The sequence below is a fragment of the Humulus lupulus genome, chromosome X (genome assembly GCF_963169125.1).
Source record: "Humulus lupulus chromosome X, drHumLupu1.1, whole genome shotgun sequence".
NCBI classification, from domain to species: Eukaryota; Viridiplantae; Streptophyta; class Magnoliopsida; order Rosales; family Cannabaceae; genus Humulus; species Humulus lupulus.
Window position 1 is genome coordinate 54129064 of NC_084802.1, and position 72089 is coordinate 54201152.

At 40.5% G+C, this 72089-nt stretch overlaps 1 protein-coding gene across 5 annotated transcripts; it reads left to right on the top strand.

Moving 5' to 3' along the window:
• Positions 1 to 23586: 23586 nt before the first annotated feature.
• On the top strand, positions 23587 to 31461 carry LOC133807447 (transcription factor bHLH80). 5 transcript variants are annotated; one of them, XR_009879369.1, is made up of 8 exons: positions 23587 to 24350; positions 24455 to 24586; positions 24707 to 24772; positions 26868 to 26936; positions 27154 to 27211; positions 28498 to 28545; positions 30730 to 30871; positions 31170 to 31461. XR_009879369.1 is itself a non-coding variant. In XM_062245787.1 (6 exons), the coding sequence occupies exons 1-5, from the start codon at positions 23868 to 23870 to the stop codon at positions 27199 to 27201; spliced, it is 798 nt and encodes a 265-aa protein (XP_062101771.1). In that variant the 5' UTR covers positions 23587 to 23867; the 3' UTR covers positions 27202 to 27211; positions 31170 to 31461. The 5 variants fall into 5 exon arrangements, 2 of the variants coding, with proteins under 2 accessions (XP_062101771.1, XP_062101770.1); XR_009879371.1 differs by lacking the exon at positions 30730 to 30871; XR_009879370.1 differs by lacking the exon at positions 28498 to 28545.
• Positions 31462 to 72089: the final 40628 nt, after the last annotated feature.

The following is a 72089-nucleotide window of genomic DNA, read 5'->3' on the forward strand; positions in this document are numbered from 1 at the left end:
GCCGCTTGATAGATACTCTACATATGGCGCCATCCATGTATCCGTCATCTGGATGACTAAAGTGGTTTCTGTTGCTTGGATGCTGGGTACGGATAATCGCTCGACTGGCACTCTGTTCAGAGTATCAGCATCTTTTGCACTTGCCAATTTTGCCAAAGCATCTGCATTGGAATTCTGATCACGAGGCACTTGCTGGAGAGTGTATCTGTCGAACTGGGCTAGCAGATCCTCTGCCTTGTTCAGATAGGCGACCATATTTAATCCTCGTGCTTGATTCTCTCCCAAGATTTTATTCACGACTAGCTAAGAATCACTATAAATGTCAAGCGCTTTTATGTTCATATCCTTGGCTAACCGCAGTCCAACGAGCAGTGCTTCATATTCAGCCTCATTGTTAGAGGCAGTGAAGTCAAATCTTATTGCACAGTGAAATCGATGTCCTTCCGGCGTTATCAATATCACTCCTTCTCCTGCATGGGATTCGTTAGATGATCCATCGGTGAACAATTTCCACGAGGGTGCTTGGATTTGACATTCAGGCTCGCTAGGCTCCTCAATCTGCTCGCCACCCGCGGGCTCTGTGAACTCGGCGATGAAGTCAGCTAAGGCTTGTCCCTTTATCGCTGCTCGCGGTAGGTAAGATATGTCGAACTGCCCGAGTTCGACTGCCCACTTTAGTAATCTTCCGGCAGCCTCTGGCTTTTGCAGAACTTGCTAAAAAGGCTGGTCGGTCAATACCGTAATCGAATGGGCTTGGAAGTACGACCGCAGCTTCCTAGAGGCCAACACTAAGCAGTAGGCTAACCTTTCAATGGGGGGATATCTCAATTTTGCTCCGATCAGCCTTTTGCTTACGTAATAGATAGCCTTCTGCACACCTTCTTCTTCTCTCACCAGAACATCACTAGCAGCGTAATCCGTGATTGCCAGGTAGATGAACAAAGTCTCTTTATCGACCGGCTTCGACAGGATGGGTGGCTGCGCCATATGCGTTTTTAGTGCTTGAAAGGCCTGTTCGCACTCATCTGTCCATTCAAATTTCTTGTTGCCTCTGAGTAGATTGAAAAATGGGACGCACTTGTCCGTTGATTTTGAAATAAATCTACTAAGAGCGGTAATTCTCCTAGTCAGACTTTGGACATCCTTAATCTTCACTGGCGACTTCATCTCGATCAGGGCTTTTATCTTCTCGAGATTTGGTTCAATTCCTCTTGAGTTAACTATGAATCCCAAGAACTTCCCTGATCCAACTCCGAAGGAACATTTAAGGGGATTCAGCTTCATCCTATATTTATTAAGGACGTTGAAGCATTCCTGGAAATCCCTTACATGTCCTTCTGCCTTCTTCGACTTAACCAGTATGTCATCGACGTAAACCTCCATGTTTGCTCCGATCAACTCCTTAAACATGTGGTTGACGAGTCTCTCGTAAGTCGCACCAGCGTTTTTCAAACCAAAGGGCATCACCTTGTAACAGTAGAGCCCTGTATCGGTTCGAAAGCTAGTGTGATCCTCATCAGGGGGATGCATACTAATCTGATTATACCCAGAGTATGCATCCATGAATGAGAGGATCTCGTGTCCTGCAGTGGCATCGACCAGCTGGTCGATCCTCGGGAGTGGGAAACAGTCTTTGGGGCAGGCTTTATTGAGGTCTGTAAAATCCATGCACGAACACCACTTGCCATCCAGCTTGGGCACGAGTACGGGATTGGAGACCCACGATGGATAAAACGCCACCCTGATGAACCCATTCTCCTTCAGCTTCTCGACTTCTTCCTTCAAAGCTTTCGATTAGTCTTTGTCGAGTAGCCTTCTTTTCTGCTGCACAGGTGGAAAGCTTTTGTCAATGTTCAGGACATGGCTGACGATTGCAGGATCTATCCCAACCATGTCTTTATGCAACCAGGAAAAGACGTCCTGGTTCCTCTTTAAGAACTCCACCAGTGCTTGTTTTGTTGTTGTCTCTAAGTTTTTACCGACTTTCACAACTCTGGTCGGATTTCCCTCATCGAGTTGGACTTCTTCAAGGTCCTCGACGGGGCCTACTTCTTCTTCAAAATCCCCAAAGCGAGGATCTAAGTCTCTATCCTCACTTTGGGCAACGCCCTATTTGGTGAGATTATCACCTGAGCGGGCTTGAACATCAGATGCCATTTGCAACTCTTTTCCGGCAGCATCCCTCGATACACCCTTTTTTTCCTTGGTGATCGAGGCGTTGTAGCATTCTCTCGCCTCCCGCTGGTTTCCCAGCATGCATCCTACTTCTGCATCTGTTGGGAATTTCATGGTGAGGTGCCATACAGAAGTGACGGCTCGAAGGTCAACTAGAATTGGTCTCCCTATCACGGCATTATACGTCGAAGGACAATCAACCACTATAAAAGTAGTGAGTAATGTCTTGTTAGCAGGCGCAGTACCTGCTGTGACTGGGAGTCTAATCGACCCTACTCGGGCGAGCCCTTCTCCGAAAAAACCATAAATGGTTTGGTTGCATGGCTCTAGGTCCTTGATGGACAATTTCATCCTTTCCAGTGAGGACTTATATAGGATGTTGACCAAACTTCCTGTATCGACCAACACCCTCTTCACCATCATATTCGCGATTTGGACATCCACAACCAGCAGATCGGAGTGTGGGAATCGCACATGCTGGGCATCGTCGTTAGAGAAGGTGATCGGTTCCCCCTCTGTTCGAGCTTTTTTGGGTGCACGATCCTCGACACTCATCATCTCGATGTCCTGGTCGTGGCATAGGGTTTGAGCATAACGTTCCCTCGCTTTTCCACTATCTCCTGCAAGATGCAGGCCTCCGCAGATGGTGAGTAGGGTACCTGCCACGGGAGCTGGCTGTAAAGGTGGTGAGCGCTGGCGTGCAGGCGTCGACTCGTTGCCACCTTGAGCTTCTCGTTGATAACCTCCCACGGCTCGTACATATTGTCTTAAGTGTCCCTGTCTTATCAAGAACTCGATCTCGTCCTTTAGCTGGTTACACTCATTGGTGTCGTGCCCGTAGTCGTTATGATAATGACAGAACTTTGTCGAATCTCTCTTGGAGATATCTTTTCTTATAGGCACAGGTCGTCGATAGGGCACGCTTGAGCTGGTCGCTTGAAAAACCTCGGCTCGGCTTTCGACAAGGGCGGTGTAATTGGTGAATTTCGGTTCATACCGATTATTTTTGGGGCGCTTACTCTCGGAGGTCGAGGGTTCTCCATTCGCCCGCTTTCCACCATTTTTACCGCTGCCATTCCCGTTTCCTTTGTCGTTGCCATTGGGCTTAGACCCGTTGGAGACTTTGGCGGGTTCTTCCTTGGACCCCTTGTCTTTTGCAGGTGATTTTCCTTCGTTGGCAATCGCGTCCTCGAGCTTTATGTACCGATTAGCTCGATCAAAAAAATCCTGGGTAGTGTTAACCCCATGCTTCCTGAGGCTACTCCAGAGAGAAGAATGGCACCTAACCCTAGCGGTTAGGGCCATCATCTTGCCTTCATCGCCCACAATCTTGGCTCCTGCTGCGGCTCGCATGAAGCGCTGAACATACTCCTTCAAAGGCTCCTCTTCTTTCTAGCGTATCTCGACCAGTTGGTTTGCCGCAGTGGGGTGCACTCGACCCGCATAGAACTGTCCGTAAAACTCCTTCATGAACATTTTCCCAGGATACTATACTTGCAGGAGGGAACTTAAAGAACCACTCCTGAGCGGCATCAGAAAGGGTCGCTGGGAAGATCCTGCAACGAGCGTCTTCAGAGACTTTTTGAATGTCCATTTGTATCTCAAATTTGTTTACATGAGATACTAGGTCTCCATACCCGTCAAAGTTTGGCAAAGTCAGCATCTTGAACTTGCTGGGGGTTTCTGCCACATCAATCCTTTGTACGAAAGGGGTGCCTCTCCTCCGATCGTACTCGATATGCGATGTCCGCCCCCGACCAGCTGCTGTACTGTGTGGTTCATGGCATCGATTTGAGCATGAATATCTTCAAGAATTGCTGGGGCCTCTGGCGCTGGGGGGATGTATCCATCGTGCCTTTCTCGGCAGTCGTTAAGTACATCCCTCAGGTCATCGTCTCTTCGCCGCTGCTCACTGGCTCCGAGCCGGCTAAAGACATTTTTTTGTCTGGGCTACCCCCGAGCATTATGTCTTACTTGTCGGTCTTCTCTAGGTGGGGGGCTTCTGCCTCCACCTCTTTCCTTGTTTCTTCGACCAGCATTCCCTCTGCTTGAGTCGACCTCATTGTAGCCGTGGCCATCTCTGAACCTGGACTAGCTATGGTGGGACCGACTGTTTCCTCTGTTGCCTCCTTGGGCTGGAACTTCCCGAGTGTTAGGGGGAGGCCTACGCTGGTCGATGAGTCCCTGTGCATTGTCATGCCGTGGAGGGCCCCTGATCGCAGAGCCTGTCTCTGAGTTCCTTCTGTTGGCAGAAGGACGCTGCCCCCTGTTTGGTGGGTGCGGCTCTTCACCCCCTGGGCGTCTAGGGCTGCGGGGCTGTTTCTCGGCCCTATTCTGCCTTGGGCGTGGGGGATTGCCTCGACCAGCCTGGGACGGAGGCTGCGTCTCAGGGTCCCTAGGTGGGATATCATCCTGAGGCATCGGTGGCTGCTCCATCCTTTGAGGGCTTGTTGGCTGGAGCGGAGGGCTAGGATTGGGACCTCTTTGAGGTGGCCCACTTGGGGGTTGATCAGGCTGCGAGGCGGGTGTAGCCTGATTCCTAGCCAACTGGAGGGCTGCTTCAAGGGCTGCCATGGCGTCCCTCTGACGACGATCCATCTCCGCCTGTCTGTCGCTCAGCTCTTGGCGCTGGCGCTTTATCTCCCTCTGCTGCGATGCCATTATCTCGGCGACACTCTCTTGATTGGCCCTCAGAGCGACCAACTTATCTTGCAACACCCCCAGTGTTGTCTTCAGGGCCTCAGAGTCCACTTCCTCCTCATCAAACTCCAAATGAGGTTCGTCTTCAGCCATATTTGGGGGAGGAGGCTGGGATGGTGCGGCAGCAGCCTGTCAAGTTTTCTTGGTAGTCTTTGCCATTAGATTTTCTTGAGTTCGACTCTCAATGAAAGCACCAGAATGTTGACCCTGATTTTGGTCAATGACACGGAGTCTAGAAAACGATAGAAAAATGATATAGAGCTTGAAAATAATCTAATGGAAAGATAACGAACACAGCGATTTATAGTGGTTCGGCCCCAGTGATTGGTAATGACCTACGTCCACTTAATACTATTATTAATATTGAGCTCCCAAGGTGTGATCAAAGAACTAGGGTTCTTGAGTTTCACAGACCTTAGAAGAAGAAAACAATACAATGATGGATAATAGTAATATAATTCTCCAAGAAAAAAGATCAATCCCATTCCTTGAGCTATTTCTTGTGTATTTATAGGCTCAGGAAGAGTTATATGAATTAGGAAAAAATATCTATCCTTAATGATCGAATCTGCAGGTCATAATGAAGAAATATTCTCAGATATCATCACAACTGTACAGATCTTTACATAAATAAACGAAATATACGACCAAGCTGGTCGTATATAGAACTTGATCTCTTCGTGTAGAAATAATGCTGATCGATAGGCGAGCCGTATCTTTGCTACGTGTCCGCCACATGTCGAGAATCCTTGCCACGTCATTAGCAGCTGATTTATGGATAAACAAATATAATAACCTTAATTTATTAGTCTCAATATTATTTCACTAAAAATATGAGATTACACTCTTGTAATTATAGACATTTATTTATTGAGTACTTTTAAATCATAAAAGTGTCAATTGATTTAATTATTACATGCAATTCAATCCTATATTAATGTTTCATAATTAAAGTAGAAATTAATTATCGTCTAACCTCATTAATTATATCTTGTTTCCTTAAGTACTATTAACTTTACTAATGAATGTTAATTCAAAAACTGATTTATGAATTTGAGCTCAACAACCTTTCAGTTCCAAAAGCCAACCCTTAAGAGAACCATTATTCATTTCCTCTTGGAAAGGTATAGATTCAATATCTGTATATTATGTCCCTAGCCATTTACATCAATGAGTTCCCAAAACAAAAGTTTTCAGCTTGATCATTCTGACAAACCATAACGAGTGAATCAAATAACTCATATGACATAAACATGAGTTCATAACAACTCCAGGATTAAGATTGATTTGTATATGATCATCTTATTGATATGTTTAATTACTACTTGTAAAGTAAACGGTATAAATAAGTATTACTAACATATCGGGTCCTGTTCATGTATAACCACTTTATACAAAGTACCTCCACTTAGATGTCCTACTACATCAGTAATCCAGAACTAGATTACATGTATTCATAATACTAGTGAATTGTACTTACAGTATTTAATCCAAAGATTCCACATAACTTTGTTACTGCGAACTGCTTAAATTCGTTCCCTACAATCTTAATCCTCTCGTACCAACACAAGATTGTAGTCACAATAACGAATTTGGGAATTTTCTGATATTCATATAATATTATTCTAATAATAATAATAAACAAACAATATATGCAAAAATTCATTTCAATTATTTATTTCACAAAACATTGTTCAAAACATATTCTTTAAATGGCACTAATCCCAACACTTAGGTCCTTGTTAGTCTTTTCTATGCCTACATTCTCTAGCATAGTGACCATTTTTCCCACACACAAAGCAATGACCTTTCTTGCCCTTAAACTTGTTTCTGTTGGTTTTTGGACCCAAAGGTTTCTCATTACCCTTTGTTACACCCCGATTTCGAGAATGGAAATCTTGATCTCGAAACTCAGGGTCGTAAGGTGTTAGCTTGAAACAAGCATAGTCGTCATATGATCAACAAGTCAGAAACGGTCTCATTGAGCAGTAAATGCGACAATGTCGAGATAGGTGAGCTCGGAGTTGTTCCGAGGTTATAAGTTAGGCTCAAAACTCACAATGGCAATGGTTCAACACTTGTATAAATTTCTTGATTCATTTCCTACCCTCAGACAAGACGATTTGAGCTCGAGTATTGTGAGCTCGAAGAAGATGGTCTTGTCAACATTATTTGTTGACAACAGAGGCGAACCAAGGCGATGAGCTCGCGATGGGTGAACGATCTCGAAGGCGTGTGGGTCAAATGCCTAAGCTCATAAGCTATGTGTGAACATGTTTATTGTTGTAAAATCCAATGTTTAACGGATATGATGTAATCTGTTAGTGAATCCCAAATATCATGGGATATTACTGCGTATGTAGTAACTAATGCATTTAATGACATTTATTTTAATTGATTTGTATTATATCAACCCGAATTATGTGGGAATATATTTAGAAAACCACTCTATAAATAGAGTGGGACGGTTCATTTGTAGAGACGAAGAAACTGAGACTATGAAAACTCTGTGTAATTGCTTCCAGAAAGCTTTAAGAGAATTCCAAAGAGCTAATAACACAAACTCGTGGACTAGGCAGATTTTAACTGCTGAACCACGTAAAAAACTGTGTCTATTCATATTGTTTCCTCTGGTATTTTTTTCGTTTAATTGCTATTCTTTTCTAAGTTGATGAAAAACGTCGTCAACACCCTTCTTGCAAACATTCACACATTTGCACTCATAGCATAATAAAGCATATACTGAACATGAACAAGTTCAATCAAAGGGATACGCCCTGCAATACAATCATATAGGGCTCTGCCCTACATACAAGCTCTATGGGAACAGTGGTTTTCTTACGTGAGTCCCGAGTTTTCCAAGCACCGATATCCCGAGCACAGTCCCCTAAACTGAGCCTCGCCGAAACCCTAGTCACAATACATTAACAATATTCATCCATGAAGTTCTAATCCATTAAATAGCTTTGAGTTACAATTCTAATCTCCGGGACCTTGAATCCTATCAATCCGGGTGATAAAATCCATCCTGACCCTTAACCATTGAATTCTCGAGCCTAAAACCCCTCTAGAACCCAAAAATGCTCCAAGCGCCGCGGCCCTTGGGACTCATGCCGCGGCCCCCAGCTCAACTGAGGCCCTGCCTCAAAATAGCCCACACGCGACGCGGCCCTTCCTGAAGGGCGCCGCGGCGCGCCTCCAATTCCTGACGCCCTAAGTTCAAAGGGGCTGTGGCTCAGCAAGAACAAAGCCGCGACCTTACCCCTCAAACCCATAAAAACCCATCATTTTCACCTCAAAAACCAGTCCAATTACCCCCAAAATCAAGCCAGCAATCCAGACTAATTAACACAAAGGTTCTAACACAATCTCAGCATCAAAACCTAACAGAGACTAGCCCCAAAATTCAGCCAAGCAATCAAGAACAATCTAAACTTAGCTAACATGCAAACCTTGAGAATATACCAGCAGCTAATTAGTACAAACTACTAATATTTAAGCTCACCTTTGCTAAATTATGCCTCAGTGTTGATCCATTAGGTTCCAAGCTTTAACTCCTCAAGACTAACAGCCCAATTTCCTTAGCTTCTAGTTACTTTCACCAAGAGTTCCCTTGATATGCCTTAGAGAGAAATGAAGAGAGGACAGCTTCAAGAGAGGGAGAAAGAGTCGGTTTCTGAGTTTCTAAAAACTTCCTAGGCTTTGTTTTATTTAACTTAAATTTTAAGGTTACCTCAAGAATCGGGGTACCAAAAACGTCCCCGAGGGCAAAATGGTAAATTTCCTCAATATTCCCTCCTAGACATTCTAACCTCGAATATATCTCCAAATATTTATTTCCATAACCCGATAACCCCATAAAACATCTAATACCCAAAATACCCCTCGACTCGCCCTGAGTCGGATTCTCAACCCCGTTGTGACTTTCTGGCTAACTGCTCCCTAGGACTGTCTCGGATCGTGCTACACAGATATATCACAAACATATCACATTTATCACATTTATACCCTCAGCGAGCTAAAATCACAAACATACCCCTAATATCCAATCGGGGCCCACATGCATATTTAATTCAACTAAACATGCATCTCTATCACATATTCACATAAATTCATATATTATAGCAATAGTTCACTTATTGCCCTCCAAGCACACTAATCAAGGCCCTAAGCCTTATTAGCAAATTTGGGTCGTTACAACTATCCCCTCCTTATAGAAGTTTTGTTCTCGAAATTACCTGAATAACTCGGGATACCGCTCCCTCATCACTGATTCAAGTTCCCACGTCGCTTCCTCAACCTTGTTGTTCCTCCATAGCACTTTTACCAAGGCGATGGTCTTGCTCTGCAAGACTTTATCCTTCCGGTTAAGAACCTGTACCGGCTTCTCCTCATAGGAAAAATCCTGATCTAGCTCCAAATTCTCATAACTCAAAACGTGCATCAAATCTGACACATACTTCCGGAGCATGGACACATGAAAAACATCATGAACCCTTGATAAAGCTGGAGGCACCACTAGTCTGTAAGCTACCTCTCCAACCCGTTCCAGAATCTCGAAGGGGCCAACAAACCTAGGGCTCAGCTTGCCCCGAACACCAAACCATTTCACTCCCCTCAAAGGTGAAACCCTAAGAAACACATGATCACCAACCTGAAATTCCACGCTCCTGCGTTTCAGGTCTGAATAACTCTTCTGACGACTCTAGGAGGCGAGCATTCGCGATCTAATCTTCTCAATCACCTCATAACTGTTGTTGTACGAAAACTCAATCAAAGGGAGATACTTACTCCAAGATCCCCCAAAATCTAGCACAGAGGCTCGCAACATGTCCTCCAATATCTGAATTGTCCTCTCAGACTGTCCATCTGTCTGAGGATGATATGCGGTACTAAACCGTAACTGCGTACCTGCTGGCCTCTGATGCTCAACCTTGACTTGTTGACAAGTTAAGCACTTGGCCACATAATCCACCACATCCCTCTTCATGCCGACCACCAATACAAAACTCTCAAATCCTGGTACATCTTCGTCGTACCCGGGTGCAAGGAATAGGGAGTGGTATGCGATTCATCTAAGATCTCCCGCTGGATATCAGAATCCATCGGAACGCAGATCCGACCCTTGTACTTCAGTAACCCCATCTCTGAAATAGAAAAGTCCTTAGTCACTCCGACTAAGACATTCTCTCTGTGACCTCTCAACTGGGAATCTTTCCCCTGTGCCTCCTTGATCCTCTCAAGGAGTGTAGACTAAAGAGTGATGTTGGCCAACCGACCAACCACCAACTCTATACCTGCTCTAGTCATCTCCTCGACTAGCTTATCAGATATCTGTCTCGAACTAAACAATTGTCCTGGGCCTTTCCGACTCAATGCATCAGCCATTACATTAGCCTTCCCAGAATGGTATAGGATATCACAATCATAATTCTTAACCAACTCCAGCTACCGCCTCTGGCGCATATTCAGGCCCTTCTGAGTAAAGAAATACTTCAAGCTCTTATGGTCAGTGTATATCTCATACTTCTCACCATAAAGATAATGTCTCCAAATCTTAAGTGCGAACACCACCGCTGCCAACTCCAAATCATGCGTGGGATATCTCTGCTCATACTCCTTTAACTGTCTCGATGCATAGGCTATCACCTTACCAGCTTGCATCAACACGCACCCCAAACCCTATCTGGATGCATCATAATAAACCACAAACCTTTCATTATCTGTCGACAAACTTAGCACTGGCGCGGTGATCAATCGCCGCTTCAACTCCTTGAAACTGTTCTCACATCTTTCCGTCCAGACATACCTTGTCTTCTTCTTTGTCAGTTCTGTCAAAGGCGTAGCTATTCTGGAGAACCCCTCAACGAACCGCCGATAATATCTCGCTAAACCCAGAAAACTCCTCACTTCAGGAACATTGCTCAGTCTAGGCCAATCTCTGACTGCCTCAATCTTACTTGGGTCAACTAGAATCCCCTCCTTACTGACGATATGGCCCAGAAATGTAACTTGTGGTAATCAAAACTCGCACTTGCTGAGCTTAGCATATAACTTATGCTCCCTTAACCGCTGTAAAACCAATCGCAGATGTTGCTCGTGCTTTGTCTCTGACTGAGAGTACACCAAGATATCATCGATGAACACAATCACAAACTTATCCAAATAATCCTTGAAAACCCTATTCATCATATCCATAAAAGTTGTTGGGGCATTGGTTAATCCAAAGGACATAACCAGAAATTCATAATGTCCATACCTTTTATGGAAAGCGGTCTTTGGTATGTCCTCCTCTTTAATCCTTAACTGATGGTAACCTGATCGGAGGTCTATCTTGGAAAACATTCTTCCTTATAACTGATAAAATAAATCGTCGATCCTAGGCAGTGGATACTTGTTCTTAATGGTTAACTTATTCAGCTCCCTGTAATCAATACACATCCTAAGAGATCCATCTTTCTTCTTGACAAACAACACTGGAGCACCCCATGGCAAGAAACTCGGTCTGATGAACCCCAAATCAAGTAACTCCTGCAACTGAATCTTCAACTCCTTTAGCTCTGCTGGAGCCATTCTATAAGGTGTCCTAGATACTGGCTCTGCCCTTGGCACCAACTCTATAACAAAATGAATCTCCCGCTGCGGCGGCAACCCTGGAAAATCTGCTAGAAACAAATTCGAAAACTCACACACCAATCTAGTCTCTTCTGGTCTAACCGACACCACCCTAGAGGTATCCACAACGCTCGCTAGGAATCCTATGCAACCTTCCTGCATCAGGTCCCTAGCCCTCAATGCTGAAATCATAGGTACCTGCAGTCCACTAGCTATCCCCACAAATACAAAGGGTACCTCCCCTTCAGGTTCAAAGGTCACCATCCTGCGCTTGCAGTCAATTGTCGCCCCATACTTCGATAGCCAATCCATCCCTAGAATTATGTCGAAGTCATCCATCGAAAGCTCAATCAGATCAGCAAACAACTCTCTACCATCTACCTCTACTGGTAAAGCTCTAATCCATCTCCTAGAGACTATCAGTTCCCCAGTTGGCAATAAAGTCTTAAAACCCCTAGCATACAACACACTAGATCTACACAGCTGATTATCACTCTAGTAGACACAAACGAATGAGTAGCTCCCAAATCAAATAATGCAGTATAAGAAGATCCAGCACTAGAAATCTGACCTGTCATAATCAAGGGGCTAGCCTCCGCCTCAGTCTGAGTCAAAGTAAATACCCTGGCAGGAGCAAGACTGTCACTCTGCTTCAGCTCCTCTTTCTTGACTTAAGGGCAGTCCCTCTTCAGATGACTGACACTCCCACAGACAAAGCAGGCCCTAATCCTGCACTCACCCTGGTGTCATCGTCTGCACTGCGGACACACTGGAAATCTCCTCCAGTTGTCACTTCCACCCTGATGGCCAGTAGAAGCACCCCGTGCCCTCCTATCTGAACTGGGAGGAACAAAGGAATCGAAGGCCTTCCTCTTCTGCTCACTAGAGCCACCACCCCGGCTGGATCCAATAAAAGGAGGCACTATCCTCCTGGCATCGCGCCTAACAACGCTTTCCTTCCAAATCTGATCCTCGGCCCCCCTCAGCTGTAAGGGCCTTGTCTACAACTTGAGCATAAGTAGTAGTCTCTGGATCCAAGGTAATATTCACATCATGAGCAATCATAACATTCAAACCCCGTATGAATCTGTCTCTTCTTGCCGCATCAGTCGGCACTAGATTTGGCGCAAACTTCGCCAATCTGTCAAATCTCAAAGCATACTCAGTCACGGTCAACTGATTCTGAGTTAGGTTGATGAACTCGTCAACCTTCGCAGCTCGAACTGCCACACTATAATATTTTTCATTGAATAAGTTTCTGAACTCTTCCCAAGTCATAACTGTTACGTTCCTTCTCTAAACTACCACGTCCCACCAGATGCGGGCATCCTCTCTGAACATATAGCTAGCACAGGCTACCCTCTCATTTCCCTAAACCCTCATAAAATCCAGAATTGAGAAAATCATATTTATCCACTGCTCTGCCCGCAGTGGGTCTGATCCACCTTCAAAGGTGGGAGGATGCTATTTCCTGAACCTCTCATACAAAGGTTCCCACTTATTCTCCACAACAGGTTGAACTGGCGCTGGCGCCATAACCTGCTGAATCGACAACCCTATAACTTGTGGAGGGGCTTGCTGCCTCAGCTGGCGAAGCTCTTCCTCTATTCGTTGTAGCCTTGCTTCCATTTCAGCGAACATCTGCTGCCAATTCTGTGGGGCAGATGGAGGGTCCTGACTGTAACGCCCCAAACTCCAGGGACCGTTACAGAGTGCCTTATAAACAGTGCTAAACTCGCTAATAGAGTTATTTGGCCAAAATCGTGTAACTAAGTATGATTAGCGGTTTAGGGATTAAAAATTTCGGTTAAGATGTAACGTTTCATTAGAACGTTTACTATATACATTGGGATCCCAAAAATATAATTTAAAGGTCTATTACAAGAAAATATTTACAACGGACCGATCTAAGTGGAAAAACAGGGTTAAGCCCTAGTTTCCCTTCAAACCTCGGCCGTGGTGGTCGAGCAGCTGCATATGTACACATCGTCACCTCAGCTCTCCAACTCAAGGATGGTCCAGATTTCTTTTGCCTTTACCTGCACCACATAGCACCCGTGAGTCGAAGCCCAGCAAGAAAACTTAATATGCTCATGAACAGTAATAACATGTCATCAAATCATAAGGCACACGCCTAGCAGATATAGCCCTAGTCAAATAGGCAAATAAATTCACGTAACAATGGGTATCCAGGATAAAGAATCCTGCCCTCCTGAGTGGACGACTATCAAGTCAGTCTCAATCAGATAAGTGATTCAACACTGGTGGTTCCGGTAACCATACTGGGCTGATAGCCCTGAATAAAAGATAGATGACTGATAAGTCCATCGCGGTCAGATGACTGATAAGTCTATCCCGATCAGATGACTGATAAGTCTATCCCGGTCGGATGACTGATAAGTCCATCTCGGTCAGATGACTGATAAGTCTATCCCGGTCGGATGACTGATAAGTCCATCTCGATTAGATGACTAATAAGTCCATCTCGGAGGTCCCATACCCTCCTAGCCATGTGACAAGCAGTCACCTAGGCCTTAGGCCTTGGCTCTAGTAATTATTCTTAGAATAGGCAAGCGCTTATAATATTCATCGACCTTCAGATCGGTCTAGCATTAATACCCCATATGAGTCATTCAACGTTGATATCAATTAGATCTAATCTTCATTTGGCTCGGCGTTCATGACGCTATGCCATTTCTGACTCTTAGGTCAGTATCCCTGACTAGTCAGTACATATACAAGTAAGCAGTGCCATCAAACATATATCATATGTCAAATATCCAAATAAAGGGCATTCAGCATGCTTACTCAATAATTACTAACACAATTAGGATCATGCATAAACACAGAGACTCAAGCTCTGAAAAATATCATACTCAGTATACAAAGCATGTCCTAATCACATGTTTCTCGTGCATTACATTTAAGCATCCAACATGCATCAAAAATAGCCATGCATGTCACATATACACAGGGTGCAGTTTTCTTACCTCGGGTTCGAGCAAGAATTAGTAAAAGAACAACCCTTGAGAACGATCAATCATTTGATCCTTTAGCGGTCACCTAGTCATAACCAAATATGGAATCCCATCAATAAAATAAATCATAAAAAGGTTTATAATCTAAAACCTCACTCTCGGGATCAATCCCGCACTCTCGGGAATCTTAATATACTCAAACGGGGCAAAGGAACCAAACCCCGAGCCTTAAAGGTCATTTCGAGCCCTAAAATAGGATTGTTGGAAAATGGACCAGCGCTGCAGCCCTATTAAATTGTAACGCCCTACTACCTTAGAGCCGTTACTAAGTGAGTTTTAAAAGAAACTTTGTGCAAAGAACTCGCTAACCGAGGTTTTTAAAACAAAAGTGTGATTAGGAAAAAGTTAAGGCTGTAATCTTTGCAAATGTGTTGTTTCATTGAAAACTTCTAGTATTAAACATTTGGGATCCCAAAATAAGGTTTGAAAACCATTTACAACTTTAAATAAGTTTACAGTCGATAATTATTAAAATCACAGATTATTACAGCCATTTCTCAAATAAACCCCCAACCAAAGCAGTCGGGCAGGCCAAACATGTACGCGTCGCTTCATGCTCTCCGTACTCATGGCTGGTTGACTCAATCTTTGCCCTTACCTGCAACACAGAGCACCCGTGAGCCGAAGCCCAGCAAGAAAACTCATACAGTACATAACATATGCGATTTATACAGTTAACATATCAGATAATCCACCGATAAACAAGTATTCCATTAAACTAAACAAACACGGCCATGCCGTCCCAGAGGCCTTACCAAAGCCTGGGGTCTCGGTCCTCACCGTAAGGATATCACATGTATCCATGGGGTCCCACCCTGACTGCAAGCACTTCACGTGCTAAGTGGAACTTCCGGTCCCACTGCCGTTCTCGGCTCCTTGCCGTTTCATTCAACTATAATCACAGATAGTCTAACTCAAATAACATTTGAACATATATTAATTCAATCAAGTCTGCACCCTAACATGTAATGCAATATAGGGTCGTGCCCTGCAATCACACTATGGGCCCATGCTCTGTCCTACGGGTGCTATAGTTTTCTTACCTGTCAAGTTGATAGCTTTCAACACTTGACTCCTTGAGCACGATCCCACCCGAGCCTTAGCGCACACCTAAAAACAGCCATAGGTCAAAGTCAACACCGAACCCCAAGTCCGAAAACCTAGCCTCGGGACCAATCCCGAGCCCCCCGGGAAGTCCTAGATCCACAAAACAAGGTGGTGGAATCGAACCTTGAACCCTAGGTCAAAATCCCTCACAAATAGCCCAAAAACCCCATTCTGGGCACAGGGTAGCGCTACAAGCAGAATCAGCACCACCCCAGAAACAGGGCCTAGCGCTACAGCGCCCAAAGACTAGCGCTGTAGCGCTAGTTGCAGGCAGGCAACACCAGATTTCTTTTTCTGCGATTTCTTTGAGCCAATCTCAACCCAAACTTCCCCAAATCTTTACCAAACTCAAAATCAAGCTTATAAACACTCTCCACTCATCCCAAGCATCCCCAAATCTCAAAACCCAAGCTCATGCATCCCAAATCTCAAGATTCACCATGATCAACCCTAAACCCAGAAATTCAGTCAAACATCAAAGTTAAAGGCTTAGAATTCATATTGTTGATGCAATTTCGACCTTGATTAAATTCCTAGACCTCCTTAGCTTGCTCTTCCTCAAAGCTTGCCCAGAAATTCCCTAAAATTCCCATCATCTCAGTTCAAAACACAGCTCAAACCAGCCAAACCCTTAAAACTGAAAACTCTAAAAACTTACCTCAAAAGTTGATGTGTTCTAGCTAATCCTTGCCAAATCTTCAAGTCTAACTTAAAGACCCAAGATGCTCAGCCTATCATAGCTCTCCACTGAGCTTTGCTCCAAGAAATTTGAAGAGAAATGGTGCTAGAACCCCAAACCGATCCTTTGAAACAAAACCCCTCTGTTTTTCTCTCTTTTCTTTTTCTTCCTTTTTCTTTCTTTTCCACAGCCATTTAACTCTCTCTACCAATCCCACTAAGTATATAAAGCCTCATAAATCAATCTCTAAAATCCAATTGACCAAAATGCCCTCCCTATTAATTCTAAACCCTTTTTGTCCAAGTAGGGCCATTTTAGTCATTTTACCCAATTCCCGCTAATCCTCAAGTGTCTCTAATATTTTCCCGTTGCTTTCCAATACCTGATAAATCACCAAATAAGTATTCCTCATCATCATAATTAATCTCAATCTATTCTCTAAATTCCTGCTTATACCCCCAGGCTTGCCCCGAGCCGGGCATAAATTCTCGCCATGACTTTTCCGCTAATCTGCTCTCTGGGATCGTCTCGAGTCACAAATCACAGATACACCCACATCACAATGTGGTCTCGACAATCATCACATATCAATACAGTTATGCCCAAAATGGCCAAAATTACAATTATACCCCTTCTAACACAATGAGGGCCTACATGCATACTAATACACATAGTCATGCATCTCAACTATTCAAATAGTCATACAACATGCTTTAAATCATAATCATGCATTTAACTCATTAAAGTCACACATAAATCCCATCATGCCCTCCTGGCACACTAATCAAGGCCCTTAAGCCTTAATAGAGATTTTGGGTCGTTACATAAATGGCGCTGAGGCGCTATTTCCAAGTCAGAGAGGCCCAGCCCTCTGCCCTGCCTAGCGCTGCTGCGCCAACCACAGACCAGAAACTTTCTGGTTTTCCCTCCTTGCGATTTCCCTTGAAACCAACCCTCCAAACCAATCCCAAACATCACCCAAACATCCAATTCAATCCCTAAACTTCATACATATCACAACATCTTCAAAACCCAATCAAACTTACACAAAAACTTCCATGAATTCTCACCACTAACACCTCAAATTCTCAACTGAAAAACCATAAGGAAAAACAGAGTATAACAGGATTTTCATGGCTGAATTCCTTACCTCAAGCTTGATTTAGACCCCCTTCAACGGTTGAACTAAGTTTCTAAGCTCCCACCTTTGATCTCCTAGCTTGTTTCTTCAAATTGGCTTTCAAAAATCAAAAGGAAGAAAGAGGAGAAATAGTGTACGAGTGAGGGAGAAAGATGAGGATGATGATGCTCTGTTTTGGTCTGAAGGTTTCTACAGCCTTGAGTTGATATAAATCTTAGGGGCGAAAAGACCATTTTGCCCCTAGGTCAAATAAAGGCTTCTAAAGACTTCCAAGGGTAAAACTGTAATTTCCCTCCTATCTCGTTAATTATAATTAACACCCTCCAATTCCCGTTATTCTCAATATTCTCAAATACCAATAATTCTTATCCCGTTACCCTTTAATTCCCAGCAACGTTCTAATCACCAAATTACCATGAGACTCACTCTAAGCCCCGAACTTAATCCCGTTATGACTAGACCGAAAACTTGCATTCCATGATCGTCTCATGCCGAATGGCTCAAACCAATCCACATATAATGTGGTATTATTTATAATTCACCCACATGCATGAAAATACACAATCACGCCCTCAACGGGCCAAATTACCAAAATACCCTTATAATTGAAATAAACTCATATGCATGCATTTATCATCATATAATAATATTATTCACATAACACATGCATATAACCATTAAATAGCAGAATAAATCAATTATGGCTCTCCCGGCCTCCTAATCAAGGTCCTAATCCTTATTAGGAAATTTGGGGCATTACACTGACCTTGGTTGTCATCCTCGGCCCTACTGCTGTGGAGTCTAGATGATTGTCGAGGCATCTCAACAAATATGCCTGCAACCAACGACGCCGCTCATCAGGTTTGATAACAACATCCAAAACCACCTCCCAATCACATCAACCAACCACAAACAATAATTCACATAATGTACAGATAGCATATAACACACAACGGGCCATGCCCTGACATCATGCATATGTTAACTCATTCATCATGCTCTATATGAAATAAGCAGGCAAACAGGGCATTCAAGCACATATTCAAGCATATTAGTCAATCATACCAACCAGCCCTGAGTCGAGCTTGTCACTGACAGCGAGTGTGCATGTTCGGTCAATCTCTAGAACTATAAACCTTGGCTCGCTCTGATACCAAGTTGTAACGCCCTACTTCCTTAGAGCCATTACTAAGTGAGTTTAAAATGTGCATTTAACTCACTAATCGAGGTTTTAGGTCAAAAGTGTAATTAAATCATAAACAGAGTTATAAACTTTGAAAATAATTCCATTTACTGAAAATCATAAAGTGTTTGACATTTGGGATCCCAAAATACTGTTTAGAAATATTTACGACATATAATTACAAACAAAGTCGACTAGACGACAAAATCTAGGTTTAATACAATCATCTCTCAAAACCACTGGTTGCGGCAGCCAAGCAGACCAAACATGTACGCGCCGCTTCATGCTCTCCGTACTCATGGTTGGTTGACTTTACCCTTGCTCTTACTTGCACCACAGAGCACCCGTGAGCCGAAGCCCAGCAAGAAAACCCTTACAAGAAGAAAACATATGCATAACAAACACTTAGCATATAAACAGGCCATCAATGGGCTAAACACATATGACCATGCCGTCCTAGGCGCTTTACCAGGCCCTGGGTTCGCGGTCCACACCGTGAGGATATCCCAGGTATCCTTTAGGGTCTCGCCCTGGCAACTCGCACTCCACGTGCTCAATGCTGCTCCCAGCCCCTTGCCGCGCTTGGCCTTGCACTCCTCGTGCCTAACACCGTTTCCGGCTCTTGCCGAATATTCACACATTTGCACTCATAGCATAATAGAGCATATACTGAACATGAACAAGTTCAATCAAAGGGCTACGCCCTGCAATACAATCATATAGGGCTCTGCCCTGCATACAAGCTCTATGGGAACAGTGGTTTTCTTACCTGAGTCCCGAGCTTTCCAAGCACCGATATCCCGAGCACAGTCCCCAAAACCGAGCCTCGCCAAAACCCTAGTCACAATACATTAATATTATTCATCCATTAAGTTCTAATCCATTAAATAGCTTTGAGTTACAATTCTAATCTCCGGGACCTTGAATCCTATCAATCCGGGTGATAAAATCCATTCCGACCTTTAACCATTGAATTCCCAAGCCTAAAACACCTCTAGAGCCCAAAAATGCTCCAAGCGCCGCAACCCCCAGCTCAACCCGAGGCCCTGCCTCAAAATAGCCCACACGTGTCGCGGTCCTTCCTGAAGGGCGTTGCGGCGCGCCTCCAATTCCTGACGCCCCAAGTTCAAAGGGGCTGTGGCTCAGCAAGAACAGAGTCGCGACCTTACCCCTCAAACCCATAAAAACCCATCATTTTCACCTCAAAAACCAGTCTAATTACCCCCAAAATCATGCCAGCAATCCAGACTAATTATCACAAAGGTTCTAACACAATCTCAGCATCAAAACCTAACAGAGACTAGTCCCAAAATTTAGCCAAGCAATCAAGAACAATCTAAACTTAGCTAACATGCAAACCCTGAGAATATACCAGCAGCTAATTAGTACAAACTACTAATATTTAAGCTCACCTTTGCTAAATTATGCCTCAGTGTTGATCCCTTAGGTTCCAAGCTTTAACTCCTCAAGACTACCAGCCCAATTTCCTTAACTTCTAGTTAGTTTCACCAAGAGTTCCCTTGGTATGCCTTAGAAAGAAATGAAGAGAGGACAGCTTCAAGAGAGGGAGAAAGAGTCGGTTTCTGAGTTTTTAAAAACTTCCTAGGCTTTGTTTTATTTAACTTAAATTTTAAGGTTACCTCAAGGCTCGGGGTACCAAAAACGTCCCCGAGGGCAAAATGGTAAATTTCCTCAATATTCCATCCTAGACATTCTAACCTCGAATATATCTCCAAATATTTATTTCCATAACCCGATAACCCCATAAAACATCTAATACCCAAAATACCCCTCGACTCGCCCTGAGTCGGATTCTCAACCCTGTTGTGACTTTCTGGCTAACTGCTCCCTAGGACTGTCTCGGATCGTGCTACACAGATATATCACAAACATATCACATTTATCACATTTATACCCTCAACTGGCTAAAATCACAAACATACCCCTAATATCCAATCGGGGCCCACATGCATATTTAATTCAACTAAGCATGCATCTCTATCACATATTCACATAAATTCATATATTATAGCAATAGTTCACTTATTGCCCTCCAGGCACACTAATCAAGGCCTTAAGCCTTATTAGCAAATTTGGGTCGTTACATATCGATTCCTCCTCGATTCGAATATGTTATTGGATTTCCTCCAAAGAATAATCCTCATGTTTATGAAGGATTTTTTTCATATAGCTCCTCCAAGTTGGTAGTAATTTTGCCATTATTGCACCAACTTGAAAGGTCACGGGAAGCTCAATCTTCAAAACTTTCAACTTGTTAACAATTATTTAAAGCTCGTGAATTTAAGGAAGAATAGGTTTATCACCAAAAAATTTGAAATCAATGTATTGAGAAATCAAAAACTTTTTGGTACCTTCCTCTTCCGCCTTGAATTGTGTCTCAAGTGCATCTCAAATCTCCTTTGCCAACTTGGTCTCGGTATAAAGGTCATAGAGCCTATCACATAGGGCGTTGAGGATATGAACCTTACAAAGAAGATTGTCCTCCTCTCTCTTCCTTCTTTTCTCCACCACCTCGGGAGTGTCTTTGTCGGATGGCGCCGGAAGAGGTTCAAGGGTGAACTCTAGGATGTAGGTGATCTTGAGAGTGGTCAAGATGAATCTCACATTGTCTTGCCACCTAGTGAAATTGGATCCATCAAACCTATCCAACCTCAGTAGGTCTTGGTTCAGGATCTTGATAGTCTCACCTTCCATTGAAACAAACAAGAAATAAGCTTTTGAATGTTAGAGATAAATATATTGCCTCAATGGAAAATGGTAAGACTCTTACAACTCTAAGCAAAATAATACAAAGACAATATGATTTATTAAATAAGGTTACAACTCAATAACAAAAAATACAAGTAAAGGTAGAAAATGTAGATAAAGAGAATAATAGAAAATACAACTCTAAACAAAAGATACAAATAAACTAGAAGTAGTAGAGAAAAGATGTAGAGAAGATTACAACTCTAAAAGCAAAAGTGTAAATAGAAAAATAAGAGAAGAATATGAAAAACAATAGTAGAAAAGAAGACCAATAACAAAAAACAAACACTCTCACTCACACAACCAAAGTGAAGAGCATTGGGGATCACCAACTTGAACAAGGTTTACAACCTTTGTTCAAAAGCTTATTTCTCTATATCTCAAGCACTAAGGGAACTCTCACAAATAGAAATAGCTCTCTGGAATAATCAAGCCTCTATGATGAATTTTTAGCTGAGTGCTCTAGTGGATAGTAATTGGTGCGTCTAACAAGTGAGTAATAGACTCCTATTTATAGAGTTTTGAGACACCCTTTGAATTTCAAATTCCACCAACCCCATGGCTGTTACCAATGTTTAATTGGACGTTTATAGAATAAAAATGGAGATTTGGGAGTTACTTGGTTGTTGGAAATATTCAAAATTGGATAAAATTGAAGTTGGAATAAAGGTTGTCAGCACTCTAGGCCGCGCCCTGGGATATGCCTGACCACGGCCGCTGGCTTCTGTCCCCCAGGCCGCGGCCTGAGACTAGCACTGGCCGCGACCACAATGCATTTCAGCCACCCAATTTTTCAAACTTTTCCAAAACGTTCCAAACTCATTCCCACTTGATTTTGTAACTTCCATACACATTATGGAAGTTAAAATCACATCTCCAACAACCATATCACTTATGGCTTTGTGAAATTCAAACTCAAAAAGTGTAATATATAATCTACGCATTATTGGGTAATATTTGAGAGTTATAAATTTGTAACTGATTTTGTAACCCCAAATATGTTACACATTTAGATATTCACACTATCCAAAAAATGTAACTCTCATATATATTATGTTACAATATGTGACACTCTTTGTCATATTATTTAATCTAAACATTATATTAAAATAATATAACAATATGTATATAAGTTGGATTACATAGAGATGAACTTACAATTGCTGTCCAAAGAGGCTGGAAATTTGATAAAACCCTAGTAAGAAACCATTAATAATCATTTCAATTGTTTTCGTAGCATGATTATGTTCACTACCTCATGATCAAAATAAGGAGAAAGAAGACCAAGGGACCTACTAAAAAGAGTATAAATAATGTTATTTCCATTTTAAGAAAAAAGAAAAAAGAAACTACTATAAGCCTCTGACGATGGTTTTTTTTATTAATTTTTAATTCAATAATGTTTTATTTGAGATTATTAAATTCACTAATTTATAAAATTAGGAGCATTTTTGTCATATTAAAAAAATTTAATCAAGTATTTTTTTATTTTATTTTGTAAAATGTAGAATCTAAATTGTCATTTAACAAATTATAAAACCTCTAGAGTAACCTTTATAAAATACAATAACCATAATACTATTTACTCATAAAAGTAAAAAAAAAAAAAAATAGGAAAGCATAATAGGAATTAGTGGGTGAAGTGAAGGGACACGCCCCCACAACCCCTGCGAGAATGATGCCTTTGGAAATGCTCATTCGTGGTCATGTTGTTTCAATGAGGATATGCTAAAGGAATGAATGGGAAGGAGTAGGAGAAAAGGCCTCTCACTCTCCTTAAATTTGCTACATAAAGCAAAAGGAAGACTTAACAAATTACACCCTAAAATGCATAGAGTCCCCGCTCCCTAACACTAACAGTAACACTAATATCATTACCCAAAAAAAAAAAAAAAAACTAACACTAACACTAACTCATCCACGCGCTCCCCATTACCCCTCTTAATCTAAATGGGCGCGTGACCTACACTTCAATTCTCTGGGGCTTGTTCTGCGGTTAGTGATGGGAAAGGCAATTCCAGAAAACGATGACGTTGAAGCTCACCAGCCTCACACGGACTGTAGGACCGTATATGTTACCCTATTTCACAGGCGTATGTACACCTCACACTATCAACCTATACATTATCCTGTACAACAATAAGTAGAGAGATCAAACCGTTCAAATTAGAAGAACAGCTTTCATAAATTAGTACCCACCGCAGTTGATTAAATTTCATTTTCCTTTTGCCAAACCCAAAACCTCCCGGTGCACACAGAGCGAAAAACAGAAAGAAAGGAAAACCGTATGAGTTTTATTGCTCTCCCCACCCCTGAAGAAGAAGAAGAAGAAGAAGAAGAAGAAGAAGAATATATAAAAACATTATTATTAATTTATTTATTAACCTTCTACTGAAGACCGAAATCCAAACTCGAAAAACTACTGAACCAGAACCGGTTACTCATTCTTTTTTTAAACAGATGCAACCGACATCTGGCCATAGCAGTAGTAGCGTCGGCGGCGGCGGCGGAGGTGGTGGAGTGAGTCGAGGTGGACTCACTCGGTTCAGGTCGGCTCCGGCGACCTGGTTGGAGGCGTTGCTGGAGGACGAAGAAGAGGACCAGTTATTAAAGCCTACTCAGTGTTTGACACAACTCCTCACTGAACACTCTTCGCCGCCGGCCACCGCAACAGGATCCGTTCCCTTTGGTTCTTCCGAAGATCCGTGCTCCTTCGCCGATGAAGCTTCCGGGTTTCTACGGCAGAACAGCTCTCCCGCAGATTTTCTCGGGAGTTCTGGTCATGTTTCCGATGGATTCTTCTCGAATTTCGCGATGCCGGCAAGTTTCGACATGTCGTCGTCGACTAACGTGAATGTCGTCTCTCCAACTGGCAGTGGAAAGCGGGCGATAGAGGTCGAAACTGCACGGAACTTCTCAGGGAGCATGTCGTCTTCTCCCATTGTGAGTACCACAATTTGATTCCAATAGCTTCTCTTTTGTAGCTGTATCGATCAAAAATTAAATTAAATAATTTTGCTTCTATTCTTTTCTGTTTTGGTTCGTAGAAACTGGAGCAAGGTGGACATGTTTCTGGTTTGCTAGATATGGAGATGGAAAAGTTCTTGGAGGACTCAGTTCCTTTACGGGTTAGGGCTAAGCGTGGTTGCGCTACTCATCCACGGAGCATTGCTGAAAGGGTTAGATTTTTTATTTTCTATTTTGAATTCTTTGTTTAAATAAATAAATAAGGAAAAGGTTTTGTGTTTATTCTTTAATGTTTTTGCTTAGTTTTCTATAAAAATTTCTTTATTAAATAGGTTCGGAGGACTCGAATCAGTGACCGTATCCGAAAACTTCAGGAGCTTGTGCCGAATATGGATAAGGTGAGTGTATAGTTAGTTCTAGGCATCATTTTATGGTACTTTTTGTTTTCTTCCCCTATTTTCATTTCGTTGTCCGAAGATCTTGAGATGGGAGATTTTATTTATTTATTTATTTTTATAAATACGGTTTACAGGTGCTGATTAATCCTATTTGAGAAAATATCTGATGATAATTATTATATATAGTAGTGGGGTTTTACATACTTTGTAATTCCGTTAGTAAACTGTAGTACAAATCTTTTATCCGTACACTCTAGTGAGGCTATCATTATCATCATCTTAGAGAACTTAACGCCAATAGTTTTTATGTCATTATTCAAATTCTGTTGAATAAGTGTGTACTTGAGCTTTTTTCACAGTTCAATCAACTTTTTCATTTTCGTTAACAGTACCTTTCTTTCATCTGTTAAGATTTCAAGTCTTTGATCACTCTCCACTTGGTAAAAGATATTATTTATTTAAGAGTTGTCCGATTTCTTTAAAGATTAACGCAACCAACTAGTAATGTAGGACTAGTCTGGGGAACGGAGCTTGAGAAAATGGTCAAGATAAGTATGTAGTTTGTAGGTAGCCTGCAGCTCGCAGCCTTTGCCTTATTTGAATTACATTTACCCTGTTCTTAAAAGAATTCCACCTTTATGTAAAAGTTACGTTTTCTGAAGACGATGAATAGATGATGTCTTTACGAACTCATCATATAACTCATAACTATAACATGTAGTCTTAATTAGTTTGTTCCTAAGCCTAATTTATGTATCCACCTTTTAATTTTACAAATTTTCTTCTAGCCCGTATTATTTCTTTTTGTTATTTTTCTAAGGTTTATCGGGTTGTTGATTTGGTTATCATACAAACATTAATAAATATATATATATTTATTTATAGATATATTTATATTTGATCTTGGCAAGTTGCTTGATTAATAATTATACAAACTCTTGCACATTTTGTCCTCTACTTTTTTTTTGTTAACTTTGGATGTGCACGTGAATTTAAAATGTCATCTATTTTATTTCTATTAATTAATCAAATTGAAAAGATTTATACCTTGGTCAGTTAATTTTTTTAAAAAAATCATTGACAACTCTTGTTCTCCGTTTGCTACCCTTCCAAGTCCTACCATATAGGATGACACAGAAGCAGTTTAATCAAGTTTTTCTTTTTCTGTTGAAAAAAAAAATACTTCATACTAGAATATAAATACATATTTCTCCCAAGACACTTGTTATTAGAAAATGTGAACCTCAGTATGGAAAATGTTCATTTTATATATGGATTCACCAAGTATATTATTATGTAAATATTAAGAATACTTAACAGGTGAAAACAAAATCTAGTGTTCTTCAGAAGCATGTATTACATGTGAAGTTGGGGCAAGAAATGCAGATAGATTAATGAGCATATCTTTACATTATTTGAGGGTTTTAATTTTTTTAGTACTTAATGATAGAGCTTTAGGGTTTTAAATTAGTAAAGCAAGAATTTTACAAGTCATAAACTCGTAGCAAAAGTGGTGAGATGAAGATAGGCATGTAACAGTTTTTTTTTTTTTTGACAAGAAGGCCATTAAATAAGAGTACAAGACAACAGGGCTAAGGCTTAGCTCTCTCTTACCGAGCAACCCTCATATGTACTCTTTAGATATTGCTCACTCGTACCTTTTAGTGTTTTTAAACTGCCCATTACTGAAGTAAAATCCTTCCGACGGCTTCACGGGAATCATTCTATGGATGGGTTTGTCCCAGTATTTCTTGCAATGTGCAAAGCTTATTTTGTTTCCCTTCTTGACTGTGCTTTTCTAATCTGATTCCATTATGGGGATGAAACCCCTGCCTATAGGAATAAAACCTTTTCTGCATACGTAAAATCACATTTTGCATTGACAGTGCTTGTGAACTTTTGATACTTATTTGAATTAGTATCAACTTCTTACCGCGACTCATTTTTTTTGTTCAAATTCTGTTCAGATATATTAAGAATATCAGTGATGATCGTGTTTGATAATAAATCCTCATAAATTTTCTTGAATACTCTAAAATTTAGTCTTAACAGCTTACTTAAATTTTTAATTTTTTTTGTCACTTTTTGCTGACAGCAAACAAATACTGCTGATATGTTAGAAGAAGCAGTGGAGTATGTAAAATGCCTCCAAAAGCAAATTCAGGTATCATCTGACTTTTGCTAAATGAAAATGTTTGGAAGTTTGAAATCCATTTTTTTAAGCAATTATATAATTGAATTTTAATCTATTTTGGACACCATTACATATCTACAGTGATTTAAGGTAGGAAATTAACATATTCTTAGAAGTTTCATGTTTGAAGTTGATGTAATTAATAGAAACAATATTTTTACATATTTGCAAACTCTGAAAATGACAGGAACTCTCTGAACATCAATTGAGATGCAAATGCAAAAACAAAGAATAACCAGCAGAAGGTAATGAAAACTACCTTTGTACTGTTTAGTGTAATTATTAGATTATGAGATTTCACTAAAGTTTCATCATGGTGGTATTTTGATAATGCTAATTCTGAAGATCCACCTTGTAATTTAGAGATTTATAGTACTCTCATTGCAGTATTCTTCTCCATTATGTGTGAGAGTATATGGTCCATCATTAGGATATAAATTCGCTTCATCCTGCTGAATGATTGCGTAGTACGTATGTGTAGATTGGAGAGAGTACTGTTATATATAATTCATTATTCACATTCTCTGCCATGTATTTGGGCTATTTTATTCATTGAAAAGTATCTGTGGAGCTACATAAATCAATAGAAACTTTTCTGAAATTTGAATACCTGTTGTTTCTGGTTACTCTTTATGCAGTAGTTATTTTTCACTTCCAAATATGTTATATATTTGAATATATACCATAATGCAAATTATCGTATAGGCAGAAGTCTACTGTTGATGCGAAACATTTCAGAAGTCTACTACTTTCAGATTTGCATAAAAATTGGAGTTTTGTTTTGTAAATTTTGAGAACATCTTGTCCTCTAATTATCGTTTGCAGCTTTTTTGCATAGTTATCATTAATATTATTAGTCTCGTTTTGTGTGAAAACTAAATAAAATAATTCATAAATAGGCAGAAGATTTCATAGAGAGGTGTCGTAATTATATTCATCATTTCAAACAATTGATGATGTTTGTTCGACGTGTAATATAGCATCCATTATTTCGTATGATAAAACTCCTAGTTCTATGTTTTAAAAGCTGGTGTTTACTTTTTTTTTCTTCAATTGATTTAAACAAGTACTTTTATTTGCATTGCCTAACTTCTGCTCCTGATATTTTCATGTGCTATCTATCAATGTCTATGAATAGATCGTGCAATTTTATTGCCAAAACTGAGGTTTCAAATACAATTTTTCATCTTTTCAAAAAAAAAAAAAAAATACAATTTTTCATGGCATAATGGATATTACACCAATGGTTATGTATTTAATTTTGTAAATTCTTTTCTATATAAATCTAACTTGCGCAATTTATTTTCTTGTTTGAATTATTTGGCTTGATTGTGAGTTTGGCTATAGTTTTTCCGAATTTCTCAAACACATTCATGGTTTAATCAAAGAATAGAAATGACCTTTGTACAGTATTACGTATAACCGTTGCAATATGATGAACACTGATGCACTTTCATTTCGTATACAATGTATACATATATATATATAAATATATCTGAGCTAGATTATAAAGTTTCTGAATTCATTGCAGATATTGTCCATAGTCTTGACAATCTATTGAGTACAACTTTATCTGTCGGTAAGTGTACATAAAAATTGTTAAAGATACATAGCTATGCCCTTCGTACGAAGGAATACATGGCATTTTTGCATCAACTTATATTCCATCAAGTTCTTATATAATAGTTGCATTTACCACTTGGCTCTTTCGTTATTCATACAATATTTTCAGGCTGAAAGCAATATAGACCTATTTAATTATAGGGAAATTCTTAGGTAAGGAAAATCTGTTTTCAAGTGGAAAAATTATAACCTAAATTTTTTACACAATAGTGTACATTGTAGCAGATATTTCTACCGGTATTCATGAAATTTCGAATAATTTAGGTTGCTTTTGGTAAAATTTTTGTTTTTAAATTTTTTATACTCAAAAATAAAAATATATTTTTGTTTTATGTTTTTTTTTTTTATAAAATAAAAATGTGTTTGATAACCATTTTTGTTTTCTGTTTTTTAAAATAAAAATAAAAATGTGTTTGTTAACTTTTATTTTTATTTTTTTTATTTAAAAAAATAAAAAACATGTTTAGTAAATTTTCTTTCTTTATTTTTACAAAGAATCACAAAAAAAAAAAAACACCAGAACCCAAAAGCCCCAACTTCTGACTTGAGAGACTACACTTACACTCTCTTATACGCTCTCACAAATCACAGGCTTCACCTACTCTCTCTCTCTCACAACCCAGAAAATTCAGAATCAGCTGAAAACCCACTTCAAGATTTGGCATTCTGCTTCAATTTCTTGAATCTAGTTTGTGGGTTTCTTCATTCTTGTGCTTATGGAGGAGAAGGGAGCTCTGTGAGTTTTCTTCTCTAGCTGAAAAGTGAAAAACCCTGTGTTTTTGCGTCGTCTTCTTGTTCTTTCTTCTTCTACATCTTCTTCGAGAGGGCAATGTGAGGATAGCAGTGTTTCGAATTAGAGAGGGCCTATGATGGTGGCAGCCATTTCAGAAGCAGCTTCAACTAACCCTCCAAACCTAAAGACATCTTCTTCTCTTTGTCAACAACAAGACCACCAAACCCATCTCCAGAACCCATCGAGACCACCTCTCTTGCCTTCAGAGAAAAATAATGGCATTCTTCCCAAAAAACCCAGAGGTAGACAAGTCTCTTCCAGGTACATGTCTCCTTCACCTTCTTCTTCCTCTACTTCAAATTCAACCACATCGTCCTCTTCCTCTTCTCGGAGATGTCCTTCTCCCTTGCTCTCACGCTCCACCAATTCCACGTTGGTTGCAACCCCGATGAACTCTTCGGCGCCGAAGCGGGCCCAATCAGTGGACCGGCGGTGTCCCGGGACGACGGCCCGCCCCACGACTCCTCTCCCGGAATCCACCAGGCAAGGCAATGCCGCTACGGAAGTCTCAGCGGCCACTAAGCTTTTGGTCACTTCGACTAGGAGTTTATCGGTTTCGTTCCAAGGGGAAGCCTTCTCGCTTCCGATTAGCAAGACTAAGACAACTGCGACGCCGAGCTTGCGAAAGGCTACGCCAGAGCGACGACGTTCGACCCCCTTAAGAGGAAAAATCGGCGATGGAGGAGGAGATCAGGTTGAGAATTCCAGGCCTGGTGATCAATCGGCAATGGAGGAGATCATTTGTTAAATTTTAAAAGTGATAAAATGTTGTTTTCAAAATTTTAGAAATTTTAATTAAAATTTTAAGAAAATAAAAGTAAAAATGTTTTACTAAACATGTTTCTTATTTTTGTTATCATATTTTTAATGATTTAAATAGAAAATTATTTAAAAAAAGTTCCCCGAACAGGCCCTTATGGTGTCTATTTTAGAAAATAGAGTTTAAACTATCTTTTTTAAATAGGTGCAACTTACTATTTTGAATTATGTTTTTTATATGAAAAATTATTTAATTTTTTTAAAAAATTAGCGGGATACTTGTTGTAACTCTAACTCTAATATACATAGTCATATAAAAAATTAGTTATAATTTATCTAAATTTCGAAATAGATTTACCTTTACTTATAAAGTGATGGCCCTACTAAGAATCTCCCTATAATTATATATAATATAATATAATATAAATGAAAAATTTAGCTGTTTTGATATCCGTACTAAATTTACTTATTTCAGCTTTCTAGTAGCCGCTTCTACTACCACTAAATTATAAACTCAGATCCACTCCATATGTTGGACAATACATAGAAATAGAATAACAAATAATTAAGCACTTATGTTATTTCCAGGTATTCTGTAGTTCTTATTCGCGTCAATTGCAAATTGTTATTGATCGATGAGATTCATCGAGCAATTGAGACGATTATTTATGTCTGGAAATCTTTTGTTATCTTGCATGTGCGTCATCGCATTCACGATGAGCCATAAAGGGTGAGTAAAATATATAAATTTATGTACATTATATGTATATTTATAATAGTGTGATTAGCCTGATCGCATTCATGATTAGAATGATTAGCTTTTTTTTTTTGAATGACATTTCTATTTACTTTTTTTATTTAATTTCTCATAGTTCACTACGTTAGTTCTTGGTTAGCAGTTGTGCATACCAGATAATATAAGAATTTATATATTTTTAAATGCCTACATTCTTTATGATGAGAATTAGAGTTAACAATTAATTAATTATGAGATTTATCCATTGTTATTGAAGTTTTTTTATTTGCAGGAAGATCATTTGTTTCCAACCATATAATGAAGGAATATTGAAACAAATATAACTCCACGACATCATTTAACTCATAGAAATAACACTAATTAGTTGTTTTTAATTTTTTAACTGGAAATACAATTAAATAGGTATGATAGTTATATGTATTTTCGTTTAACTTTTTGTTTTCGAGTAAGCATTAGAAAGTCATTTTTATTCAAGCAAATACCTACTGTAAGTATATTATTTTTCAAAATGTGAACTGTTTTGTAAAGGGATATTAGTTATCATAATATGTTTGAAGATTTTATGATTGAGCATTGCTATAGGGTAGGTGTATACAAACAACATTTGTATTGATATGTGCAATTGAGTATGTCTCACATATTCTATTTTAAATTAAAATATGTGGAATCCATGTTAAGGGGTGTTAGGAATCATTGGTGTCTCTATAATTTGTTATTGGTAGGTACAATTTTTCTTTTTGAAAACTCGGGAATTTTTTATTTATTTTAATAGGTAACTTGATCTAAATTATCAACAGTTGCAAATAGTATGAAAGCTCATTTTTTTTCATATATACATATTTGTAAGAATGTATTGATAGTATTTAAAAAAAAAAAAAAAGATGATGTATATATATTTTAAAGGATACAATTCATATATTAATGAGAAATGTAGCATTAGCTAAAATAAGAGTTGAAATACAACGGGGATGTTCTTCCTATATTAGGGGCGCCTGTAACGCCTTGCTTCCTCTAGAATTGCCTGCAGTTGCATGTTAGAAAATTACGCGTGTGATGTTGTTTATAAAGAAAATAAATAACATGTGATAGTGATATAAAATAATTAACATAAACATATGTTGTGAGAAGTGGAGATGGAGGGAAGATAATATAAAGCACATGTATTGTAAATAATGCTTTTGTGTCGAACTGACTCTAGTGTATCACACTATCTCTTTAAAACAATTATGCCTCTTACTAGAAGCTAGAGGATTGCTAACAACGTTTGTCTCCTAAGATAAAATGATTTATGATCAACAGCTAAGCGCCTCGATTCTACTCCTAACGAACTGACATTAGATGTATGAACTTAGAGAGCTTCAACTATAAACCATTGATTAAGAGAGAATTTTTCGAAAATTGAGAGAGAATTTTTGAATGGCGTGTCAAACAATGAGGGGAAGTCCACTATTTATAGCCTTCAAGAATGACCAAGTTCTTGAGAATTAAGCAAATAAAATTGAATATCTGCCTAAAAAGTCAATTTCAGGTATCTGCCTAAAATTGAAGTAATTTTTGTGTAAGGAAAGGATGAGATCTCTAAGATTCATCCCTAGAGTGTTCTAGAATATTCTTGTCATATTTGGAAGGAAAAATAAATTCTGGTTTGCAAAAGAAGTCCAATGCAGGACGCGGGCTAGCGCACACAAGTCACAAACATTTTTGGTCAACTCACAATAATTTGCATCCCTGTGCATGCAAAATAGGACCTCATTGCTTATCAGCTTACCAAGTTAAGAATATGAAACTCTATGTATAGCTTTTTAAACAGGTGTTCAAATTTCTATGTGAGACGAACACAAATCCCATTATTTTTCTTATTATTTTGCCTACTTTATGTGACAATTTATCATTTACTCTATAACTATTTTGAATATATAAATACTTGATTTTTTATGTACTCGTGAAGGAGAATACAAATTTCCAAAAACATTTCACTAATAACAAGTGATTCTCAATAAAAATTATGCATCAAAATGTTACTTTAAAATAGTGTTACACACTAACACTATTTTTTCCAACATTGCACACAATTACTCTCCATAACACATGATCTTAAATCGCATTTTTTTTATTGGGGCACTTTGTTATATATATTTTTTGTTGGAAAATTAAAATATATATGATAAAAGGTAATGAAAATATGAATTTAGAGGAGTTTATTTTAATGGGAAAATGCAATTGCAATTTAATGGTAATTATGACATAGTTCAAATATAATTCTTCCAACAAGAAGATGAATGTACGCATATTTAGCCTTTACAATGTTCAAAAGCTCCAACAAAAAATCAATAATAGAATCTTCTACTAAAAATCTAGTTTAATTTATATAAATATATAAAAGAACTAAAATTAGAAGAGAATTATTAAAACTTATTACTGTATCTAGAATACTTTATAATTATAAAATATTTTAGAATATAATAGGAAGAATATAGAACATTTTAGAAAATTCTTGAAGAAACGTAGAAGTTATTATTGTGTCTAGAATATTCTAGAAAATTCTTGAATAAACTTAGAATTAATTAGACAATATACAATTAATTAGACAATATACAGAAAGTTATAGAATCATTTAGAGAAAAGTAAAAAGTAGTTAAATAAATTAGAAAGTTAGAAAATTTTATAAAGATTTTGATGTTTCATTTGTAACTTATAAATGCAAGTGTAATCAGTGCCAAAAGTGCAAGTGAGAAAATAGTCAAAGTGTGTGAGATTACAAGAGTATCTAAAAGAGTCCATTTGTTCAAAGTGTTCTAAGCTATTAATCTTCAATAATAATAAAAATGTTAGTAATTTTCTACTCTACAACAACTGCCCAAACACCTGCACTAACTTCATTACTCTACAATTATTGTGCCATTCTTGTTTTGGTCTATTTTGTGTCTGTTTATAAATATTTTCCATAATATATTATGTACTTAATAATATAGTGAATAACAGTTTTTCTAAAAAGAATATAAACCGTAAAAAATATTTTCGTAACAATAAAACCAAATAAATCAAATAAACTATAACATTTTTTTTACACTTGGCACCATTTTTTGTAACTTAATTACAAAAATACCATGCCTTATTTAATTTACTTTATTACCATTTTTGGTGTACCGTCTTTTTCACTTTTTGGTTTTTGTTTTTTTTTTACAACTTTATATCTTTCTCTTTTTTCCTTAATTTTTAAAATCTTTTCCGATCACACCGCTAGTTGGTTGGGCTCAAGAGTGATACCATCAAGACATACTCTTCAAGGTGGTCATTTTGATATGTGAGAATTGGGAAGCGTATGTTTTTTCGCCGTCGCCAATGAAGATGACCAGAATAAAAAACAAATTTTTAGTTTCTTTTTTATATTTTGTTAACCAAAAAGTACATAAATTTTATTCTTATTAAACTTAATCAAAATTTAATATACCAAAATTTGTATTCTTAATTTACATTTAAAAGATATCATAGGATATTTTAAACAACTTTAAAACTATTTTAGAAACATTTCAAGTAACTTTTTTAAAATAAATTATTTAGGATATTGTTTGGTAGCTTTTAAATAGAACAGAAGACACTTTTTGGTAATTCACTATGTTTGTTGGTTGCTTTAAATTTGTGACATACTAAAAAATTTAGTTATATATCAAAAGGTAACCAATTAGTATCTTAAATGATTTTAATAGCAACGAAAATGTAGATTTTAAAAGTAACTATGCAATATACTAAATAATATCATTTTCTAATATCACTTCCAATTGATGTTCTACTCTATTTTTTTTCAAATACATCACTTAAACCTTACTTTTTCTATTTTATATCAAACATTTACATTACATCATATATCAGCTTCTCTATTTCTTATCTATATTTTCTCTACATCATTTAAATATTTGTTTATTCATTAAAATACTAAAAAAAAGAAAGAGAAAGAAACAAAATAAAATGATATATAATTAATATAGAAAGAGAAAGAAAGAAAAAATAATAAAATAATTTTAAGTCAATGAATAGTTGTCTCTACGTAGAGTAATACTATTCATTAAGGTAAAAAATATGTAAAATAGCTCAAATTTAACTCATCCATTAAAAGCTCATTTTTACTATTTTTCTTTATATTTTTAAAAATTAGCTAGTTTACCTCATCTATTATGAGTGCTCTAATAAGCTATTCACGGTAACTTGGAAGTATAGGAGTAACTTTTTATAGTATATGATAACTATTTAGTTTCTAAAATCGACTTGAAGGTAAAGTAAAAATATCTTAAATAATAAGAATATAAATTACATGAGTGACTAAAAAAGTCTATTAAAAGTTACCGTGTAGTATACTAAATTAATATTTATTAATAAATTATATGGTAACTTGTTATACTATATGACAACTCATTAGTTTCTGAAATAAATGTATCTTAAATAATAAGATGCCATAATATTACCTAAATATAACTAATTGGTATTTTAATATGTCTACAAATAAGTTTTGGAGGTAATCAAAATGTACTAAAATAATATGATCTAAAAATAAAGGTTGTGATAAAAAAAGTGACCAATTGGTATCTTATCACTATCGTAAGAAACAAAAGTGTAATTTTTTACAACTTAGAAAATAAAAAAAATTTAGGAAGCGAGATTTTCTAATTTTTTTCTTCAAAATTCGGTATGCTATATTGACGTGACACCGATATTTATGTACATAATTTAGTTGAATGTATTTTTGTAAATACTTTGCATTCTAGGTGTATAAATGTAAAATTAAAAACAAAGCACTTGTATAGATAATATTATTTATGATAAATTTAAAAAATACAATATATTTATAACAACATATTAAAATATGATATTTTATAATTTCGATTATCTATTTATAATATATATTTTTTAAAATAATATTTTCAACAGTTTATAATTTTCTAATCTATTACTTTCTGTAATTTATTTCTAAAAAACATTATTCGAACACAATTAAATTATTTCTATTATTTTTTAAACTTTAAGCATTCAAAAATAATAATATTAATATTAAATATTTGAATTTAATCACCAAAAACTTAATTATTGAAATTTAATAATTCAGAAGCTCATTAAAACTTTCTAACAATGATTTTTAGTGGAAACAATGTTGAAAATCCTAAATTTCTTATAGTGATATAGATAAAAACATCTTCATGGTTTATTCATCAGTGAAAATATATTTTATAATTAAATGTATTTTGAATTAGAGAACTGGAAAATATATTCTATATCACACATTATTTTATTAATGAATAACATTTGTATTCTAATTTATAATATTTTTACAATATAAAATAATAATTATGTCCACATGTCATACACTTATAAAAGAGAAAGCAAATGAGAATCTAATAGAAAATTTTCTTAGCACTCTAATTTAAAATATCACTCTACAAGATGTGACACGTTCTAAAAGTAATAAATTTTAAATAATTTAAAATGATTCTTGGTTTCAAAAACAATATAACATAAATTTAGTAGAAATATATCAAATAAAAGTTTGAGTTATACCACTAAAACCAAATAAATCATAATTAAACCTTCTCAAAGTTAAACGAAAAAACAGTGTTTTTATATATATATATATATATACCACTATAGTAGTTATTAAAAATAATCATTATTTATAAGTATTTTTAATATTTTTGGTACATAAATAAGTTGCAACTCTAATATTTTTACATAAGATGTATAGTGTAGTTACAGTAGAGCTCCCACAAATTATTAGGAAATTCTGACTAATTTAGGATGTTGAAATCAAGATTCAAATAGCTTGTTGCACGCGTGCTTGTTTAAATATTTATACGCACATGCAATAGGCTATTTAAATCCTGATTTCGACATCTTAAATTATCCAAAATTTCCTGAACCTGTAACTACATTATGAACCGTCATGTAAAAAAAATAAAATACAACTTATCCATATACAGAAAATACTAAAAATACCTATCGGTAGTGATTAAAAACAATAGCTACCCAAAAAATTTCCATATATATATATATAGATGTATATAAATGTAGCGCACCAAATTTTTTTTGGTTTAATTAATTTTGTGCTTTATTTTTTTATTAATTGTTAAGTGTCAGGAAATTATTTTTAATTGCTTGAATTGTTTGGTAGAAATTGTGTGAATATATTTTTGTTAATTGTTTATTTTAGTTTGTAAGTAAATGAGTTTTGGTTGTATGTATCAAGGTGCATGGTCACAAGTGATGCACTTGAGTAATTGTGTGTGTGCATGTGCATGATTGCATGGTGAACATGCAATAGTTTTCTATGCATATTGTATTTTTATTTTTATTTATTTATTGTTATTATAAAAATAGAAAATAAGAAAATAATAAAAGGGGTAAGCTATTAGTGGCTTTGTCCCTATCTATGGAAGGTTGGAAATTTGGGAATGTAGTGTGAAAAGGCCACCTTTGGCCGTGTATAGAGAATGAGAGAGTGAGGGTGGTGGTGTGATGGAGAAAATAAAGAGATGATTGCCTTTTTAATCCTATATCAATTCCTTTTATTATTTTTGTAATTTATGAAAATTGAATAATGATAGAGTAATGGGGTGATTTTAGGCAAGGAATGAGAAATTTGATTTGGGAAAGTTTCCCATTCCCACTAGGAGGGTAGGGTTTGGCTATGGGAGATAAAAGGAAAAAGGAAGAAAACCTCTTGGTTCATTTGGTGACTGCCGAATTCTAGAGAGAGAAGGAGAGAAGAAAAACGTGCAGGAGAAATGAAGGAGAAGAGAAAGAAGAGGAGGCCAAGGCTAGGGATCCTAAGGTATGGGTTGAGGTTCATAGCATTACATTTTTTCCTCTTCTTCTTGATTCTAAGCAAGGCAAAGTGATGGTGATGATAAGTTTGGTTTTGTTGCAAGAACTTAGAGAGTTGGAGGCTAGGGTTCTGTTTACCGAGTTTTTCGGAAACGAATAACTAACAGAATGATAAAAAGATAAGAACTGTAGAAATGCTGAAATGTAACTAAACAAACAGTGTTTTTACGTGGTTCAGGCGTTAACAAGCCCTAGTCCACGAGTCGATGTTATTATACTTGGAAAAGGTTACAGTAAGATGGTTGGTGCACAAGAACTTCACACACTCACAGTGTTTCTCTCGGGTTCTCTTGAAGAAGATGAAGCTAGAGAGATTTTAGTAGAGTTTTTGCTATGTGATTTGTTCGTCCTCTCTCTTCTTGTAAAATGAAGGGGTCTTTATAGCTAGGGTTTCGGATTAGGGTTTTTCTCTACGTCCATGAGTCTTAATTACACCGGCCATAAATAGGAGATACAATTACTGTAGTAGCATGGCTACAAGACTCTATGTGGGTATATTTACGTGAAAGTATGGGGAACACACAAAGTCAGCCGTCTTTTCCAAGTTGTCAGCGGAACAGTAGGCGAAAAGGTACCCTTAGGCGTGCTGGGATGTGTGCGGCTTTGACCTGACGGGCGTGTCAGGCGGGATCCTGTGTCAGACGGATATCATTCCAAATATGCCTTCTCCCGGACTCGACCGTTCGGTTTTGTTCTGTGCGAGGCACGGAACTGTTTCCGCGGAGACCACTCGAAGAGCCTCTCCTGGAAGGGGCCTCCCCGAGGGGTATCCTTCGGGAGTCCGGGAGAGTCGACGAGTTTCCGTATTGTGCTTGCTTGGAAGAGTAATCCGGATACTAAACAGGAGAGGCGAAGCCTTTCTGTCCATCCGCGAGCTCTGGTCACCTACCGTGAAAGACATCGATAATTCTGCTTCCCCGAGGACATCAATCTAAACGCTATCCGGAAATCTGGATAACATTTACCCCCCAAGGTCACGGAGCTTTGAGAGATCTGGGAGCTTGTACAGTCCTCCGGGTATTTCGGTCTCTTAGATTAGGCGAGGGGCCACCTTCTGTGTTCCCGGAAGAGTTCCTTTTTCCCGCCTGAGTGTTAGTATGAAAAAGAAAGGGAATTTCTTCTGTTTGAACTCAAGTACTCAAGTGCGGCAAGGACCACGTGTCATTTTGGGAATGGTTCTGCGACCAAGACGTGTGCGTGAGGCGACTGGTTGAGTATGCGTGCGTCAGTCATCTGAGTAATGATTTGACGGTTTTTAATGGTACTCCAGGCCCGAGGTGGTGTAATGATGGGAAATAAATACTTTATTCCCATCCGAGGAGTCATAAATAGGATTGTCGCATCATCTCCAGCCGTTGGATCCGATGCACACGGAATGGGAAGATCGGGACCGTCCGTTTGAGGAATTCGAAACGACTTCCTCCCTGCTATAAAAACGAGGGAAAGGACCTTTCTTCCTCTTTACGCTTTCAAATTCTCTATCTTTCGGGTTTTCAGATTTCCAAACCTTCGAACTCTCAGGCTTCCCAGCTTCCGTTCCTCCGAACTTGCCACTTCTTTTGGTAAGGATCTGGAAACTTTTTCTTTTGATTTGGCAGTGGGTTTATTCGCCGAAGTTCCTGGTTTGAATCGTTGTTCGTCTTTGCAGCTTTTACTTCTTGCGATCGTGCTGGGCAGTGATCCAGTTACTCCTTCAACCTCCAACTACCCGAATATCAGTAAGTATTTCTACTTTGCTTTTTCCTCCCAGACCTTAGGTTGTTGGTAGTTGTTAGAGTAGAGGTTTCTGCCATTATCGCTTATGTGCATGCGTGAATAGGGCTTTGGTAGGCATGTGATTGATGTGAGTCGATAAGTAGCCTTTTCTGCATGCTTTGGCGACTTGCGTTTGGAAAGTCGTCCCTTGTTTTGCTGTTTTAGGGCATAAGCATGAACGCCTTTAGGGTGTCTTTCTCTGGAAAAGCACTTCTTTTGTTGGGCTTAGGCTCGGAGTCTGAGTCTGGTTCCTTGCTGCCCTTCGGGTGGCATGGTGCCAATCCCTCGGTAAGCTCGGTGGGAGCCTCTCCAAGCAGTTTTCGGGGAGGGTCTCCCCGACGCCTTTGATACCACTAGGGTATGACAAGGGTGCTGACTACTTAGAGTGTTTTCTTCTTTCTTTCTTTTGTCCAGTGACGAACATCTCAAAGGAACAACTCCTTGCTGTGGGGGAGGCTGACTCTGCCCAAGAGAAGGGCTCTCCTGTCGCTGGTGGAAAGGGGAAAGGAAAGGCGAAAGTGGTCGCGGCTAGCCCACCGACCTCCAATAGTTCCATCTGGGAGATGGACCAAAAGCCGAACCTTTTCAAGAATTATGGCATGCTGGAGCTGTATTCCTCTGAGGTAGGCCTGAAGAACATCCCAGGTCTGATGTGGCACCGTCTGTCGGTGCTGGGCGAGTCAGCTAGCCAGAGTCACGAGGGCTTTGGTGCCTGGAGCTGGGCACACATAGTGTGTGGGGCGCACTTGCCCCTAAGGAGTTACTTCGCCAATTTCTGTGTGAAGGCGGGGATTGCCCCCTTCCAGTTGATTCCTCCCAGCTACAAGCTCCTAGCGGGGTGGTTCATCTTTTGCAAGTCCCGGAGACTGGAAGCTCCTACCCCGGAGGAGGTGCTGTACTTTTACGGGTTGAAGTCTCAGCCTATGAGGGGTCATTCAGACAAGGTGGGGTTTTACAGGCTAGAAAGGCAGCCGGACGTGATGTGCCCCACTTGTCATACCGCGAGGGTTCCAGACCTCCGGGAATACTGGTTCCTGATGACTGGCTTCCCGCTGAAGAGGGTGCCAGCCCTATCTTTGGACTTCAAAATCCCTGGTAAGTGCTCCTTCCTCTCCTTTTCAACTTTGTTTCTTTGCGTTTGATTTGCCTTTTGGGAGGATCTCTAACGCTTGTATTTGATTTTTGCAGAATTCGTTCCGCGGACACCTCGCTGCGCGGAGATGATAAGGAGGTCCAAGTTCTACGAAGGGCTTTCTGAGGAAGAGTTGAAAGTGGAGGGACTTGTGACCTCCGAATCGTTGAGGGAGTATGGGTTACTCGCCTCCTTCCAAAACATCGAGCCAGTGAGTGGCAGGGGGCAAACTCAGGTGTCAGCTGACATCCGGGAGCAGATTGCCCCGGAGCTGTCTAAGGTGATCACCCAAGCAGCCCGGGACGAAAATACTTTATCTCCTAGTTGGGCGGAGAGGTTCCCCGACCCCCAGCTGGAGGAAGAGGAGATCGAGGCTCGCCACGCCGCGGCTTACCCTAACGAAGGGGCTCCGGGGGCTAGTACCTCCGGGAGAGGTAAGACTAGTTTTCGATTGATCCACACCCCCAGCCTGTCTGAGGTTTCCCGGACCTCTCAGATGGGGTTTGATCCCCGTTTCCTTAGGCTAGATCCGCGTAGGATACCCTTCGGCAGATATTGTGATAGGGTAGATGAGCTCCTCGGGTGTCTGAGTGACGGTAGTCTGCCAGAAGGTATCATCATGGTTGACCCTTCTTCCCTCAGCATGTCATTCCCGGACTTCAAGGAGTACGGGAGTTTCCTGGAGCAGGAGGCGATGTTTTGTTTTGCTCGGGGAAGGCCATCCACGTTTCTCGTGCATGGTCGTCCCTTTCAAACTTTTCTTTTTCTCGTTTCTTGTTCCCTGCTGGCGCGCTTGCTTGTGCTTTTTTGTTGATTGCCGCTTCTTACTTATTTTCTTTCTCATTGCTTGTTGGTTCGTTAACCTTGCTTTGTACGTTTCTTGCAGAGTATCCAGAAGCCAAGATGTTGGGGAGAGTGACTTTGCTCATTAAGAAGGCTGCCACTAGCCAAGATCCGTCCACGGGGAAAGGACGGAAGACCAAGGCTGGTAGGGGAGGTAAAACTGCCTCCCCCAAGAAGACGAGTGGCGAGGCGCAAGTGTCTCCGAGGGTAGAGAAGTCTCCTGCTGACGGGCCTGCCGAGACCATGATGGTCTCGAGTAGCAGCAGTGACGGGGAAGGGCTTGTGTTCCCCGTGAAGACAACTGGGGTGAGCAAGCGTCCCGGAGAAGATGCTGAGGGTGCTAAGAAGAAACGCCTTAGACACTCTTCTCCTGGTCGAAGGCAACAACAACAACAACGACAGCAAGCACAACTACAACAACAGCAGCAACAAGAACAACAGAGACAATCACCAACGTCACAGCTGCAGCAACCACAACATCCAAACCAGCAGCAGCAACAAGGGCAATTACTTCTGCTGCCGCAGCAGCAAAAGCAACAGACCGGGGCCTTAATACCCCGTCTGCCTCCTCCCCCAGCTCAAAGGGGGTCCACCCTTCCGGGGTCTCCTTCTTCTCAGACAACCAACCTTCCTCTGCCTGGCCTGAAGTTCCACTTCCCACGGAAGCCAACCAGTTTCCCCGCTGCCCTCCTGGAGGGTGTAAGACGGGCCGATAGTTTTTTGAAGAGGCGGTTAGAGGCGGAGAAGGCTGTTACTCAGGGAAGGGAAGATAACTTGTCTGCCGTGAAGAGAGCTGAGCTGGCCGAGGGGGTGAGATCTCTTCACCCGGCCGGAGCGGTTCTGGATGGCCCAGCCTTGGAGAAGAGGCTGGTGCCTAGGCTCGGACGTGCATTGGCGCCGTTCGGAGCTGAGATGATGGAGGACATGGCCCTGAGCTTATGCGAGCTCAATTCTGAGAAATGGGCCATCAGTAGCAGCAAGGATCCGCTGTTGCTGACACACGCTGTGAAGCAGCAACTGTCCGGGGTAAGCCGTCAGTTGTTATTTTTTTGGGATCACCTGTCTTTTGGTCCGGCTTTAGCTCATTCTGTTCTCTTTCCTTGCAGGCCTCTATGATCGCGGAACGCTCATTCCGGGAGGTTGGTGCAGCTCTGGTTCAGCTGGAGGAGAGCCAACTGGCTCGCCAGGCCTTGGAGGCGGAGAAACAGAAACTGACCCAACAGGCCTTGGGGGCTTCGGAGAAGATTGATCAGGCCCGGCGCACGGCTGAAGAAGAGGCGGAGAAGAAATATCTTGCCAAATATCAAGAGTACCGGGCCAAGGCAGAGAATGAGTTTAGACAGCGGTCGGATGGGATGAAGGCCGAAAACTCCAAGCTCCGGGAAGAGCTGTCCCAAGCCAAGGTGGAGAAGGATACCCTGGAAGCTCGCTTGCAATCAAAAAATGATCTCCTCCTTAAGCGGCAAGAGGAATATTCCACTCTTCAGAGTAAGCTGCATGAGGAGGAGCAACTCCATAAGAGGAGCAGGGATCTCGTGTCTATGCTGCAGTTGGGGCTCGCCGAGAAGGATAAAGAGATCGGGGCCTTGCAATTCACTGCCAGGGGGCATGTGACCGAGAAGCAATCCGTGCTGAACCAAAATAGGGAGCAGCGCAAGGAGATTGATTCTCTTAAGGGGGAGCGGGATGCCTCCAAGGCCGAAGTGGAAAAATTGAGGGCTCAACTAACTGTCGCGGAGGCACAGCTGGCAACCTCCGAGGCGGAGCGCTTGAAGGAGAAGGAGGATGCTGAGGTGATACTGAACAGGACGATTAATATATCGCATGTGGTCCTCATGCATCAACTCTGGAAAGTGAACCCGGAGGTATTAGGCTATCTGGGAGATGATGCCGAAGCCATGAGGGAGAAGCTACTCGTGTGGGATCAGGGCCCAGAGGCGTACGTCCAAACTTACAACATTGACGAACGTGCTGGAGCTCCTGAGGTGGGAGATCCCGGAGAGGCGGGGACCTCTGAACCTTCTCATGACAAAGTTCTGCCTTCCAATGAGCCGACTCCGCCAGCCTCAGTTGAAACCGATGCCCCCGAAGCTGCGGTCGTGGAAGCTGTAGTTACCCCCAATGCTTGAAGGGGTTTTATCTTTAATTATTTTTCATTTTGAGTTTTTCATTGCGGACCTTTTTTGCCATAATCATAGCATTCTCCTTTCTTTTCTGCCGAGTTCTTTATTTATCTTTGCGCTTAGGGTAGACATTTATACGGTAGAAACTATTGTAGGGGCGTATGGGGTTTTGGTTCCAACGACCAAAACCTATGCACTTCCCACTTGAAGCTTTAACGGATGATGTCTTTTCCCACGTAGTTTCTAGGTTACGAAGGTTTCCTGGTTCCAACGGCCAGGCTCCTTTCACCGTATTTTAGCTTTCCTGAGGCAAATAGCCAATCCCGGGACTTGTAGTTATACTGTTCGCTGGGATTGCTAAGGTGAGTCGTTCCATTGTTTGGAACGGGAGTTCTTCTGGTGAGCGTCGCTAGACTTAAGGTTAGATCTTTGCGAAGCAAAACTAATTGTTGTTGCGAACCTCATGGTGGCTGACTTCAGGGACTTGGCGTGGAGCCCTGCGAGGCAAGGCTCATTGCTGTCGGGGAAATCGCCACGCCCACCAGGTGTGATCCTGGAGCAGGGGCTTTGCGAAGCAAGGCCGGCTGTGAGTGGGGGATCGAGCATGTCTGCTTCTGGAGCTGAAACTTGCAATGGCCATGGAGCTTGCCATGCATTATTTTGTGAGATCCGGAGTTGGAGCCTGCGAAGCAAGGCTTACAACGCTCGCGGATCTTGCCATCTTTCGCCTTGCGGGACCCGGAGCTGGAGCTGGAGCTTGCGAAGCGAAGCTCTACAGCGCTCGCGGATTTTGCCATCTTTCGCCTAGCGGGACCCGGAGCTGGAGCTTGCGAAGCAAAGCTCTACAGCGCTCGCGGATCTTGCCATCTTTCGCCTTCCGAGACCCGGAGCTGGAGCTTGCGAAGCAAAGCTCTACGGCGATCGCGGAGAATTCTGCAAAGGATTTGTCAGGGAGTTGGGGGTGTTTTGGCGTAGATCTATGAACGTGCCTCAACCCCCAGTCCCGTCCATCGCTGGGCTACACAGGAGATAATTTTCATGATACATAATGGCAGGCATTTCCATGGCAATTTTCACATAAGCACATAATGCACATATGACACGTAATGCAAGCATGTTCATGGCAACAAACAAACCTAAGCTTAACAATTTAAACATTTCAAATAATTTAAAATTTTCAAACACAATGCTAGCACATAAGTGGTGTTCTGTGTACGTTTTTTTCAAGGGGCATATGGCTATGCCTTAGCCATGTATACCCCCCAAGTGAGCGTGGGGTCTGGACGTCTCCGGACCGCGTGGTCACTTGTTAAAACGCAGCTTTGAACACAGGGATAAAAAGTGCAGTAAAAGCGGAGTGAATCTCTCCGTGTTTCATTAAATTAGCCTGCTAGGCGTGAGTTTTACAACAGGGAGGATTATTTCCACATTTTTCACTTTTGCTAATTTCACCAAGGACTTCCGACTGGATGGTCCGGGGCCTACTGGTAGTAGCGGCGGAGGTGCTCCGCGTTCCAGGCGCGCGGGACTTTAGATCCATCGAGTCTCTTTAAGTGATATGTCCCATGGCCCACTTTTTCTTGGACTTCGTAGGGGCCTTCCCAGTTGGGTCCGAGGACTCCTACTCCCGGATCCTGCGTAGCAGGAAATACTCTCCTTAGGACAAGATCCCCAACTTCGAATGTACGGCTCTGGACTCTCGTGTTGAAGTGTCGGGCTATCTTGCCTTGGTACATTTTTAGTTGGACCTGCGACTGCTCCCGTAGCTCTTCGATCATGTCCAAGGACTCCTGGAGAAGGGCATGGTTCTGGGTAGGATCGTAGGTATCTTGCCTGTGAGAGGGGATCATAGTTTCTACTGGGATGACGGCCTCGCAACCGAAGGTCATGGAATAAGGCGTGTGCCCCGTCGAAGTTCTCTCTGTTGTGCGATAGGCCCAAAGTACTCGCGGAAGTTCTTCCGGCCAGTGAGCCTTGCAGGCTTGGAGTTTTTTCTTCAACGTGGTCTTTAATATTTTGTTTACAGCTTCCACTTGCCCATTAGCCTGGGGTCTGGCGACTGCGGAAAAGCTTTTGATAATTCCATGCGAAGCACAGAAGTTCGTGAAGTGTTCACTGTCAAATTGCTTTCCGTTGTCGGACACAATTTTTCGTGGAAGCCCAAAACGACACACTATATTCCTGATGACAAAGTCCAGTGCTTTTTTAGATGTGACCGTGTTCATAGGTTCAGCTTCAGTCCATTTGGTGAAGTAGTCTACCGCGACTATGGCGTACTTCACTCCACCTTTTCCAGTTGGGAGGGAACCTACTAGGTCAATGCCCCAAACGGCGAACGGCCAGGGGCTGGTCATTAGGGTAATTTCTGTAGGCGGCGCTCGCGGAACCTTGGCGTACCTCTGGCACTGCTCACATTTCCTGACATAATCCACACAATCCTTCTTCATGGTGGGCCAGAAGTATCCTTGTCGAAGGATCTTTTTGGAGAGGCTCAGCCCGGAGGTATGATCGCCACAGAAGCCTCCGTGAATCTCATGGATGATGGTGCTGACTTCGGTTCCGGCAACACACCTAAGGAAGGGTATGGACAACCCCCTGCGGTAAAGCTTTCCATCCATAACCACGTATCGGGGAGCTTGATATTGGAGCTTCCTTGCGTCAGCTTTATCAGTGGGGAGCTCTCCGGTGGTGAGAAATCTGAGGATGGGTCCTATCCAGGAGTAGGAATGGTCGATGATGGCGTTTATCCTTCGTGTCTCAGTACTGGGGGCTTCTAAGTGCCCGATGGGGACTAAGCCATACTGTTCAATCTCCGGGTCCGTTGCAAGCTTGGCCAGCGTGTCCGCGAGTGAATTCTGGTCCCGGGGGACCTGGCGGATTTGGTAGCCTTTGAAATGCTGCAGTAGGTCACGGGAGAGAGACACGTAGGCAGCCATTTTTTCGCCTTTCGTCTGGTATTCCCCGGATATTTGGTTTACCACAAGTAAGGAGTCGCTGTATACTTCGATTTTTTGGGCTCCGACTTCTCTGGCCAGTCGTAACCCAGCTAACATGGCTTCGTGTTCTGCCTCGTTGTTGGATGCTGGGAACGCGAAGCGGATGGTGCTCTGGAGCTGATGTCCTTGGGGAGATATTAGGATGACCCCCGCTCCAGCTCCTTTTTCATTTGAGGCTCCGTCTACATAGACCTTCCAGGTGGGAAGTTCCGGGACAGGATCTTCCGGGAGGTCATTCATTCCCGAGCATTCCACGATAAAGTCCGCGAGAGCTTGACCTTTTATGGAAACACGTGGTTGGTAGTGGACGTCGAACTGGCTCAGTTCCATGGCCCACTTAAGCAATCTGCCAGAAGACTCGGGCTTCTGCAGGACTTGTCGGAGAGGGTGGTTGGTGAGTACTTTGATGGTGTGCGCCTGGAAATATGGCCTCAGCTTCCGTGAAGCAATCAGCAAGCAGAGGGAGAGTTTCTCGATCATCGAATATCTGGACTCGGCGTCCAATAACCTTTTGCTTACGTAATACACAGGGAGCTGGATACGGCCATCTTCCCGGACGAGAGCGGCACTCACTGCGTGCTTAGTCACAGCTAGGTATAAGAACAACGCCTCTCCTTCGACAGGTTTGGACAGAATGGGAGCTCGGGTTAAATGTTCTTTGAGGTGTTGGAAGGCTGCTTCGCATTCGGGGGTCCACTCGAACTTCTTGTTTCCTTGCAACACATTGAAGAAGGGGATACACTTGTCAGTGGCCTTGGATACGAAGCGGCTGAGAGCAGCTATCCTTCCGGTAACACTCTGGACATCCTTATGTTTCCGGGGGGAAGGCATATCTATGAACGCCTTTATTTTCTCAGGGTTGGCTTCCACTCCGCGGGAGCTGACAATGAAACCGAGGAACTTCCCAGACGAGACCCCGAAAGTACATTTCTTTGGATTTAGTTTCATCCCGTACTTTCGGATCACGGCGAAAGCTTCCTCAAGGTCGTCACTGTGGTCCCCGGAGGTCTTGGACTTTACCAACATGTCATCCACGTACACCTCCATGTTCCTCCCTAGTTGGTCCTTGAACATTCTGTTTACCAGACGCTGGTACATCGCCCCAGCATTCTTCAAACCGAAAGGCATGACCACGTAACAGTAGACACCCTTGTCCGTGAGGAAGCTGGTGTGTTCCTGGTCCGCGACATGCATCTTGATCTGGTTGTATCCGGAGTACGCATCCATGAAGGATAAGAGTTCATACCCGGAAGTAGCGTCTACCATCTGATCGATTCGCGGAAGAGGGAAACAATCTTTCGGGCAGGCCTTGTTTAGGTCCGTGAAGTCAATGCACATTCTCCAGGACCCATCGGGTTTCGGGACCAGAACTGGGTTGGCCAACCACACGGGATAGTGCGACTCCTGGAGAAAGCCTATGGACATCAATTTGTCCACTTCAGCTTTGACGGCTTCGGCTCTCACTGGGTCCAGCGGCCTCCTCTTTTGGCGAATTGGAGTTGCAGATGGGTCTATGTTGAGTGCGTGGCACGCAACATTGGGATTAATCCCCGTCATATCAGCGTGGCACCATGCCAGGATATCCTGATTATCCTTCACAGTGGCCACGATCTTATCTCGAATGGCCGACGGCAGGTTTTTCCCCACCTGAATGACCTTGGTGGGTTCTCCCGGGTTGAGGATCACCTCTTCGACTTCCTCCATCGGCTCTATTGCTTTCTCGATTCCCACTCTTGGGTCGAGTTCGTCAAAGTATGCCTCCTGAGCACCCCCAGTTTCTGGTGAGTCTTCCGCCAAAGGAATGGCAGCAAACGTCTCTTGGACCGTGTAGAAGGATCGGACGGAGACGTTATAACAACTCTGTGCACTTCTTTGGTCTCCTCGGAGGGTGCCAATACGCCCATCGTCGCACGGAAACTTCAAACATAAGTGGCGTATCGAGGTTATGGCCCCACAATCGATCAGGACCGGTCGGCCTAAGATGGCATTATACGCCGTGGGGCAGTCGACCACCACGAATGTGCTATGCTTGAAGGCACAAGCGTCGCTTTCTCCTCTGAGGGTGACTGGAAGTTGAATTTTGCCTAATGGCATGAGTGCGTCCCCATTGAAACCTTGAAGCTGGATGGGGCATGGGGCCAGGTCTGTCTCGGTCAATCCGATCGCGTGGAAGGCCGCTTTGAAGAGGATGTTCACGGAGCTTCCGTTATCGACCAAGATCCGTGAGACCTTCTTATTGGCAATCTGGGCTTCCACCACGAGGGGATCGTTGTGGGGGAAGTGCACATGTCGAGCATCGTCCTCCGTGAAGGTGATGGGAAGAACCATCATTCGGGGACGTTGAGCAGGTGATTGAACCAAGGCGCACATCTCCTCGGCGTGTTCTAACTCCCTCAAGTACCTCTTCTGGGAGTTGCGGGTGCTTCCGGCAAGGTGCGGTCCTCCGGAAATGGTGGCTACGTGTCCGTCAACGGGTGGCGGAGCAAGGCCGGGTGGATATGGGTTGCCCGGTCCTGGAGCCAACAAGGCAATGGGTGCCGGAGCGGGTGGAGTAGGAAGCGCCGGGTACTGAGACCCGGGAGCTTGGGGGTGACTGGCTCCAGGAGCGCTAGCGGTCCCCCTCTGTCCCGGGGAATATGCAGCTCCGTGAACTACCCCCTGTCCGGGATAGATAATGGGTATCCTCACCCACTGACCGAGGTGTCCCGCTCTTGCCAGGGACTCGATCTCATCCTTCAGCTGAAGGCACTCGTTCGTGGTGTGCCCCACGTCTCCGTGGAACTCACACCTTTTATTGGAGTCTCGCGGACGTCTTCCTCCGTGAGACACTTTCGGGGGCTTCCTGTAGTTGACCATATTACAGGTCGCCCGATAGACATTCTCTCGCGAGTCTATCAAACTGGTATATTCCGTGAACTTGGGCTCATAGTCCTTCCGGGGCTTCTTTGAATGGTCTCCCCGGTTGGATTTTTTTCCGCTTCGTTTGTTCCGCAACTGGCTCAAATTTCGTTCTGGGGCTTCCGCTTGCGGCTGCGGCATGCCAGGAGAGATACTACATCCGGTTTGTACAGCTCCGTACCCAGAGAAATGGGTTTGACTCGGCGTCTGAGTAGACGCGGAAGGCCCGTACACACTTGGAGTGAATTGGGCTCCTGGAAGCGTGAGGGCTGGTGCGGGAGCTTGCGAAGCAAAGCTCGGCGCGGTCACGGAAGGCGTTGGAGCTGGGGGAACTCCAAAGGCCTGCTGGTAGGCATCCTCAAGGTTGATGATTCCCTGAGCCTTTGACATGAATTCGGACAGCGTTTCTGCCCGTCTCCTCTGCATTTCCCCCCATAGCAGGGAGCCGACAGTAAGGCCCGATTGGAGGGCGATCAGCTTCATGTCGTCGCTGACCTTGGTCTTTGCAGCAGCTTCCATCATTCTCTGAATGAAAGCTTTGAGGTTCTCAGTGGGTTGCTGCTTGATGTTTGTTAAGGAACCAACCTCCATGTCGTGGTCGCGGGCAGCAATAAACTGCCTCCTGAATGCGGACTGTAGCTCCTTCCAACTGTGGATTGATCCGGGAGCTAATCTTTTCCACCAGTCCTCCGCGGACCTGGTAAGGGTGAGTGAGAAGCACATGCATTTGGCGTCCTCACTGACACGCGCCACTTGCATCATTTTGTTGTATTTAGCTAGGTGGGTACGCGGGTCTGTCCTCCCATCATATAATTCTATGTGGGGCATTTTGAAGTTATCCGGGAGGGATGTTTCTGCGATCCTCCGAATACATGGTTCCGGGTCTTCCTCCTCAGAGTCTGACAGGGCCCCACTTTGCTTCCGGACCAGCTTGGTCAAGGCAGCAATCTGTTCCTCGAGCCTCTTCGTATCACTCTCCGGGAGGTCACGTCCCCGGAGCTTGTCATTAATATGATTTTGGAGGTCATCTCCGCGAGGCCGGGCCTTTTCTCCTTTGGCCTTTTCATACTTGGCCTCCAACCTTCTTCTTAGGTCCACCGTGGACCAGCTATCTTCGGAGTGCGAGTTCGCAGCCCGACCGTCCTGGTTGACGGAATCACTGGGGCGGTTGTTCCTTCCCCTAGGCCTGGGTGCCTTAGCACCGGGCCCTTTAGGCACGGAGTGCCCCCTTGGGGCTGAAGGACGTCTGGGCTTAGGAGCGCCAGAGACCTTCTGCGCGCGGGGGGGGCAGTCGGCCTGGTGATTCACGCCTTTAGGAGGTGCAGGGGCGTCAGCGCGCATAGGCTCTCCAACTTTTTCTTTGCCCTTGTTAGGGGCGGCTTTGGATGGTCCAGCAGCGGCTGGATCCGGCATGGGGGCATAAGCACCACCTAGAACAGAGGCATCCTCGTCCGAGTCGCCTAGGTCTCCGAACTTACTTTGGAGGCGCTCCATCATGCGTTGCATTCTTTCGGAGACGCGCTCCTGCTCAGCAAGCTTGGCCTTGGTGGCCACCAGTTCTTCGGCTACTTGGACCAGTTCTGGGTCCTTCTCATAGTAGCAGCCGTCCTTGTAATAACCGTCTTGGACATACTCTTCTTCGTCTTCTAAGTATGTTGTATCTTCGGTACTGACCCGATCCTGGCGGGATGTCGGGTCTTCACCTTGGTAGTCCAAGGGTTCGCTTTGCACCACATCTTCCATCACGGTATCGGGGTTGACCGTAGCATTTTTGTCAACAACGGATTTTCTCGTAGTCACCATCTCTTTAGCACGAAGTGAATACAAAAAACGTACACAGAAAAAGAGCTGACTAACAACTTCCTACAGCTCTCAATGAAAGCACCAAAATGTTTACCGAGTTTTTTCGGAAACGAATAACTAACAGAATGATAAAAAGATAAGAACTGTAGAAATGCTGAAATGTAACTAAACAAACAGTGTTTTTACGTGGTTCAGGCGTTAACAAGCCCTAGTCCACGAGTCGATGTTATTATACTTGGAAAAGGTTACAGTAAGATGGCTGGTGCACAAGAACTTCACACACTCACAGTGTTTCTCTCGGGTTCTCTTGAAGAAGATGAAGCTAGAGAGATTTTAGTAGAGTTTTTTCTATGTGATTTGTTCGTCCTCTCTCTTCTTGTAAAATGAAGGGGTCTTTATAGCTAGGGTTTCGGATTAGGGTTTTTCTCTACGTCCATGAGTCTTAATTACACCGGCCATAAATAGGAGATACAATTACTGTAGTAGCATGGCTACAAGACTCTATGTGGGTATATTTACGTGAAAGTATGGGGAACACACAAAGTCAGCCGTCTTTTCCAAGTTGTCAGCGGAACAGTAGGCGAAAAGGTACCCTTAGGCGTGCTGGGATGTGTGCGGCTTTGACCTGACGGGCGTGTCAGGCGGGATCCTGTGTCAGACGGATATCATTCCAAATATGCCTTCTCCCGGACTCGACCGTTCGGTTTTGTTCTGTGCGAGGCACGGAACTGTTTCCGCGGAGACCACTCGAAGAGCCTCTCCTGGAAGGGGCCTCCCCGAGGGGTATCCTTCGGGAGTCCGGGAGAGTCGACGAGTTTCCGTATTGTGCTTGCTTGGAAGAGTAATCCGGATACTAAACAGGAGAGGCGAAGCCTTTCTGTCCATCCGCGAGCTCTGGTCACCTACCGTGAAAGACATCGATAATTCTGCTTCCCCGAGGACATCAATCTAAACGCTATCCGGAAATCTGGATAACAGGTTCAAAATCCCAAGGGTAAGTATTTGATTCATGGTGTTTTCTTAGTTTCTACTTCTTCTTGAATATAATATCTTGTTGTTTTTCTCTTCTTTTGTGTGGTGTATTCGAAACCCTAGGTTGTTCAAGATGGTGGCCATTTGTTTTGAGTTCTTGATCCCTATCAAAGGAGGTAATGGAAATCTCTAGCTTTGTTGTTGATTTGTTGTTGTGATGAATCTCGGTTTATGATTTTTGGTGTTGGTTGTAGTTTTGATGGGTTGTTTTGGTGGGGGTTTCAGCCAAGCATGTGTAGAGGATTCTCATTATTTTATTATTTTATGTTGCTATGTTGTATACATGTTTTGGGGTTCTTATTATTTCTCTTGAACTTTGATAATCACACTTATGGATTTGAGAGATGGTTATTTTTTAAAGGAAGCATGACGAGTTTAAATGATTAAACTTGTTATTGAACCCTATGTGTGATTCGGCCTGGGAGTGTGTTTTAGGGTTTTTGTTGTTTTCTTTCATATTCTTGTAAGAATGCAAAAGAGATATGAGATGTTTGATCATGAAGGTTTTGTCCTAGGGTCACAGTTGGCGTTTGATTTTGTGTTGATTAAATTGCATGCTAATTGTAATAGTGTGATGTACAAGTGAAAGAAGATGTAGGGTTAATTGTTGGATTGTGAAAATCATTTTATAAGCATTGTTTAAACATGATTTGGTGATTTTGTGCTTGCTGTTTTTTTTTTCTTTATTGTGTGATGGTAATGGTAAATAAATATTTTTGAAATGCAAGTGATGTCTCAAAGTGGTGTTTGATTTTATATAAACAAAAATGCATATTATTTCACATGTTAATGGTGCTTTATCAAATTAAATACTTGCAGATTTTTATATATTATTATAGAAAAAATGTAGTTTTAATCCAAGTGTGTGATTTTAATTAAATAAAATAGATGCTGAAATTTTTGGTTGATAGTAAGAAAAGTCTTTTAAATGAGACAAGTAAAACAAGTGCATCAAATAAATTAAACCTTAGGCAATGTATATGATAAATGTGATATTTTCAAAATGTAAATATTTATTCTCACACTTATATTTATATGCAGTTTTTTTAATAAAAGTTAAAACAATACAGTTTAAATTCATTTTGTGATTTTAAACAAATAATTAGCTTGCTGAAACTTTGGGTTATTAAAAGAAAAATATCTTTTAAATTAAGATAAGTTAGTCATATACTCTAATAAATTAAATCTTAAGTTATATATATAAAAATATAACTTTTCCACACTTTATTTATGTATTTTCACATTTGTAATTATGCAGTTTTTTTTAGATAAGAAAATTTATTTTTCTAAAAGAAAACAAGAAATTTGTCTAGTAATTATAAATAACTACAAATTTTGTCACAATCTTTTAAATGCTATTTAAATAATTAATGGAGATGTTATTTCATGAGAAATTAGAAAAGACTAAATGAATTATCTTATAAAGTAAATATGTTGTATTAAAGTTTTGAATAACAAATGTGTGGTTAAAGAAGTAATTAAGTAGTAAAGAATTTTACTTGCTGATTTTTTTTGAAAAAGCAAGAAATAAACATGCAGATATTATCGACTTTAAACATTGAATTTTAAGAAAACTCCCACGTATGCATGTTATATGCAAATGTATTTTTACATTCAAATATATGTCAACTGTTCAAACACATGACTTTTACTTTGTAACCATGAATGATTTATAGGTAGAATTAGCATTATTCTTTTATGATTTTATGTAAAATTATTGTATGTTTTCAATTGTAGTGCAACTTGTGCCACGTGTGCATGACCCATGCACTCGTGGGGTATGTATGTTGGGCATGAATATTCCTGCATGGTTATAAGAGACGAAGGTTTGGTTATGATTATAGGCTCGCTGTGACGTTTTTGCATTTTACTTTGCTCGGACTTGAGGTAAGGAAGTTAGATATAATTTTTTATGTTTATTCTATAAAATGGTAAGATTTGTATGTTACAAGAAATAATGTGCTATGGGAATGAAGATGCTATGTTTTGATGATAAGCCAAGTGTTACGGAAAAGTAAAATTCTATCTTGATATGTTATGACAAGTGTGATGAAATATGTATGTTCTATGTTATGATGTGAACTGGATTACATGTGTTTATTTGATGAATGAAAAGAAAATGTTGCTAGTGTGCTTAACGCAACACAACAAAGGAGTTACCAAGGATATGGCGTAACTCAAAAGGGCGAACGCGCCGAGGTTATTCAAGGACCTGAGATCCTGTTTACCTCATAGAGGTCGTTTTACCAGCCCATGTTATACTGGTTACCTCAAGATGTGACATAGACAACAGAGGTGCCATGATCACAAAGAGTATGTTTATGATGTATGAATGTGATGTATCACTATGAATTCATTCATGATTATGAAATATGAGTATGATGATGTTATGTATTGCCCTGTTTTATTATACATGTCCTCGTGTTTTGTAACGCCTTGGTTACCCCAGAACAGTTACGGTGATCGGTGAACCGAAAATTTGACTTGCTAACCGAGTCCTTTGGTTAAAAAAATGTGCTCTAAATGTAATTAACAGGTTAAGGTAGAAAATAAATAAAAGGGAAGGATAGTTTATATTATAAATTGCTCTGCAGAGCTAATCAAAATATTTACAAGTAGTTCTCAGTACAAAATGGTCATTACTGTTTCAAATTTACAAACCCGCCGACCTAAGCGGCAAAATAGGTTAAGCCCCCTAGTTCCTCTGAGAACTCCTTGACCGTGGTGGTCAAGCGGCCGCATATGTACACATCACCACCTAAGCTCTCCACTCATAACTGGGTGAGCTTTTCTTTCCCTTTACCTGCACCACATAACACCCATGAGCCAAGGCCCAGCAAGAAAAACATAATAAAACATGATATAATATCAACAATGATCATAATAATCATTCAGGACTATCAGTCCAAAACAGATAGGTGACAGTCGCAACAGTCACAAAAGTGGGTACAGCCCCCTCTAGCCATGTGACGATAGGGTCACTCGGGCTTAACGGATAAGTGAATCTTTTATAAGTTTGAACAAGATAGGTGTATGGTGAATAGTCACCAACATAACCTTCCTCATGACCTTAGATTCATAATCCTGGAATAGCGTTCCCTAGCCATGTGACAAACAGTCACTGGGGCCATATGCCTTGGCTCTAAATAACTAGTCTCAAACTAGCCAAGCGTTTATAAGTTCATCGACCTTAGGGTCGGTCCAGCATTAATTCCATAGAGCCATTCAATGCTGATATCGATTAGATCTAATCTTCATTCGGCCCTACGTTCAGGACGCTCATGCCGTTTCTGACTCTTAGGTCAGTGTCCTTGACTAGTCAGTGCCATATACAAGTAATCAACATTCACTAGCATTTAATATGCAATCCATGTACACATTTATCAATCAGCATGCCTCAATAACAATCTCGCATGTCATATATACACAGGGTGCAGTTTTCTTACCTCAGGTTCGAGCGAGAAGTATAATAAGGACGACCCCTGAGAACGATCGATCTTTTAGTTCCTTAGCGGTTACCTAATCACAACCAATTACAACCTCCATTAATGAGAATCCACATGAATAGGGTCTTAACCTAAGCACCACTCTCGGGACCTTGAAACATGCCCACACAGTGAGTAGATTCGATCCCGAGCCTTAAGGATTGAAACCCCAAGTCAAAAACCCTTAAAAACACTCAAAACGGGACTTTGAAGGAACAGGGTAGCGCTACAGCGCTCAACCCCTAGCACCCCAGGGCTATACTCAGAACCACCAACATGCCAAAAAGCCTCCTGAGGAGCGCTGTAGTGCCCTAGGGTGGGAGCTATAGTGCTACCTCCAGACCAACACTTCCCTGAACCGACCTTCTTCAACTCCTTCGATTCTAACCTGATTCCCAAGCTTCCAAATCCCATTCTTGATGCCAAATGAACCCAAAAACCATCCTAACACACCCCAAACATCACAAGCATAGGAACCCTAGCCAAAACTTCCAACAAAACCAAGAATTCACCCTAGAAATCTCAGCTGCAAAACAAAACCAAAATAGGGGAAACCAGAGAATTCTATGGTTAGAAACTTACCCAAAGCTCAGCTTATGATGCTCTTCAATGGAGTAACACACTCCCAAACTCCCAAGGCTTGCTTCCCAAGCTTGAATCCTCAAGATTGGTTCAAAAATCACAAAGAAAGGTGAAGAGAAGAAGGTACGGGAGAACTCAAAATCTTGCTTTGTTTTTACTACCTTCTTTCAGCCAACACTAAATATATCTATCCTAGGGATGAAATGTCCATTTTACCCCTAGGTCAATTAATAGTTTCTAAAGGCTCCCAAGGGCATATTTGGTACTTTCCTCCTATCTCGTTAATCATAATTAATGCTATTCAATTCCTGCTATTCTCGATAATCTCAAACACCAATAATTCACATCCCGTTACCCTTTAATACCCGGTAACACTCTAATCATTAAAATCACCCCGAGACTCAACCCAAGCCCCGGTCTTAAACCTGTTGTGACTAAACCGCTAATCAATAATCCGAGATCGTCTCATGCCGAATAGCTCGAGCCAACCCACATTATAATGTGGTCTCAACACATATCATTGAAATGCATACAATTATACCCTCAACGGGTCAAATTACCATCACACCCCTATAATTAAAATGTGGACCCACATGCATGCATTTAACACCATATTTTAATGTAATTCACATATACATGCATAATATCATTTAATGGCTTAATTAAACAAGTCTGGCCCTCCCGACCTACTAATCCCGCCATTAAACCACATCAGAGAATTCAGGGCATTACAACTATCCCCTCCTTACAGAAATTTCATCCTCGAAATTTACTTGAACAGCTCGGGATACTGATTCTGCATGTCTGACTCCAGCTCCCAGGTCGCTTCCTCGACCTTGCTGTTCCTCCACAATACCTTAACCAAAGGTATCGTCTTGTTTCTGAGGACCTTATTTTTTCTGTCAAGTATCTGGACAGGCTATTCCTCATAGGAGAGATCTGCCTTAAGCTCCAGATCCTCATAGCTCAAAATATGATTAACATCAGGCACATACCTCCGAAGAGCTAAAACATGAAATACATTATGCACGGCAGACAATGCTGGGGGCAAAGCCAATCTGTAAGCCACTTGACCAACCCTCTCCAGGATCTCAAATGGACCTACATATCTAGGGCTTAGCTTGCCTTTCTTCCCAAACCTTCTCATCCCTTTCCATGGTGAGACTCCAAGGAAGACATAGTCTCCTACCTGGAACTCCACGTTCCTATGTTTGGGATCTGCATAGCTCTTCTGTCTACTCTGAGAAGTAAGCATTCTAGCTCTAATCTTCTCAATGGCCTCATTGGTCCTTTGAACTGCCTCAGGACCTAAGTACCTCCTTTCACCTGTCTCATCCCAATGAATGGGAGATCTACATTTCCTACCATACAACATCTCATAAGGTACAACTCCAATGGTAGACTGATAACTGTTGTTGTAGGAGAATTCTATCAAAGGCAGATACTTACTCCAAGATCCACCAAAGTCCAGCACACATGCTCTTAGCATGTCTTCCAGTATTTGGATTGTCCTCTCAGATTGCCCATCTGTCTGAGGATGATAAGCAGTACTGAACTTCAATTGTGTCCCCATGGCCTTCGTCAAACTCCCCCAAAACTTGGAAGTAAAGGTAGGGTCCCGATCTGACACGATCGACCTAGGCGCACCATGGAGCCGCACGATCTCTCTCACATAGAGATCTGCATACTAGTCAACTGTATAAGTAGTCCTCACTGGCAGAAAGTGAGCGGACTTGGTGTAGCGATCCACTATCACCCAAATAGAATCATGCTGACCAACAGTCTTGGGTAAGCACACCACAAAATCCATTGTGCTGTCTTCCAACTTCCACTCTGGGATATCCAGAGGCTGCAATAACCCTGCCGGCCTCTGATGCTCAGCCTTGACCTATTGACATGTCAAGTACTTAGCCACATACTCAACTACATCTCTCTTCATCCCTGGCCACCAATACAATGATCTCACATCCTGATACATCTTTGTGGTGCCTGGATGCAAAGAATAAGGTGTAGTATGAGATTCATCCAGAATCTCTCGCCTCAATGCAGTGTCTAATGGAACACATATCCGCCCCTTGTATCTCAACAAGCCTAGCTCAGACACTGAATAATCTCTGGCCACTCCAGCCAAAACATCTTCTCTAATCTTAATCAACTGTGGATCTCTCAGTTGACCCTCCTTGATTCTCTCTAACAGCGTAGACTGTAGCGTAATGTTAGCCAACTGGCCCACCAGCAACTCTATACCAGCTCTGGTCATATCATCTGCTAACTTTCTGGCTATCAGCCTCATACCATAAATCTGTCCCGGACCCTTCCGACTTAAAGCATCAGCTACCACGTTGGCCTTTCCTGGATGATACAGGATCTCACAATCATAATATTTTACTAACTCAAGCCAACGCCATTGCCTCATATTCAAGTCTTTCTGGGTGAAGAAGTATTTCAGGCTCTTGTGGTCTGTATAAATTTCACACTTCTCTCCATAAAGATAGTGCCTCCATATATTTAAAGCAAAAACCACAGCTGCCAACTCTAAATCATGAGTAGGATACCTCTTTTCATACTCCTTCAACTGTCGAGAAGCATAGGCAATTACCCTCTCTGATTGCATCAAAACACAGCCCAAACCCTGATGAGAAGCATCGCAGTAAATCACAAACTTCTCCTGATCTATTGGAAGACTCAGAATCGGGGCTGAAATTAATCTCTGCTTCAGCTGTTCTCACATTTATCTAACCACACAAATTTCTGACTCTTGCGTGTCAGCTCAGTCAATGCACTAGCTATCTTTGAGAACCCTTCCACGAAACACCTATAATACCCTACCAATCCAATGAAACTTCTAACCTCAGAAGCATTCTTTGGCCTTGGCCAATCTCGGACTGCTTCGATCTTTGCTGGATCCACTTTAATCCCCTCCTTACTGACAATATGTCCAAGAAAAGATACCTAAGACAACTAGAACTCACGTTTCTTGAACTTAGCAAACAGCCTGTGTTCCCTCAGTCTCTGTAGAACCAACCTCAAGTGATACTCATGTTCTGACTCTGACTGAGAATATACCAGAATGTCATCAATAAAGACAATCACAAACTGGTCCAAATAATCCTTGAATACTCTATTCATCAAATCCATAAACGCAGCAGGGGCATTAGTCAATCCAAAAGACATAACTAGGAACTCATAATGCCCATACCTGGTACGGAAAGCAGTCTTGGGTATATCTCCTTCCTTGACCCTTAACTGATGATAACCAGAACGAAGGTCGATCTTAGAGAATACCTTCTTGCCTTGCAGCTGATCGAACAAATCATCTATCCTTGGCAAAGGATACTTATTCTTAATTGTCAGCTTATTCAGTTCCCTGTAATCGATACACATTCTCAGAGAACCATCCTTCTTTTTGACAAACAGAACGGGCGCACCCCAAGGTGAAAAGCTAGGTCTGATAAAACCCAAGTCTAACAATTCTTGCAACTGTACTTTTAATTCTTTCAGCTCAGTTGGGGCCATTCTGTAAGGCGCTCTAGACACTGGCTCCGTCCCTGGTGCCAGTTCTATAACGAACTCAATTTCTCTATGTGGTGGCAACCCAGGCAAATCTTTTGGAAACACATCCAGAAACTCACAAACTAATCTGGTATCTTCTGGTCTCACTGGCACGACCTGAGTGGTATCAACCACACTGGCTAAGAATCCAATGCAACCTCCTTGCAATAAATCCCTAGCCCTCAATGTAGAAATCATAGGAATGCAAGGTCCATGCATAGCACCAACAAACACAAAAGGATCCTCACCTTCAGGGTCAAAGGTGACCATTTTCCTTCTGCAATCAATGGTTGCCCCATACTTTGCCAACCAGTCCATACCCAGTATCATATCAAAGTCAGTCATAACCAACTCTATTAGATCCACCGACAACTCTCTGCCTTCCACTGTCACTGGCAAAGATCTGACCCACCTCCTGGATACCACTAACTCTCCAGTGGGTAACAAAGTACCAAACCCCACAGCATAAAAATCACAAGGTCTACACAGTCTATCAATAACACTACTAGGAACAAAAGAATGTGTAGCACCAGAATCAATCAACACATTATAAGGGGTTCCAGCACTAAGAAGCTGACCCGTAACAACTGAGGGAGAAGCCTCAGCTTCTGCTTGAGTCAACGCGAACACTCGAGCTGGGGCCGAGCTGTCCGCCTTTCTGGGTTCTTCCTTTCTTGCCTTAGGGCAATCCTTTTTAAGATGACATACTGCTCCACATGAGAAGTAGGCCTTTGCCCTACATTCTCCCAAGTGATGCCTCTTGCATCTAGGGCACTCAGGATAAGACTTCCAGGCTTCACTGCCTCTTGGACGAGCCATAGAAATACCACGGGGCCTCCTGTCAGGACCTGGAACTGGGAAGGTGTCAGGAACCTTCCTCTTCTGATCACTGGGGCCTACACCCCTACCAGAACCCACAAACGGAGGACCTGGCCTCCTGAAATCCTTTCTGGCTGCACTGTCACGCCAGATCTTGATCTCTGCACTCTCAGCTGTGAGTGCCTTCTCAACCACCTGTGCATAGGTAGTAACCCCTGCCACAGTGGTGATACGTACATCTCAGGCTAACCTGGGATGTAGCCCCTGCAAGAATCTCTCTCTCCTGGTCCCATCAGTGGGCACTAGCTCCTTGGCAAACTTTGCCAAACGATCGAATTTCAAGGCGTACTCAGTGACTGATAAGTTCCCCTGGAGTAGCCTAATGAACTCCTCGGCCTTCCCCGCTCTAATAGCATCATTATAATATTTTTCATTGAATAGAGTCTGAAACTCTTCCCAAGTCAAAGCATTAACATTCTTGGTCTGGGTAATCACTTCCCACCAAATCCGGGCATCCTCCCAAAACATATAGGTGGCACAGGCCACCCTCTCATTACCAGATACCCTCATAAAGTCAAGGATAGTGGTAATCATACTCATCCATTGTTCAGCCTTGGTAGGATCTGCACTGCCCTCAAATACTGGAGGTTGTTGCTTCCTGAACCTTTCATAAAGAGGCTCCCATTTATTTCCAACCTCAGGCAACTGCCCAGCTGCTGGCATCGACACAGGAGGTGCCTCTGATACACTAGCCACTGTAGGCCCTTGCTGTTGTTTTAGGAGACGAAGCTCTTCTCCCTGCTTCAATATTGTAGCCTGCAGATCACTGACTATCTACTGCCAGTTTACAGGAGCTGGTTGTGGAATCTGAGACTGGTCATTTTCCTGACCCTGGCTATTATTATTATTTTGGCCCTGATCACTCTGGCCAGTAGAAGTGTCTGTCTGCCCTGGATTCATAATTCTATCACTGATACCTTGCTGAAATAATGATCAATACGGCCAGTCAGGTAGTAATAACTAAACCTCTTGCCGCCTTACGGTCCAAGAACAAGCAGACAATTATCACATTCCACAGTCATACAGATATATTCAGGCAGATACATGTTTATAGCATTTAGCACTCAGCATGTATCACATAATGGTTCACAATCAATCATACTTATAAGTATGTTCCAACAATTCCCAGTACTAATAAGCACACAGTTGCTGAGGATATAATATTTCAGGGCACGGGTTTAACATAGTGCTTCATGGATACAGGTAAAGCATATATGCTGTATTTAAGTAGTCATACATATAACTACATAAATAGTTACTAAACCATGAGTCGAGCTCATCTTCAGTGATGTGTGTACATGCCCAGCCAGTCTACAAGAACCCTAACCTTGGCATTGCTCTGATACCAAGTTGTAACGCCCTAGTTACCCCAGAATAGTTACGGTGATCGGTGAACCAAACATTTGACCCGCTAACCGAGTCCTTTGGTTAAAAAAACGTGCTCTAAATGTAATTAACAGGTTAAGGTGGAAAATAAATAAAAGGGAAGGATAGTTTATATTATAAATTGCTCTACAGAGCTAATCAAAACATTTACAAGTAGTTCTCAGTACAAAATGGTCATTACTGTTTCAAATTTACAAACCCGCCGACCTAAGCGGCAAAATAGGTTAAGCCCCCTAGTTCCTCTAAGAACTCCTTGGCCGTGGTGGTCAAGCGGCCGCATATGTACACATCACCACCTAAGCTCTCCACTCATAACTGGGTGAGCTTTTCTTTCCCTTTACCTGCACCACATAACACCCATGAGCCAAGGCCCAGCAAGAAAAGCATAATAAAACATGATATAATATCAACAATGATCATAATAATCATTCAGGACTATCAGTCCAAAACAGATAGGTGACAGTCGCAACAGTCACAAAAGTGGGTACAACCCCCTCTAGCCATGTGACGATAGGGTCACTCGGGCTTAACGGATAAGTGAATCTTTTATAAGTTTGAACAAGATAGGTGTATGGTGAATAGTCACCAACATAACCTTCCTCATGACCTTAGATTCATAACCCTGGAATAGCGTTCCCTAGCCATGTGACAAACAGTCACTGGGGCCATATGCCTTGGCTCTAAATAACTAGTCTCAAACTAGCCAAGCGTTTATAAGTTCATCGACCTTAGGGTCGGTCCAGCATTAATGCCATAGAGCCATTCAATGCTGATATCGATTAGATCTAATCTTCATTCGGCCCTACGTTCAGGACGCTCATGCCGTTTCTGACTCTTAGGTTAGTGTCCTTGACTAGTCAGTGCCATATACAAGTAATCAACATTCACTAGCATTTAATATGCAATCCATGTCCACATTTATCAATCAGCATGCCTCAATAACAATCTCGCATGTCATATATACACAGGGTGCAGTTTTCTTACCTCAGGTTCGAGCGAGAAGTATAATAAGGACGACCCCTGAGAACGATCGATCTTTTAGTTCCTTAGCGGTTACCTAATCACAACCAATTACAACCTCCATTAATGAGAATCCACATGAATAGGGTCTTAACCTAAGCACCACTCTCGGGACCTTGAAACATGCCCACACAGTGAGTAGATTCGATCCCGAGCCTTAAGGATTGAAACCCCAAGTCAAAAACCCTTAAAAACACTCAAAACGGGACTTTGAAGGAACAGGGTAGCGCTACAGCGCTCAACCCCTAGCACCCCAGGGCTATACTCAGAACCACCAACATGCCAAAAAGCCTCCTGAGGAGCGCTGTAGTGCCCTAGGGTGGGAGCTATAGTGCTACCTCCAGACCAACACTTCCCTGAACCGACCTTCTTCAACTCCTTCGATTCTAACTTGATTCCCAAGCTTCCAAATCCCATTCTTGATGCCAAATGAACCCAAAAACCATCCTAACATACCCCAAACATCACAAGCATAGGAACCCTAGCCAAAACTCCCCAAAAAAACCAAGAATTCACCCTAGAAATCTTAGCTGCAAAACAAAACCAAAACAGGGCAAACCAGAGAATTCTATGGTTAGAAACTTACCCAAAGCTCAGCTTATGATGCTCTTCAATGGAGTAACACACTCCCAAACTCCCAAGGCTTGCTTCCCAAGCTTGAATCCTCAAGATTGGTTCAAAAATCACAAAGAAAGGTGAAGAGAAGAAGGTACGGGAGAACTCAAAATCTTGCTTTGTTTTTACTACCTTCTTTCAGCCAACACTAAATATATCTATCCTAGGGATGAAATGTCCATTTTACCCCTAGGTCAATTAATAGTTTCTAAAGGCTCCCAAGGGCATATTTGGTACTTTCCTCCTATCTCGTTAATCATAATTAATGCTCTTCAATTCCTGCTATTCTCGATAATCTCAAACACCAATAATTCACATCCCGTTACCCTTTAATACCCGGTAACACTCTAATCATTAAAATCACCCCGAGACTCAACCCAAGCCCCGGTCTTAAACCTGTTGTGACTAAACCGCTAATCAATAATCCGAGATCGTCTCATGCCGAATAGCTCGAGCCAACCCACATTATAATGTGGTCTCAACACATATCATTGAAATGCATACAATTATACCCTCAACGGGTCAAATTACCATCACACCCCTGTAATTAAAATGTGGACCCACATGCATGCATTTAACACCATATTTTAATTTAATTCACATATACATGCATAATATCATTTAATGGCTTAATTAAACAAGTATGGCCCTCCCGACCTAATAATCCCGCCATTAAACCACATCGGAGAATTCAGGGCATTACATGTTTTCTTTGATATTATTGTATTGTTGTACTTCCTTACTGAGCTTTTAGCTCGTCCCCTTACTTTCCCCCTTTTAGGTAAACAATAGGGTTTCTCTCTGGCACGCACTGTGTTGTGGGGAGTTCCGACGTCTTAGTATGTATGGCATGGGGGTTTCCTATGAACGAACAAACAATCAATATGAGTGCCGAGATTTAAAGGAACTATGTTATGAATTTTTATTTTTAATTACGTCAGTGGGACTTAAACGTTTTTTTTTACATTGCATAAGAATACTTTGTTTTTATTTTTAACTTTGGGCCCAAACTTGCATGTTTTATTAAGGTCCCACTGAGTTTATCATTTAAGTGGTATTTTTTCTATTATCTATGAGTTAAGTGACGTTTTTATAAAGTAATAAATTAGGGCGCTCTACAAATGGTATTAGAGACAGGTCGTTCATGTTTCCAAGGACCCTCCCGATACATGCTAAAGACGGGAAAATCTCACCTCACCGTGTCGTAAGTACTTTCTTTAAATGTTATCTGTTTTTCCTTTTTTTTTTTTTTAATTTTGTGGTTTTGTAACTACAGTTTAGAAAGAGGCCTCCTATTATTAGGACCACTAAGAAACAGTTAATCAAAGAGATTCGCGCTATACCTAAGGTACAACTCGACGAGGATCACGATGATTGGAGAATTTTCGTACTGAAAACGACAGCGGTAGTTTATGATCGTATCCAAGGATTGATTAACAAGAGAGGGCGTTGCTTTGGCCCATTGAGAAATATTGGGTGCTGAGGGAATCACTGTCTATATATATCCCGAGGCTCTCATTCAATTGACCATGGCATGGCACGACGTCATCCAGGATAATTTGGACTTCAACACGTTCAAATACACTATTTACGACCTCGTGGACAATTACGATTTTAGTTATTTGGAGGCGGTAAAGGTAAAGAAGGATGATAGAGAGATGGAGGAACGATTCGAGACGGTGCATGACTTGGAAGGGGAGATGGCGTGTCAAGAAGTAATGCATGCCATACCAAAAGTGAGCGCCAGGATGAAGACATTGGATAACGCTCCTGACTACTTCCACATTCTTGAAGACGTCTTCGATTACGGCTCAGGGGACGAGTCCACGATCAAGGACTAGAGTTCGTTTCAATTTTCCTTCAATAAATGTTAACGAATAAAATGTGACTTCTTTTAAAAACTCTTAAAAACTTATGGATTCTTTTATGGTTTCTATTTAAACACTGATGGATGTTTGAATTTATGGAGTAATTTTGAGCAAACTTTGGATATTATAGTCTAATATTTTATCTCTTGCAAACTCTAAATGGTGTGGATATGGGAATGTATGACAACATTCGTTAATTACTATAAGTAACCAAACCATTATGCGATTTATCCTCTCTTATGACTTTATTTTGGTGCCTTAGAATTTCATAATGACAACAAGAGGAGCAAGAGGAGGCAGAGGAAGAGGGAGAGGTCGAGGAAGAGGTGCCTCAGCAAGTCCCAACGCTGCAAAAATCCCTGATCTAAGGATGCCACTAGCCTAACCAGCAGCCCCGGCTGCACCGGTTGTGGATTTGGCTATAGAAATAGTAAGATTGAGGGAATAGTTGAGGCAAAGGGAGGAGGAGTTGGCTCAAGCCAGACAAGTACCCCATGAGCCCCAGGTACCGGTGGCACAACCTAAGCCTCCAGTACCACCACCTGCACCACTGCCTATGGCTTATGAATTCGAGCCAGTCTATTAGAGTTTCAAGAAGCAAGCTCCACCTAGTTTTGAAGGGAAAGTTGACCCTATGGTGGTAGAAGATTGGTTAAAGTCAGTAGAAGTTATCTTTGACCACATGGAGCTGAACGATCATAAAAGGGTTTCATGTGTAACTCACCTACTCAAGTTGGACGCAAGAATACAGAGGGATGTGGTGAAGTATTCCGTGGATTATCAATATCATCTTACACGCATGTCACAGTCCCTAGACTATGTCATGCATGTAGCAGTATTCCCTTTTAGGGATGTATTTTTTCAATTTGCTTTTATTTATTTAATTAATTAAATAAATCCTTCCTACAAAACATGGTATTATCTTTTTAAGGAAAAAATCACAACCATAATTCAAATTTAAATTTTAAATTCAAAATTCAAATTGATGATAATCATTATCATCATCTTTTAAAAATCAATAAATCAAAACTACTTTGACTTACCATTTTTATTTTCTCCCACTCAAATAAAATAATTAATTAATTTATTTTATATATTTCGAAATTCTATATTTAAATAAATAAATATATTTTTGAAAATTTAATAATTATTTTAAAATTAATTATTCAACCTCAATTATCATATAATTGTATATTTTTTGACCTGAAAAATAAAATTCTTCTCAAATTTCAAAATTACAGTTTTACCCTTGTATAACTCTTACCTTAATATGATGTTGATAGAGTCACCATGGGGACCTATGGACCTATAATGTAACGACCCAATTATCTATGAAACTTAGGTCATTAAACCTACTAGACATAAACACAACTTTGAAAAGAACATACATAAGAAAATTCAAAACTTTATTGAAAACTTTAAAGAAACAATATTTGTAATACATAAATGAGCTCATTGTTTTAAAATAAAACATAACTTTAAATAAAATTGTTTACAAAGCTACATGTGGAAAAATACATAAAAACATAATTTTACAGAGACTAAAAAAAATGTTGTCCTCGAATCGACACGCAGCCCATCCACTCCATTCACCTCCATACACACACCAAGCTTCCAAGAATCCTTCCGCCTCTGCATCTATTTTCCTGCATCATACTAAAAGAAAAGGAGTGAGCCTAATGCCCAGCAAGGAAAAACTACTAACAACATAAACATACACATAAAATCATATAATAACATATGCTATAAACATATCATAACATATACTCAAAACATATCATAACATATGCTATAAACATATTATAACATATACTATATAAGACTATACTAATAATGGCCATTATGACATGTGATAAACCGTCCCCTGTCTAATATTTGAGGTAAGGTAAATCATAACATAACATATTAAAACATAACTTATCATAACATATTAAACATAACATAACATAAAAGTATAATATATCATACAAACATACAAGATCTAGCCTATTTTCCTTACCAAAATCGGGATATGAGAACAAATGCGGGATGCAGAACACTCCTAAAACCAGCAATAGAATAGTGAGTATTTCTAAAGGAAAAAGATGAAAAGAATAGAACTAAACCACCAAGAGAAAACTTACCGAAAAGACACCTTAAGTTCAAAGAACTTAAAAACCTAACCACAAAACCATAACAAAAGTTAGAACCTGAATGAAAACTAAAGAAACTAAGGAATCAAAAGAATTAAACTTAAGAATAAGGGTACCTTTGTTGATCTTAAGGATTGGCCTAACTCCAATACCGAAATACTCTAATCCTTACCTCCCAAGTGTTTGATAAAGCTTAAGAATGAGAAAGCTTTTTCTTTCCCAACCCAAGCGTATCACTCTTATGTTCTCACTAGCACCTTGGAGTATGATCACAGCTGAAGAGTAAGTGAAAGGGCTGGGTACTAGGTCCTATTTATAGAGTTCTAGGAATAAAAATCTTCTATTAAAAAAAATATTTACATCCTTAAATAAACATGATTATGACAAGTGTCATACTCTTAGTGGTTCTGGAAGGTTATAGAGTTTCTAGATCTTTCTTCTATTTTAAAAAATATATATAATTTCATTCTAATTATAATCCAAATTTAAATTTAAATAAAATAGAATCTTAACTTCTAACTTTCTAAATCTCGTAACTCTAAACTCACCTATAGTAAAATCAATATAACTGGAGCTGTAGAACTTCGATTTAGACCATCTTTATATCGTTAGAAAGCTAATTCAATTATCTACAACTTTCTAGAAATACTATTTTTCGAAATTCATAACATAACTGAGTCAAAAATAGGTCGAAAGTTACAGTACCTTAATGTTACGGAAAATCTATTTAATTATCTAATTAACAATCTAATCCACAAATAAACAAGATTGTGACAAATATCATGCTCCTAATGGTCTTTGAAGATTCTAGAGCTTTCTTGAACTTTCTTTTATTTAAACTATAATTAAATCCTTAAATGAACATGCACACGACAAGTGTCATGATCTTATTAATTCTATCTAAACCTTATAGTATAATAAATAATATCTTTATAATCAGGTATATTAATCAAACCTTATGTTATAATTAATATTCTTAAACTATAGGTTAAACTTGTAAAATCTATAAGTGTTGCTACGAGTGTTAAACTAAGTCCCGGTTTGAACCAAAATTCACGAAATTTAAAATACTACAACAACTACTAGCTAGCTAACTAAGTAAACATTCTGGGACTCTACATATAATATCAAGCTCCAATAAATATTAGATTATTAATCATAACTCTTTGATTAAATAATCATATTTATTAATCTCATGATTACTCTACTATAAATATGCGATTAAACTCTTGATAATCATAGACATATATTTACAGAGTACTTTATTAAAGAATAAAGTGTCCATTGATATAATCATTACATACAATGTTGATCCTCTATTAATGATTCATAATTAAAAGGGAATAAATTTTTTGTTTTATCCCTTTAACTATATCTAGTTCCTAGTGTACCATTGACTTTACTAGTGAATGTTGTGTCACAACAAGTTTGCGACGTGAGCGCTCCTAACCTTTTCAGTTCCAAAAGTCAACCCAACGGGGAACCATTATTCAATCTATAAGAAGGTATAGATTCCATATCTGTTAAACTATGTCCCCATTCATATATATCATTGAGTCCCCAAAATAATTGTTCTTAGCCTGATCATTCTGATAAACCTTGACGCATGAATCAAATGATCAGATGACATATATAGGAGTTCATAGTAACCTCAAGATTAAGATTATCGTGTATATGATCATCGCTTGATGTGTTTAATTAATACTACGAAATGGTGTTTAAAAAAGTATTAATAAATCACATCTGGTCCAGTTCTATACATCACTATATATAAAGTACCTTCACTAAAGTGTCCTACTACACTAGTGACCCGGATCTTGGTCACTTACATTCATAATGCTAGTGAACCATACTAGCAGTAATTAATCTAAAGATTCTATAACTTTATTTTACTGCGAACTGTTTTAAGTTCATATCTCAATCTCGATCGTCTCATACCAATATGAGATTAAGACCACATAGATGAACTTCAGAATTTTTTGATATTTACTTAATATTATCAACATAATATCGGACATAATATATATAATAATTCAATTCAATTATTTATTTCATTTAAAACATTTGTCAACTACATTTGCTTTAAGAGCACTATTCCCAACAATCTCCCACTTGCCCTAAAGCTAATTGAGGCATCTCTCTCAATGTGTCACTCACATTATCCTGAACGAATTTTTCTGACAAAATCTTCGTAAATAGTTTTGTAAGAAACTGTTTTGAAGCTATCTTTAAGATCATCAATTATGTAAAATTGTCTTGAATTAAATGATACTTCATTTCATGTGATTTTCCCTCATGATTTCTAGTTCTTCTAGAATAGTTATATCTCCATTGCTTTCGCAATGAGATACTAGTAGTTTATTCAAGTCTGAAACCCTTTCCAGAATGGAAAAGAACTCAACTAAATCAAATAGCCTATTTAACTACTCGTAGCTGTTACATTTTGACTTCTATGGTGAAACATACAATTCTGAAATGTCCAACACATTTCCAGATTAATGTGTTTCCTCCACAGTTATAGAAACTGAGCCTGATATCAATCTTTGAAGATTTCTATCTGGTTTAAAAAATAGTTCATCCTTTGGAATTTTAGGTCACTGCCTAAATACACAAACATATAATCTCCATTATATTCAAGATACTCAAAAATTAAGTCCTTAAAAATTATTCAATGACTCAATCCATTATTGGATTGACAATTGCTAACTATTCCCACTGTATAACAAATGTTAATTTGAAGACATAACATTCGATATATTAAACAGTCAATCACTAAGTTGTAGGAATACTGTCTCATGTCCTTCTTTTCTTGTAAAAGAATAAATGGACAATATTATTTAGATAACACATCCTCTTGACTGGGAAGGAAACAAACCTTTCTTGGATTTTTGTAAACTAAAGTATTTAAGCTTCTTATCTATATAAGTCGCTTGAGACAGTGCCAAGCGATTGTTCTTTCAATCTCTATAGATTTCAATGTATAGAACATGAAAACTAATATTTAGAAATGTTCAGCTAACCATTTATTTTCTATTGATAATTTCTCTACATCATTCCCAATGATCAGAATATTATCAACATGAAGAATAAGAATCACAACAAAATCTTTTTGGTCGAGATCTTCAAATGGTTTTGTCATGTCAACCATTCAGAAAAGACTACTTAGACATCCATTTTAATAAATGTCATAATCCATGCATAAAGCAATGGATAAGAGCATGTTAACAAATTTAAGCTTGGTTACAGTAGAAGGTACTTATTCGAGTAATAAATTTCTTCTTTCTATTTATAGCCTTCGACTATTAACCTTACTTTGAAAAGTTTTTACTTCCTCTGTTCTCCTCTTCATCTTGAATATCATGTTTCAAACTGAAGTTTAATGAACTTTAGTTTAAAGTTCAAGAATCCATATGTCATAGGAATTCCAAATTCCATATCTAGATTGATGGTGTTTCCACCATTGTTTTCTGTTAAAACCTTTCATTACATACCCGTATGTGAAATGAAATATAGTTAGATTATGTTACACACAACTAACTAAACTTTATGTTTGTAACGGAGTAGTTAATAACTAACGCCCCAACTATAATAAATTATTATAGAGTTTGGGATATTCTTTTGTTTTATCATTGTTAATTAACAGTAACGCGCTTACTGGACTTTTAGTCATTATTTCTAGAACAAGTTAACTAGAAAAATAGTGATTATAATAATCATGCTTCATTAAAGTAGCATTTAAGAGATACAAACACTTTTGTAATCTTTTATGATTATTATATTGTTTCACTAAATGACTTCATGGAAATTTTTTAATTTATTCACATAACCACTTGTGAATCTCAACTTTTAAGTCTTCGATGATGTACAATCAAACATGTACAAAGTATAACAAGTGTCAAAATTGTAGAAATAATAAAGACGATAATGATCACTCATTATCTATTTAATCATATCTAATATGATTATATTCCATTTTCAAAATACTAATGTTGCTTAGCATTCTCGTTGTATTTGAGTTGGGTTTGAATTCCAAGCTCACATGCAAATTACTTGAATTCCAAATTTGAGTTTAGACTTCCTTTTGATCAGATCAAACAAGTATTTAAGTGACTTTACTTTGAAAGTTGCATGAAAATTTATATTAATTTTCTTTGCATTCAACAAAAGTAAACATATCTTAAATAAGTGTCAACCAATATTGACTTACTATTTATAATCTC

What these genes read in the sequence shown, in the direction of transcription:
- LOC133807447 (XM_062245787.1), top strand. Translation starts at nt 23,868, where the DNA reads ATGCAACCGACATCTGGCCATAGCAGTAGTAGCGTCGGCGGCGGCGGC. An exon ending in CACGGAGCATTGCTGAAAGG is followed by an intron (nt 24,587 to 24,706) that starts GTTAGATTTTTT and finishes TTTATTAAATAG; the next exon opens with GTTCGGAGGACTCGAATCAG. An exon ending in TTGTGCCGAATATGGATAAG is followed by an intron (nt 24,773 to 26,867) that starts GTGAGTGTATAG and finishes TTTTGCTGACAG; the next exon opens with CAAACAAATACTGCTGATAT.